Below are 60,948 nucleotides of genomic sequence, written 5' to 3' on the forward strand. Positions count from 1 at the left end.
TCCCTCTAGTGTCTCCATCAGGTCAACATTTTTATTTGTCCAATAGTTTGGTTCATGACGAACTACCCTTGGAGTGCTTTGGATGTTTTTCTTTATTGTCGACTCCAAAGACCACTTTTGTTTGTTGAGTGACTTTAAAAAAAAACCAACACTTTTATTTTTGGTATTTTTAAAGCAAATATGCACACACCTCCACATTATTTCACCTAACGTACATATGAGTTCAAATAGAAAAATGATAATACGATAAGATAAGGTAAGGTAAGATAATCCTTTATTAGTCCTGCAGCTGGGGAAATTTACAGGATTACAGCAGCAAAGAGGATAGTGCAAAACAAGAGACATAGTAAATTTAAAAAAAAAACACAAGATCAAAATAAGTATTATAAATAAGCAAATGAGCAATAAAAAACAGTAAAGAACAGTAAAGAATCCACAGTAACTGAAATATTATATATACAGACAGAAACTAGTATAAATAATAAATAGAAAATGTTATAGCCACAAAATATTACATCAAGTCAGGCATAGTATTAAATACATAACGCCCACTTTTACAAACAAATTTCCAACACATATATTTCTGCTTTTTTTGTTTTAAACAGAGTGGCCCCTGATCTCAATAGAGGATCTTTGTTACTACAACCAGGCTGCTCTTTCTTCTCTCTCTCTCTCTCTCTCTCTCTCCCCTCCCACTCTCCTGCTCCTCTCTCTCTCTCTCTCTGCCTTCACTCTTCTCGAAACCTGCGCTACTCTGCCACTGTATTTCCCCCCCTCTTCCCCTCTGCACTTCACTTCAATCAACATGGCTACAATTGTAACCTCGACCAGATTCACGGACGAATATCAGCTGTATGAGGAACTCGGAAAGTAAGCCTCCTCCTCCTCCTCCTCCTCCTCTCTTGTTGCATTCACTGTGTTTGTGTGTTTGCATGCATGCATGTTTTATTTCTGCCATTGTTTAGTTCAGTATTGACAAGGCAGGGAGAGGTGCTGTCAAAAAACATGAAAGGGTAGAAGAGGAGATCCACCTCTGCAACAATGCGCTGCAAGCACCTTCATGTTGTATGTGTGTGTAACCCCGAGTGCAGCCGCACCACCTTCTTGTAACCTTTAAAGGTGAGAAGCCTCCGCCAACTTGTTTGTCAATTTATCTGCAGGTAAGCTCGCGTCGAAAAACTCGTTTGCACACACACACACACACACACACACACACACACACACACACACACACACACACACACACACACACACACACACAGTTGACTGGTGGCATCCTCTGCGCGCTCACTCTTCAATCATTCAGCTGTGTTTGTGTGCATTTCTAAGCAGACTGCAGAGGGCTACTGTTTATGTCAAGCCACCCACCATTTTATAAAAAAAAAAAAAAAAAAGAAAGAAGGAAGGAAGACAGACAAGGCTTTGCTGCAAACATGACTGTGTCTCGTTGCACATTGTAGTTTTTGCGCACCACACACACACACACACACACACACACACACACACACACACACACACACACACACACATATATATATATATGCTGCATTCAGGGTTAACGCATAAAAAAAGGACACATATGTTGCAGTGTGTATATCCTGGCTACAAAGCCACTTTGTAAGATGTAATCTGTGTGCGTGAGGCTAATGGAGCTGCTCCGCCTCCTGCAACAGCCGACAGCATGACTTTAAAGGAGGCGTGTGTGCAAAAAAAAAAAAAAAAATATAAAATAAATAAATATGCAGCCAGGCTGTGAAGACACGGTTTAATGTTAATTCTACCTTTTTCAGGAGCTTCTCTCTCCTGTACTCTTACGTTTCTTCCTGGGAGCTAATAACTGGGTCCTTTAACAATAAAACAAACCCACATCTCATGCACAGAATACCAGACTGTATTAAATATTCATGTGACTTCCCCCCCCCTCTCTCTTTAGGTTTATGTGATTCATGGATGCCCTTTTATTCGTGTGTCAAGTTCATTCACTTTCCCCTGCCACACAGAAACAGATGGAGAGTTTAATGAGAGTTTAATTCATTTTTTTTCTGCTCCAGGGGTGCCTTCTCCATCGTCCGCCGATGCGTCAAGAAGTCCACCGGCCAGGAGTATGCTGCTAAAATCATCAACACAAAAAAGCTCTCAGCCAGAGGTGAGTACAGACGGACATCCATCCAGCAGGGCTCGGCGTTACGGTCAAGGAGCGCCATGAGTTCATGCAAACCGTAGCTGCTCAGTGATGTCAGTTCAGCTGCATGTTTTGTTAGTTTTATTTCCTGGAGAGCAGCGGTTCCGGGGCGCTCTTTTCCTATCCCTGTCAGCTGAGGATTCCTTAAGAGCTGGGATTAAGTTGTGCGGTTGAGGTTCAGTAGGGTTTGGCAGCTGTTCTGCAACCATTTTTGGTTTGTGGTGGTTACCGTTTGTCTTTCTCAACAGCTTGACCTTTGCCGAAAATAACCTCAGCTTTAACAGCAGCTTGTAGGATGCGATAGAATAAAGTTCCTGTTTTAATAGTTTTGGTCATGGTTTGGGTCGGCGGTGATAACGCTGTACAGGGGTCATTCCATACGAACTCACCAAGACCTCCCGTGTTGTTAGCTGTGTGTGTTTTTGATTTCCTTCAAACCTTTTTCATGGGACGGTGTAAATATTCTTCGCAGATATAGAAAACATTTAAAGATGTTGTATTAAATCTTCACATGTGGGATTTGGGAACATGGCAACATACCTAAAAAGAAGTCAAACAGAGCCAGAAACAGGATCAGTCAGATGATCAGACCGGTTTTAAACAAACCCCTGGTTGTGACTTCCTGGTTCAACTTTGAACTACTGTGACCTACTTGCCGTACTCGTGAGTGCACATACTTTCCCGTAGATCCGCGTTTGTGCCTCTTGTATTCCAGTCTCAGATGCTTAGATGTGTGACTCAAATGTGATGAAAAAAAACCACACATTTATTGGGATTAAAAATTAGGGATTATCACCATTAGAGCTGTCATTTAAAAAACAATAAAATAAAGTTTGATTGTTTTCAAACGAAAATCGAATTTGCTCACAATAATTCAATCACTATTCATGCAGCCTTTTTTTTAAACTACAACATTAATAGAGTGTTTGAAAACCCTCATCATGCTGGCATGCCTGCTATTTCAGCAGGCATGCCAGCTTCTTCTCAAACATGTGGTCGCATTTGAGTGACAAGTTAACATTACAAGGCAGTTTTGTTTCTTTCACAATGTCAGCCAACAGACATGCAGTGCATTGGAGTTGACTGGATTATCACAAATAAAAAATAAAAAAATTGATCCCACTTTTAAATATTAGTTGGGATTTCTGATAAAGGGGGTCAGACAAACAAACTGACTCATTAACAGTTAGAAATGAAGCAACAAAAATTAGCTGTAATAACCTGGATTTTTCAGTGTGGTCAGTTCAGAATTATGACGTTTGCAGTTTCTGCCAGACTGTGTGTGTGTGTGTGTGTGTGTGTGTGTGTGTGTGTGTGTGTGTGTGTGTGTGTGTGTGTGTGTGTGTGTGTGTGTGTGTGTGTGTGTGTGTGTGTGTGTGTGTGTGTGTGTTCCCTTGCAGCAGTTTAACACATGTTGATTTATCGCCACCTGTGCTTCAGTATTTGTGGCAGCATTGTTGTCATTGTCATTAGTCCGCCTGTTGCTCTGCCTTGTGTGTCATGCCGTTCCTCCTGCCATGTAAAATGAAATCCAAGCGTTTCTGTCTGTTCAATCTCATGGTTGCCGCATGTGTTTGTGTTTGCACATTCATTCTATCAATCCTTCACTTTGTGTCTTCTTGACTCTGTGTGTGAGCATGTTGCAGACTTGGTGTGTGTGTGTGTGTGTGCGTGTGCGTGTGCGTGCAAGCAGCAAGAGGTTGAGTGATGATATGAAGTGCAGATCGGGGGCCGGTTCTGGACTGATCGGGCTGCTTTTCTCCCAGGAGATGCAGGCTGAATTGCTCTGTCTCCCCCCCTCTGCCCTTCTGTTTCTCTTTCACACACACCCACCCATGTCATTTTTTTCTCATTTTTATGTTGTTTTATCCCTCCCCCTTCCTCCCTTCTCTGTAAACAAAAGATTGATTTGAGGAAAGATCTTAAAACCTGTGTGTGTGCGTGTGAGTGTGTGAGAAGGGCTGTGTTGTGCTGGAGCTAGTAACCCGGCAACAGCAGGGGTGAAACTCCTCATCCCATAGGCTGTCTGGCAGAGAGACCGTGTTCTCTGTGTGGGTTTGTGTGGGTGGGTTTGTGTCTGTGTGTGTGTGTGTCTCTGGGTCGTGGTCACAATTATCACACAAACACACAGACGACTGCTCTTTTCTCACTTGAAGCACAGTTGCACACATTTTTCTCGCACCTACTTAGCGGTTCTCACGCTTCACTATGCGTACAAGGCCGGTCACACACACACACACACACACGCACACGCACACACACACACACACACACACACACACACACACACACACACACACACACACACACTAGTCTCTCCTTCAGTGCTCAACGTCCTTAATCAGGGCTGAAATGTGCTGGCTATATGTTTTTATGTGTGTCACTGGGACAGGCACCCTTGTGTCGAAGAATGATTCTGGTTTGTTATAACTCAAGTCTTCTTTTCACATTTGCGGTTATTGTTTATTTAGTAGTTTAGTAGATAATATTGTGCTGACCGAGTTCATTGCTGAGATCTGGCAATAAAACCACATTAAAGAAGAAGTCATACGAGGAAAGAATGACAAGCAGTCGTACAGGTTTTAAACTAGGACTGGGCAATGGTTCAATATGAAAATCTTACAATCGAATCATATTGTGATGAAATTATACTTTCATATCCCTCATACTAACTCCAATGACTCTGAAAATTGGATTATTTTGCACTAAAGTCCTTAATTAAATGAGAAAGTCCCTTCTTTTTCATTTAAGTATTTTATTGTCACAAAAGTGTAAAAAATTAGCCGATTTTATTTATTGAATTACCAGAAAACAACGCTCTAAGGTGATAAATATATCACTATGGAGATATGAAATGATCGATATTGTGTTAGAAGCCTTATTTTAACCAAATTCCCTGTTAAACCAAAAGGATTTGTGGTGGAAAACCCAGGCAAACGGCAAAATTATTACACAAACCATCTGTTTTTGACACTTGGTTCAATTATGACCCACCAAACTTTCCGTGGTTTACATACCTCTATTACGTTTCTTCTTCCCAGTAAGACATCTTTAGCTTCCACATCTCAGCAGTTACTTTAAGGGAATTTTTATCATAACTGATTGAAATGTTGACCAAAAACACACAAAAATAATCCCAAATTTCATAGCCAAGATAACACAAACCTAATCAAAAACCTGTCGTCATCCACAGTAATGGCCTTGTAAAAGATGTTGTCTTCATATTTCAGAGCTGCAGCACACACACACACACACACACACACACACACACACACACACACACACACACACACACACACACACACACACACACACACACACACACACACACACACACACACACTCCTTCTGCTTACATTAACATACATACTGAACATACAGTATATATTGGCTTTGGTTGTTTGATAGCTGGACTACTTTAGAGTATCGCTTGTACTTATGAGGTTAGTGTTCGGTTGTGTGTGTGTGTGTGTATGTGTGCGTAGGTGGGATTAAGCCGTATTCTCTGTTGCTGGGGATGAGTTTAGTGATTACGTCTGGGTCATGTGGCGTTACTTGCGTGCTCCCAGTCGCTCCAGCGGATACTCACACATGCACACGTGGTCTGTCACTTCCACTGACGCTCACACGTTGTGCATCGACACACAGACACAAGTTGTTAAGAAAACACTACATCCAGTAACCGTCGACTATATTTTCTATGATGGAAACGTTTTCTCAAGCCTTGATAGTATTTTATCTTTAAAACCAAAAGTCAAAAAATATTCTTAAAAGAATGTGGAGATCATATTTAAGGGTTATTGACTTCAATGAAAACTTAAAGAATGGGATACAAAACTGTACCGATCATGCATAAGCAAACAGAAGAAGTCCAGAAAACTACCAAAGGTTCACCTTTAAAAAAAAAAATCATATTGCACTTTGATACACAACGCTTTAAGTAATGTACTTCAAGGTTTAGTGTTTTGGCGGTTAATTAACTGATTGTTCTTCATTTTAACAATTCAACATTTTGGGCTCATTTCCTCTGTGACAGAGAGTCAGATGAGAAGATTGACGACTCATATCTGTCTGTTAAATATAAAGATGCAGCCAGTTAGCTTAGCTTAGCATAAAGAAACCAGCACCTCGAAAGTTCACTAATTAACATCTTATATCTTGTTTGTTTAATCTGTACAAAAAACAAAGAGTCAAAATCCCAGTAACCCTTTAACTGGGGGGTTAATTCTTGACCAGTCACAGTGACTTCCTGGCGTCTCTGCTGGTTGTCTGACAAAAAAATAATCTGACGCATAACCCCCCCGCAAAACTGCGAACTGTCGTTTTTATACTTCAAACACCGTCTACTCGGATGTGTAAATGTTCCTGCAGTCCAAGGCTACTCATTCTGAAAGCTGCTGATACTGTAATACTTTATTTCACAAGTGTCTTCAGCATCAGTTTACAGAAGTAGATAATGATAATTATTTTTAGCTCGAGGCAGCAGTGATGGCCTGATAAAAGTCGTGGGAAGCAGAAGTTAAGAGGGGAAGTGTGCTCATACTTTAACTTTAGTGGTGGAGGTCTCACATGCTCCCTGCACACGCTGAAGAAAGGGGGAGATACAAGATGACTCTCCATTTTTGATGAGCCTTGACTTCTGTACATCTTATGCATGAATTGAGGCTTGAATCCAATTTGCGGAAAGATTAAGTACCAGAAGTCAGTGGTTAGATGTTAACATTAAAATAAAAGGAAGTTACGAAGTTTATTTCATATCTCTTTTAAGACAGGATGTTTGTTACAGTAGCTCATCTCACTGTGTTAAAACCAAACCTTGCATATCTTCACGTATATTAGCAAGTCAGCATTTGCTTTTGCACCGTCAGCTTCCATCTGCAGCTTTCCATTTATGAAGCTCACTGTCATCATTACCCCTTTACATCTTCTGCTTTTACTGCATCCGCTGATGATGTTGAAGTTAATCTACTAATACATGTTGTGTTTTAAAAAAAAAAAATATATATATATATAAAATTCAATAAATAAATATATTTGGATTTTAGAGCTCTTTTGCTGAAAAGAGCTGCCTGCTGTGGAGGGAAACAACTTCATGAGAGTGGAAAGAGTGAAACAAAACAGTGAAGTTATGTGTGAACAGCTAACGATGAGCTGAGACTCGCTAGCCAAACCACAATTTTCAATCCACGTGTTAAATCATGGATGTAGGGGTGGGTGGTGCATCGAATATATACTGCAGCTTGTTCTAGTTGGGACGAGTGTGTACTTGAAGTACTTACTTCAATATAAAAGCGCTGTGAAGCTTTACTGTGAATATAAATCACATTCAGTAATTTCTAATGAAATCCCTTTTACAGATGTCACTGCTTTGCATTGCTGCAATGGATCTGGTTCAACTTTTTTTGCTGGACCTTATTGATCAACTTAGTGATCTCATTGAAATGAAGATGTCTGAACACGGCGTCACTTCCTTCACATCTTTCGGACGTTATTCCTTTAAGGGTATGCTCTGCAAGTTTTCCAGGAGGAATGCTACAATTATTAAAAAATGTCTTTATTGGTTAATCTACCAATTATTTGATCAATTAAGCTTCACATTTTTGGTCTTTAAGAGATCATAAAATTTAAAAAAAATGCTGGTATTCAGTATTCTATCACAGACGACAAACCTGTAAATACACTTACTTAAACGATAATCAAGTCATTTCTTCTTAAAATTAACTTTGCCCCTACATTTGACTTTAGTGAAGTTTGCATTCTCAAGCACTGTAAAACAAAAATGCCCAAAACTCTCTGCTTCCAGCTTCTAAAAAATGTGAATATCGCTGCTTTTCTCAGCAGTTAATTGAATATCAGTTAATTGAATTCAGGCACAGAATTGAATGTAGGTCACCCGCCTTTTGGCAGCGCTCAGAGCCCAATACACACTCACTGTAGCCATGCAGTCACGTAGTAAAAGGAAGAAAATAGACTTTGAGTGTAAAAATAAGCCTCTGGTTGCGTTTACCCGTGTATGTTGCACGTGAAACGCGAGCTGTTGCGTTGCCTGTGTGGATAGCCGGATTGGTTAAAATAGGTTCGAATCCCTCAGACGCAGGATAGACGGGACGACTCGAAAACACTAAAACGTTTCCTCTGTAGAATCGCTTTAACCCCCAAGGGAAACGCTGTTGATCAGCGCGATCTATCTCGACGGTGTTTCAAGTTATTTTTAGCTACAATTATGTGTCACGCATTGTGTGGAACTGTGATGGGAGTGTATTTTTAGTTACTCTGTTATTAGGTAAGGCCTTGTGATGTCAGGGGAAGAGAGGGAGGGAGGGAGGGAGGGGGAGAGGCTGGCGGCACTCGTCCCGCTGTTGAATTATTGAGGTGCAAGGCTGCTCTGCTCTCACGGAACACGGACCAGAGCTGAGGAGTGGACACCTGAAAGTCCTTTCTCCATGCTTACTTTCTTTATCTGATGTTCTTTCATGTTTCTCCCTCCGCCACATTTTCCGATCTTACTTTTTGTCTCTTTCTCTCTTTTGCCACCTCTTTCCTCCCTCTTTCTAGTCATCTCCTCCTCTCTGCAATGCCACCACATCGCAGGCCATGCAGGCCATGTGTGTGTGTGTGTGTGTGTGTGTGTGTGTGTGTGTGTGTGTGTGTGTGTGTGTGTGTGTGTGTTCAAGCTTTTGGTTGTCTTCTAGTACACCCGCTGGAGGCTGATTGGCGGAGGGCAGATAAACGTAGCAGAGCAGCGCGGTGAATGTTTCATGGGACCAACTGTGAATATTTGATGAGAGGGAGAGAGTCGTATATGGAAAGAGAAAAGACGTAGATATGGAAAGAGAGAGTGAGACGGTCAGAGTGAGACAGTCAGGGTTATACGCTGCAGAGCGCTGTAGCACTCGAACGGTGTAAGTCTTCCCACAGCATGCAAACCTTCCTCTTTTCTTATCAAGGCTTTGAAACAACACAGTATTGTGCGTGTGTGTGTGTTTTTTTTTTTTTTTTTTTTTTTTTACAGGACTCTCGTCCTATCATATTTATCTTGCCCTCTTTTTCTGTCTTATCTGCTCATCGTTATCCCCCTTGTCCGAAGCATATGGCATCACGAGGAAGCCAACTTGAATAAAAATGTTATTTGGCATTCACTGTAGTGCTGGACAAAGACACAGGGTGCTGATTCTGACTTTATTTGTCACTAGAAAGTGAACCTTCAAGTCAGTATGACTGCAGCAAAACAATTTTAAATGCAAATAAAGATATTAATGGTAAAGGTCTTTACACATCAGATAAAGGACATGGAAATGTGAATGGATTTAGTTGTGATGTAGTTGTGATATGGGTGCAGTAATGGCTACACTTTGCACAGAGTTTTCCTTTTTTTTTTTTTTTTTTTTACAAAGGTGGCAAACTGTAGAAAGTGCGTGTCATGTGCAAACACAGTTTGTGTGTGCACCTTTTAAGGGTGGCTTTTCACACAACATCCCATCAGTTGTGTTCATGAGCCAGCTAAGACTTTTTAGGCCATGCTGGGTTACGGCTTCTTGCTCTCTGCTTCCTGTGATGACTGTTGCATATGAGAAAGAACAAAAACAGAAAGAGGGTGAGAGACAATCTAGAGTGTGAATGAAGGAGTTACCGACGTTGGTGAGAATCTGAATGAAATGTTATTTTATTGATATCACGGCGTCTAAGTTCTAAAGCAGAGATAAACGCATCCACTCCTCCTCACTAACTGAATTTTGAATGAATGCGGCCTAAGGCACGCTTCGTCCTGCTGCGACCTGCCTGCTCATGTGCTCCGGTACGCTAAACGTTGTGATAAATCAACAGTGTTTTGACCTGGGAATGAGAGCGGGCTGAACACCCTGCTTATTGGCTGGGGGCGTCACACCCCCCACGCAGGATCCAAATACTTTTAACTGACACCTAGAAGTGTCCCAAACGAAGAAAATAATAAGAAAAGAGACAATACAGGCAAAATGAAGGCAGGGTCTCTGCAGAAACAGACACAGACACCTAAACACACTTCTAGTGGGTCATAAGTGATGATTGAGAGGGATTATTTCTGTATCAGGCTATACTTAATTATTTAAGAAATTGTTATTATATTATACCTTTTTAACATGTCATTCACCTGTTGCCTCCAAACTTGAGTCCTGCATCGAAACAGTTGCTGATGAAAGGCATGATAGTTGTGGCGTGAAAAAAAAGCGGCCTGCCTTTTTGATTTGAAAACCCCTGTTTCTGTTACAAGAGTAGCAATGTTGCTGTTCTTTAAATGGAGAGGGTTTTTATTGAGATTATTTATTGCAACAGTTGGAAGCAATAAAGTTGGGCAAACACACACGGGAGAAGCTTCCAGCAATAATGTTTGTGATTGTGTGTGTGGGCGTCGTTGTCAGCAGCCTCAAAAATGTACTCTTTCTGTCTCTCGCTTTTCTTTCTACTTCATAAAATCACACTCACACTTAAACAAATGCACTCCTTACTGTGTGAGCTAAAAGATAAAGCTCATCTCTTTTTTTTTTTACTGATTTTTACCCCTAAAGTGGCAGTATTTTTCAAAGGTTACAGCCTCCAAAATATCTGTTGTGTTCTCTTTGGAGTCAACTACTGGATGGCGATAATAATTGCAGGTGTGTTTGGATCTCACTTCCCAGACACCACAGCTTGTGATTCATTTTCCCTGGAAATGTCAACATAGACACCTGGTTCGTAATATTGCAAATGCTAGGGGCTTTCATCAGGAGCCATAGTTAGTCATTTATTTACATGAAAATCTTTGGGGTTATTACTTTAAAGGTGTAGGTAGGTTAAGGATGGTTTCATGGCTGACCTGTGAGGTGCAGTTTAAACAAACTGGAGCGTTTCCACTTTTGGTTGGGTTCATTTGGTCTGGTATGAAAAGTCATATTGAACTCTGGTGTGGAGGAAACAGTCGGACAGAGATCATCTGAAAAGGAGGGTCTCATAAGGATCAGTAAAGTGTATATAGGTAAGGAAGGGAGGAAGGAAGGAAGGAAGGAAGGAAGGAAGGAAGTAGGCAGGTAAGGAGTTTAGTAAGTAAGGAGGTAAGGAAGTAAAAGGTAAAAACATACAAATGCATTTTTTAAACCTAATTTTCCGACAGACTTTTCCATCACTGATCTTTTTTTGTAATCCAGATTTTAACACAGATAAATTCCCAAAATTTTAAACCATAACTTTCTCCAGCTGTGTGTGTGTTTGTGTGTTTGTGTGTATACATGTGTGTATACATGTGTGTCTGCGGCTCTCCAGGCTCTTCAGACGTGCCAGGAGATAATACATTCCTTATCACGCACACACTTTCATGCTGTCAATCAAGCAGCCTGTCTCCATGGTAACAGCTAGCTTACGTGCATCCTATTCTTCACACCTGACAGCCAAGATTGCATAAACTTGGTCCCCACATTCACTAAGTGTCATGTACAATGAATAGCAACATAATGCAGGAGACCTTAAGCCTGATGAAACCCATCCGTAACGCCAGGCTGTCAATCTGTTTTCCAGAAAACGCCTCTCCAAAATCTTTTATTTATTTATTTTTCAGATTTTGATGGTTTTAATCTGACAGTTGCCATTGAAGTCACATCAGGGTGATTTGTGATTATGTGTGGTGTGAGTAGAGTTGGGGAGGGAGGGAGTAAAAACTATCTCTCAAGCCTCTGTCATAAGCTAATCAATACAAATCACTGTTAGCCCGCGTATCCGCATGTGTTGTGTTTTGGATGTGATATCAGTCAGTTTACAGGGGTTGGGCAGTTGCTCTGCATCATGAAAACAAAAAGTTATTTAAAGCCTTTTTATGATCCAGAAGGAGCTGTGGGAGGTCTGATTAATGCCTCAACTGATGCCACTTGAGTCCGCTCTGGTGTATGCGTTAGTTTTAAGTTGGAAAAAATCACCAGTTTTGGAGACGTATCGATCAGTCGGCTGCTAATCGAAAGTTTTCAGCTGATCGGACATGAACAGTGTCCGGCCGATCAGATTCATATTTCCACATTTTTGCCGGTAGTTGTTGAATAATGAAACGTGAGATTGAAGAAAGTGAAATAGGTGCTGTTGAATATGTTAAACCCTTTGAGTATTATGAACAACGTAAAACTAAAACAAATTGAAAATATTCATGTAAAGGGGAGATTTTGAATAATTTCAGCCAGTTATAATTGCCTTTATGTTTCTTTTATTTTGATACTGCCAACGCATACTTTATTGTTATGCGCTACATATTTCTAAAATGCAATTTATTTAATTACATTTATTTGTATAGCCCAGAATCACAAATATAAAGTTGATTAGTTTTATCCTGACAACAGACATTTCTGTCTACAACATCTCCCTTTGCATATCATATTATTTTATTGCTGTATACTATTGACTGTTGTATAATAATATAACCAGAAACACAAACACACATATGCAAGCATATATATGCACAACATGGTATTTGTTCAACGTGGCTTTACACAGGGCCACTATTTACTTAAGAGGAGAATGTTTGACCAGCCACACACACACACACACACAGAATTTTTTCTTTTATGTGTGGCGCCTTGAACATTATGTCCGTCAGTAGTTTCACCTTAACAATTGACACCTGCCTGCTGGCTCCTAGCCAAGTTAACATCGTTTGATAATCCCCGCTGAAAGCTAGCAGCAGCTTGTAGTAGCCCATATATAAATAAATAAAAAACACACACTACTCCAGAGTAAAGTGTGATAACAGCACACACACCTCATTACTTTCACAAAGCGCTGTAAGCCTGCACCGTGTCAAGTCAAGCCCACACAACCATCCTGTGTGTTAAGGCTGATCTTTGCATATCCAACAAACAGTTGTTCCTCAAGCTCCAAAATAAATATCAAACATTGTGGATGCTTGGTCGGAATAATAGAGCAGACCGGGCAATTTTAAAATACTGTAATTATTTGCTTCTGAAAAGGATTAGCTCAGACGGGCTGTTCACTGCTCAGCTGTCAGACATGATCTACGTCAGCTGTCACTCTTTACCCGGCATTACTGGTTGCATTAAATCTGCGTTGTGTACTCTGGATGTGTGTTCATGTGTCGCTTCATGTCTTACCAAAAGGACTGGCAGTCTCAACACACAATGGAGGCCGTTATCCCCTTCTCTCAGGGAAATAACCCTGAGATTAGTGTGTGTGTGTGTGTGTGTGTGTGTGTGTGTGTGTGTGTGTGTGTGTGTGTGTGTGTGTGTGTGTGTGTGTGTGTGTGTGTGTGTGTGTGTGTGTGTGTGTGTGTGTGTGTGTGTGTGTGTGTGTGTGTGTGTGTGTGTGTGTGTGTGTGTGTGTGTGTGTGTGTGTTCTCAGATCTGGTCATTGTCAGGGTTGAAGCATGACTCCCTGGAACAGCCGCTCATCAGTGATTAGTTATCACTAAGCGAGGATCAAGGCCGCTCTCTGACACCACAAGGCCGGGAACCCGCGCAGTGTTATTTATGGGCTGGAACAAAGGTGCCAGTATTCGCCTCCAGGTCTGTTCTCAGGAATCATTTTGGTGTCATCATCACACAGCGTTTGGAGCCAATAGCTTGTCTCAACTGCAAAATGAAAACACAGTAGTGAAAACATTACTGTCATACCTGGAATTCTCCAGAAAAAAAAAAAGCTGTTATTCAAATATGGCCAGCACAAACAAATATTGGTTGGTTATTAATAAAAGCCAAATAAAAAATGTAGGGATGGTGGAAATATCTCTGCTCAAATGGTTCCCATAGTAATGAATTATCATTGCACTCCCTTAAGATTGTTGGACTTAGGATCAAATCGATGCAGCAGAACCAGAGATATATTTTTCATTGCCTGCACTTTCCTCATCAAAATCTGGCATCTGCATTACCCACAATGCAACCCAATTACAGACAGTTCTGTTAAAGATTTTGTGTGTCATTCTAGTAGCAGCTAATGTTGCCTCGTGCCACTAGCCTCAAGCAGAGATAAGGAGCAGGATATAGACGATGGAATTCATTCAGCAATTTGCTTTTTTATTTTTTGTGACTTTTTTTGTACATTCTTTTTTTTCTATCGCTGGAATCAATAAAGCCTTCTGTGGATGATTCACATATAAAGCCTACGGTGATGGGAGCGACTCTACCTTTAGAGGTGCTGGAATGCTGTTAATGTTAAACTTCTGTGCAGGAGATGTTGACTTTCATTGACAGTAGCTTGAGAGTGAACAAAAATTGGAAAAAAAAAGAAACCGAAAGGGAAGAAAATTGTGAATAAATGACAACAATAGAGTTATGTCATATTCACCATTCTTTTGTTCTTGGAATAGGGCTATGGTAATGAACATTACACAGAATTTATCAAGACGAAAGGTAAGCATAGATGAGTTGTTCTGAGTTGTATGAACAACAAATGGCAAATTTAAACAGATCAGCAGGGAAGATTGTAGCTAAATGAAATGGAATAGAGTTCTTAAATAGATGCCTCTGCAAGTATTTGAGAACTTACTTTCCTGCACATTAACCCTGACACAAAAAATGAAACTCTAAAATGAGTCATCAAGCCTTTGAATCAGTTCCGACAAAAGGATGTCTGGCATAAAAATAATAACTTATTCAAAGCGTAGGGAGTTTTGACTCAATGCTTCAAAAATAGCACATATTTAGTGAATGAAATCATTTTTTTAAGAAGTATGTAAGAAACCACAGGTGGCTGCTGTTCACCGCTTGTCACCGTTTTCACTTCCACTAGTGAAAGGACTGTCAAACTCTTGCATACAGGGCGGCTTTTCTGATCCATTATTTTTTAAAAGAGCAGTAAGACTAAGTACATTAGTTTTGGGGTCACTGGACAAAAAACGATGAGATGAGGATTTTCTGAGTTTAGATTGAATGAAAAATGAAGATTACATATGAAAATATTTCTCTTCTTTGGTGGGGCAGTGTGTTTCTGTTAATCCATTTTTTTTTTTTTTTACCTCTCCAGTGAATCTCTTTTCATGTAGTGCCACCAAAAGGTCATAATCTCCACTTGTCCAACACTTTGGGTCACTTAAGGTCACTTCTTAAACAGGAGGCCGTACAATGTCCAATACAATAGGAATTTGATTTAATGAACAAAATTAGAAAAAGGGATGTTGATTAAAGTTTGAAAGAGTTATTGGAATTAACTGTGGCTGTAAAGAAATATGTTTAGGATATTTTCTGTTTTCCCTTAAACAATAAAATACCTTGAAGTTTGGGAATGTTAGTTTGGTTCATTTTGGAGAACCGGCTCCTTCCAGCTTAGTCTTGTGTACTCTAGCATCTGTCTTGATTATCCCATAACAGCTTTGATATATAACCCATGTTTGCTGTTGTGTAGTAAATACTCTGACTGCAACAGCTCCCCAGGAAACACATCATTCATTAAAACGTACAAGAGTGTACAAGAGTGGGTCACAATACTGTTGTTATTGAGAAGCAGTATCTGCTATTACATTTTTTTATTTTTGATTGGCATTTTCAAAGCAAATTTGGGTTTTTTGGGGGTTTAGAGGGTTAATCATATCAGATAAAGAAAGTTGTCAAGAGTCAAGAGGATCAGTCTCCAAATCATGACTTCATATTACAAAGAAACACAAACTGCTCCAACATAATTTTCACGCTACATATAATCTAGTTATTTAGATCAGGTAGGGCTGCATCAAATTATTTTCACAATTATGATTTTGACTGTTTATTTGATTGTAATGTCAATCAAAATGTATTAATTAACAATTGGAAAGAAATAATTGGCTAAAACCAAATTATGTTTGGTATTTTTTATTGATTATGAATTTCTAAGATTGGCAATTCATTTTTCTGTTGATTGACTCATCGATCTGCCCTTCTATTAATTTCGCAACATCGGCTATTTGTATTTCTCTTAATGTCTGTGGATGTTCTCTCTCTGGTTGTTGTGTGAACGAGTTACAGCAGCCTTTCAGGCAAATGTCAGGATCCCCAAAATAACCTCTTTCCATCGCGATACCTTCCTCCTCCTGGTGAGTGCTACTGTTACTGCTGCCTTCTTCACATGGTGTTAAACTCCCCCAGCTTTTGGGATCATAAAGAAGAGTCCATACCCCCCCCCCCCCCCCCCCCCACCCCCTCTGCTATCTCCCCCCAGGAGGAAGTTTAAATGAAGAGAAGCTGTCGTTACATTTGTTATCCTGTTGGATAACGCAGCTAATTAAACGCTTTGGGGGTTCTGGCAAGCAACCTAATGTCATTGGTCTCTCCCAGCAGGTCAGCTAAGGTCAGATTAAGCTTAATTTAATTGCTCAATTTAACACACACACACAGTAAACCACACACACCGACTGAAGACATGCAGAACAGAGAACTTTATAAGGATACACAGTCACTTTGTGATTTGGTTGACACAAACGTATACAAACACACAGACAGACTCATGCATTGTTTGTTTTTTTCATCCTAAATTTGAGAACAGAAAAGCATGAAAGAACATCGACTGAGCAAGTCCTGTTCTCATAATCACAAGTTAAACTCTTCAAAATGTAAAAACGCGCAACTTGTGTTCAGAGTGAAATGTGAAACGACTGGGAGCAGCCACGAGGTCAGAACAAATTAAACTGGGGTGACAATGTTTTGCAGACGGAGCATTGAGGGGAGATTTTGCAGTGGAAATTAAAAAGTAATTTTCCACAGCTGTGCAAAGCTGTTATAAAGCAAAGGTCAGGACAGACTCATTAAAAAAATAAAAAATAAATGAAGGCGCTTTGAATTCTGCATCACTGTAGGCTGTAAACCCAAAAATCATCAGGAAAAGCAGGTTCATCTAAACACACCGGTATGTTGCCAGGTGAGAATATGCTGCAGTTGGCTGCCTCTCATCGGTAACCCTCTGAGCACAAGGGATATTCAGGATCAGGGGAGAGAGAGAGAGAGAGAGAGAGAGAGAGAGAGAGAGAGATGGAAACTGGAAGCTTTTGAGCTTGTTAGCATGCTGATGTTAGCATTTTTCTCAAAGCAGCTCAGTGCCTAAATACAGCCTCACAGAGCTGCTAGCATGGCTGTAGACTCTTGTCTTGTTTCTTTTTTTTTCCTGACTCGGGGGTCCAGTAGAGCAGAACTGGTGTCTGTCTCTGTCTAATTAGCATACTGCAGAGCACACGGATAAAAATAAATAAAAAAAGTGTCTGGTTGGGGGTTGGAAAAGGTGAAGGGGTTCTTGAGGATTTGGGTGCATGTTCTGACTGACTATAAATAGTTGAATAATGGTAGAGCATAAAAGAAGTATCAGCTCACTACTGTGCTGTTGTTTAATGGTGTTATATTTCGGGGATTTCAGAATCGGGATATAATCAACTCCAGCTTTCTCGTTATCACCTTCTCCTCGTCGTATTTACATCATTACGCTGCTGGCTTTGAGCCTCAGCGTTGTGGCCCACTGACACCAGACTGACCTCTCACAGCGACGGGGCGTCTGACTTGTTGATGGAGAAAGCTGAGACAGGAACGGAGATGATCAGTGTCAGAAACCCAGCCTCCGCCTTTCTGGTTTCTCTGTACACCTCCACCTGTCAGTCTTTCTATGTGCCTCTGTCTCTCACTTTCTTACTCATTGTGCCTCTCTCTGCTTGGTGATGCAGGGCGGTCCAGGTCAGTGTGATTCAGGGCTGTAAGCCGGAGGAGGATTGGATCTATTTATAGGCTTGTCTGCTCTCTGGGCCACACTGACCCGAAGTCAGTCTGTTTCTGTCAGTCTGTCAGTCATTTATCTCATATCCGTTGGTTTTCCTTTCATCCTACTATACCCTCAGATAGGAAGACATAACCCTCCACTGTTTAACAAGCATACCTCCAATTCTCTTGCTAGATGCTCACACATGCGCACACACACACACACACACACACACACACACACACACACACACACACACACACACACACACAGTTTCAATTCATCATCATTATCATCAAAAATGTTAAAATGTTAAAGCTTTGTTCAGAAACACACCCAGTTTCATTAAATGAACTTGTTTCTGAGAAGTTATTTTGTGTGTGTGTGTGTGTGTGTGTGTGTGTGCGTGTGCGTGTGCGTGCACACAGGAAGGAAACAAAGCTGAGAGACATGCTTTTAGTTTTCATTGACCTGTCTGGAAAGTCACTAAAGGCTTCAAATGGAATCACTAGGTTATCTAATGGCTTTGATCGAAAGAAAAACACGTGTGCAACAACAACATCACACACACACACACACACACACACACCACAAATGGATGCATTTCAGTGGCTGTTACAGCCACTGAAAGTGTGAAAATATGGAAAAAAAACACCAGACATTTTTAAAAAGTATTAAAAAAAACACACCTTCAACTATTGGGTAGGTGGTTGTCTGGCTGATTCATTTCTGCTTCGTAAATAATTATTTTGTCAATGTCCGGTTTGTTTTCATCTGAAACCACACTAATGTTGAACCAGATATTGCCATGTAGTCTAGATGACATAATATGATATATTATAATATAACATTATATGATGTATCTCAGAACTGACTGAGAAGGGAACTCGGTAACATGGGGCAAGATATCGTGGACTGTATTGTCGAGTCAGCTGTAAGTTGTAGGCGACTACTTTGGAATGTAAGCAGCTGTTGCATGAGTGGCTTCATGGTGAGGTTCTTTCAAATGGAGAAGCTGCTCGCTCTCTCTCTCTCTCTCTCTGTGTGTGTGTGTGTGTGTGTGTGTGTGTGTGTGTGTGTGTGTGTGTCGTGTCTAGTGTCTAATCAGCGAGTCATCATGCTAATATCCTGCTATGCTTACGGTGCAGGTTGCCAGGTTGGCACCAATCAGCAGATGGAGAATGGTACATGCCAACTGAGGTCTTTTGTTGACTCTGCTCGTTCTCCAGCAATCCTTAAGGAGAGAGGACTTTGACGTGGTGCAGACTGACACCCTGACTATTTAAAAGCTGCTGGTGGCAGTTATAACCTGTGTGCAGCTACTACTTATACAACCCAGTGGTTTGTCATTGCCAAGTTATGAAATCTTTTACATTTCCTTGGAAATTCTCGGTGTATGTTCTTTGATATTTTGTGGAAAGAATATCTGATTGACAGGTAGTTTGTTGCAACTTGAAGGAGAGGCAGGACACGTGTTGATACCTGCATGAACGCCAAATTAATCTGCAGCAGAGCACAATGACACAACAGTGGCTGTGGTTAGACTTGTTTTCAATGCAACTTTTGTGATTGGATGAGCTAGATTGGAACTCGGCCGTGTCCGCATGTGTGACCATGTATTTAGGTCTAGCAGCCGTGCCCACTCTTTGTTGACACATGCAACTATGCAACCTGCATAAACTGTGAATTGAAAAGTTTAATTTCATATAAATTCCTCCCTGCAGTAAAAGTAGACTCGTTTTTTATTGAGGAATAGCCGCTCACCAAGCTCCCCTTTTTCTGTGATAAACAAATGTTATTTTAAATTCTTCACAATAAAAGTCTCCCTTATTTAAAGGCTTTTATTTTGAAACAGCAAAATTAGCAGAATTGACCGTTAATGCGTCCTTGAACGATCGGATGACAAAAGTAGCAATGAAAAAAAACAAGTGTAACCCCGGCCCATGACCACGAGATATAGAAAAATAACAATGTCAGAGATATTTTTGCCTGTTTCTGTGTTTGTTTGTTTGTTTGTTTACTATCTCTGTACTGAGTTAGTTGGTATTTAGTGTAAAGAAGTATCTTTGTCTTTCCCTGAATCAGAATCAGTTTTATTGGGCAGGTATGTGTATAAATACCACAAATTCGACTCTGGTTATTTTTGTTCTCATTGTACATACACTAAATAGAAGTATAAAGCTAAAATCAAGGGAAACTAAAAAAAATAAAGCTATTATTTGCAAATCAGTAGGTGAAATAATATAAATATATATTTATATATTAATAAACAATGCAACAAGCAACACCAGTTTCTGTAATGTGTAAACAATAATACTGTTGTACAATGTTGCAGAGTGAAAATATGCTGGAATACATTTAATATATGCAGGCAGAAGTTAATTGCTGTACGTGGGTGGAGGAGTTATGGATCATTCAAGCAGTGGATCTGGGCTGAAACACTTCATCCATCCATCCATCCATCCATCCAGTGCTCCAGTCGTTTCAGAGCTTCTAGAGATGATGGATAAATGAAAATGTTGTGCCACGCCGTCGCCCATCACTCACTCCAATTGGGCTGAGTGCTATGTGTTGTGCTTTACGGAGCAGACAATATGATGTCACCACATCTCTCTGGAAAGCTGTAAAAGGGGTGGGTGTGTGTGGGTGGGGGCGATGAATGCAGGCCATGATGTTGGCTGCTTCACTATCTACTTCAAATCCTAGAAAGATAAAAAAGTTAACAAGGAACTTGCACACCATTTTGTATTTACCAGTGTAGCCCATCACACTGATAACATCATTTAATATGAGATAAAATGAGTTTAGTATTAAAATGATTCAACTGTTTTCCCTTTGTACTGTTAACTGCTCACCTCTGTTTCAGCCAAACACAATATGTAGCCACACGACTTATAGCTTTTTGTCCAATCTACACTCAGTTGCCAGTTTGTTAGGTACACAAAACTAACGCAGCCTAACACAATTGCAACAGTGCTGCAATAAAAGCTGCCATCGTGAAGGTTATAACTTAAGTTATTGTTGAAACTGTTCTAGTGAGTTGTTGATTCAACCCTAAGATGATTTTGGACATTGTAGTTTGTGGTTTTGTTGAATTTTATGGCATCACAAGAAGAGGTGTTTTTGTTTTTTAGCCTACCTGAATTTATATAAATAGGGTGTGTGTTGTCAGATGTAAAAGATTTAAAACAAATCCAACAAGACTAGGTTGAGACCACGTTTATGGCCCCTGGACCGTGCATTGTCAATGTGTTCAGTTGTGGCATAAATGTTACAGGGATAGTCAGCAATAGTGTCTAAAATGTAAAATCCTGGATATTAAATGTTTAGCTGAATTTTCTGTAGTGGTGGCAGTATTATTTGCAATAACAACCGAGTATGTATTGAGGAAGTGAGTCAGATTATTGAGCTCAGTCTTCAAACCCGTGTTATTCACTGTAGGCCCCCGGACCAAAGGAATCCTCAGTCCACTAAAACACATATGATTTTGTTGACTAATTGACAAATCTGTTAAACTGAGTTTCTCCACAAAGAATCACACAAAAGCCTCACTTTGAATCTTGTATTAACCACAGATTTGCTATAGATTTAGCAATATCAGTTCAGGGCTGTATGTATCGGTTGTATGTGATGTGTAGGTTCGATTGTCAACTCGCCCTTTGCGCTAACTTTAAAGAATAACATATTTTTGTATAACAAAGAGTAGAATGCTATATTTAACAGAGTTACCTTCTGTATTAGACACTGATCAGCTTCTGCTAAGCTGCAGTCAAATTTATTTTATTTTCTATACAATTTGTCCCTTTTTGAAGCCTGTCCTTGTTCTCTCCTCTTTCTAGTGAAACTCCTCAGTCATTTCTAGTGTCTCTAAGCGTCCGCCTGCCAAGACTGTCTGCTATCAAAAGCATAATAAAGCCGTCATCTCAGGCCAGCACTGAAAGATAATACTATTTTTGCAGGCCGATCCAACTTCTAAGAATACATGCAGCCAAAATAGCCCATTATGGCTCTGAGAAGAAGGTTGTGGAATGTCTGCAGAATGCTTTGATTTCTCGTCCTCTGAACACACGGGTCAGAATAAAGCTTGTGTGTGTGTGTGTGTGTGTGTGTATGAGGTCTAAAAGAAGAAAGCATGGACATTTCATTGAACAGGATAGGCCTCCACATGTCTGTTTACAGAGGCATGCAGGATAAAAGCTGCAGCTGACTGGCTTAGCCCTGTGGGTCAGAGGTTTGGGGTCAAACTTGGGATAGCGTGTTGTTGCCTCCCTGTGTTCTCCTGCAGGAGCTTGTTGGTGGTGAAGGATTAAATAGGAAATCAATGCACAAACCTTTATGCCGCCATTGATTTTATGAGCTAATTGGCATCTCCTCTCATTGACGGAGTCTCTCACTGCTTCTAAAAACACCCTTGAAAATGTAACACAACAGAACAGCATAAATTACGATTTAGGATACACATAACAACAGCTATTTGCTTGTAATGCTAGCTGTCCACATCGACTATACCATGAATACATAGTAATAATTGTATATCTCTTCCTCATTATAGCCAGTAGTCATGTTAGAGACACAAGTGTAATTTAATTTTCATACATTTTGAATGCCTTGTATGCACATAAGAAACGCAGATTACATATTTATATAGTTTAACATTTTTCACTGCCTCTAAGGGCCCCTCAGTGTTTGCTGCGAAGGAAGCAATTATATCCTATGCTGGTGTTTTTGCAGCCAGTCAGGGGGGTTTGAACAAAGTGATTCCTTCTTTAACTTCTTCACCTCCACACTATTAGCTGGTTTCATTGATTAGTTATTGATTAGTTTCCTCTACAGCGGTGTCTTAGTATGCAATCTTTGGTTTTGACCACAACTACTGCTTACTGTATACCTGTGTGATTATTAAATACCATGTCTTGAATGCCATTTGCATTAAACGTTGTGTTCTACACTTTATCTTGCCAGCTCTCCTAATCCATCACCAACAACTACTCCAGTTTGCTGACTCACCAGGGTTAAAGTTGCTCAACTCACATTTTTTTCTCTTGACAAGTTTTAACAAGAAACATCTTGTTTCCGAAAAGATAAGACCGTTATTAAAATGCTTGTAACTCTTGACACATTGTGGCGTTTCATTGCTGCTTTCCAACATAGATGGCGTTTGTGTCATCTTACAATTTAGTTAGTCACTTCTGAGTCATTTGAACATGTGGTGTCTATCTTTTCGGACTATAGAAATCTAACAATTTATAAAAAAAAAGGATTGATGGAGGATAGAGGAGCAAATAATCAGCAGATTACTTTGTATTAAAAATGACCACAGAGTCGCAGTTTTAAACATGGTATTACCATTGTGAATTGAAACAAAAATACTTTGATAGGTTTAGGCAACAAAACTACTTGGTAGTTTCAGGGAAAGGTCATGGTTTGGGTTACATTTCTTACTTAATTAACATACGTAAATTAAGGAAGTCACTTAGGTTAACAAAAGTCCAATGTGTTGACTTCTGGTTTCACTACGGGACATTAACAATGGTCTCCTGGGTGAAAGTCATGTTTGTTTGATGCATCCATCCAACCCCCTGACTTTGTCGCTCTACTACATCACGGGACTTTCCTCCCGTAATAATTACTATGGCAACTACAGGTCCAAACCTAACAATGTTGAATCTCCCTGCAGTGATCCAGCTAACCAATAGATGATACTGAGCTAGGAAGTTAGGAAGTAGAGGAAATCTATGCTCCTGATGACAACCGACCATTTAATGGGCTGATAACATTTAAAGCGAGTGGAATGTCCGGTGCCTTTCCTGCTCTTTCACACACGCACACACACACACACACACACACACACACAACAAAAAATCAAACACACACAGGCGTTTGAACCCACATAGGAAGCTCCATCTGTCCCATGAGTCCAGCAGGTGGTGGATGGCAGGATTGTCCAGTATGAACTTGACCTCTGACACCCTGCAACAGGAAATGTAGTCCACTGTACCTATCTACTGTATCTTTCCTAGAACCAATCTGCCAGTTCTAAACATGCAGCTGCACACACACACAACTACACATAACCACACACACACAATCACACGCAAACATCCTCCCGTCGCCATTAGAATCATTATCTGGACGCTGATTATATTAAGGGCGGACCCACAAGACTAATTCCACTAAGTGCAAAAAGCTTGTGCTAGAGGTTTTGTGTGTGTGTATGTTTGTGTGTGTGTGTGATTGTGTGTTTGTATGTGTGTGTGTGTACAGTCTGTCCACTTGTGCAAACGAATATTAGTTGACAGCCACTGTTTTTGGCCTTTTAGCTTGTCTGTTTCGCTGTGTCTCTTACCTTGTTGACATCTTGTCTCCACTGTCCCCTCCAGCTCAAGTTGATTTGATGTTGGGTCGCAAAATGGCAGGTTAAGAGGAAAACTATTGTTCTGAGTGGAGTAGTAGGAGCAGAAGAGGTTTGAGAGAAAGGGAATTATGTGTGCGTTTATGTGCGGCACAGCTCAAAGAAAATGTTTAATCAATTCACGAAGTCGCCATGCGGGCGTTTCTGAAGTCATCCAAACAAGATCAAGTTTTAATGGTTGCAAAAACACATTATTTATTATTTATCAGCTCTGCATCTGTTAAAAGGTTATGAAGAAGAATGTTTCCAGAATGCCATGTTGCAAAAGTGCTACTAAAGAACATGAACTGCCGTCAGATTTAGTGAATGTTATGCAGCCCTTGTTGTCGTGTACATTTATGTTGGCTTTTTATTCTTCTGTGTTCACTCTCAATGGGTTTTCAAGAAGTTTTTTTTTCTCTCATATGCTTAGGTCACTTACAACAAGTGCGTGTTTTTCTTCCTGATACAGAAATTGCGTCCTCACCGGTTCCTCTCTATCTTTTCTGTCCTCAGATCACCAGAAACTGGATCGAGAGGCAAGGATCTGTCGTCTGCTAAAACATCCAAACATAGGTGAGTCATTTTCGAGCGCCAAGTGGATTAGTGGAGTGGCTTTGTTAAATCATTAAAAAAAAAAAAAAAGCCAGTGCAAAAAGTATTATTATTTTTCCTTTTTCCTCTGACCTTGATAAAACCCGATATGAAGAAAAGTATTGACCCTTAATTGTTGCCACAAACTGGGCTTGCACATTAGATGAAGTTGACATTCCCTCTCTAGAGAGGTGTAAGTCCCTGTTCCTCTTATGATCCTAATAGACTAATCTGGGATCATGGAGGTTTAGCGCTGCATAAAACGTACTGTCAACACCAACCAAAGATTTAAAGCACGGGTAAATCCATTGTATTTCTCCATGGTTTACGGTTGTGGTATTCGAGACCCCAAACAGAAGCAATTTTCTGTCACTGTCTTCTGGAACATGTCATCAGCAAAAAAACATGTTCAAACGCATTTCTCACAAAATTAGGAAAAGCCATAAAGTACCTAAAACAATGTTAAGAATGTTTTGTGAGCCTGGGGTCTCCAGTTCCAGTAGTGGCTGTGACACACAGTTCATGAAGGCTATCAAGCTACTTTGAAACCATTAACGTCTGATTACCACAATTTACGTCAAAACTCTCACTCCCTCCCCTCTGAGTCATAACTCTGTCAAATCTGGAAACACTAACATGATACACATATTTATAGATCAGTTTGACTAACACTTTCCCAGGGTATTATTATTATGTGGCCATCATGAAGAAACATGCAGAAATCTGCAAGAAATCATTGAAGAAAAGACTCTATTTATAACTCCAGAACTTTAGCCTAAGAATCATCATGTTTAAAGTTTTCTTCAGTATCAACATTATCAGATGATTGTAGGCTGTACGTCAATTGGTACATCGGAAATAGGAACTTCTAATAGCTATTTCGGCTACTTTACTTAGATTATCAAGTACACACTAGGCTGTTTATGTCTTTGTACATCCGTGTTAAGTTTAAGATTTCAAACATCATAATTGGATTTAATAAATATATCTAACACTTAAGTTTCATGACATCTTTTACTACTAAAAGTGTGTGTGTGTGTGTGTGTGTGTGTGTGTGTGTGTGTGTGTGTGTGTGTGTGTGTGTGTGTGTGTGTGTGTGTGTGTGTGTGTGTGTGTGTGTGTGTGTGTGTGTGTGTGTGTGTGTGTGTAATCTGGACAAAAGGCAGTGGCACTTGAGAAACGAGGGAAATGGCAAAGTGTCTTTGTGGCTGAACTGCCAAGTGTCTTATCTTACAGTTCACACGCACACATGTGCAGGGTATGATAACAGCATAATAGGTATTCATTCTTTCCCTCTTTCTCCTTCGTCCCACCTGACTCCTGCATCGTCATCGTCCTATTCTGCCTTTCTTTTCCTCCCTCAGCTGCTCTTTTCTTATCTTATTCTCAAGGGGAGGGCATGTCAAGTTTTCTTTTCTCTAAATGTGAGAAGCAAGAAGAGGGTAATATCCAACATTTTCAGGCCTAATTTAAAGCTCTCGAGTGCCTTCACCCAGGATTTGAATCTACCTTTGAGGTGACTCGAGAGCTGCCGGTAAAAAAAAAACCAGCTAATGGTTAAAGTCGTCTTTGTTGGCAGCAGCTCCTCCTGTGTGAAGAAAAAAAGAAGCTTTCACCCCTCCGTGTACATCGATGTTTACCGCCTGCTTCTGTGATTCTGTAACAGAGAGAAAACCTAAAATGAAATTACCAGTATCACATTAATTATAGATGATTAAAATATGGCAAACATTCTGTCAACCTCATCATCCAAAAGCTGATTCCTGGTTGCCAACAAGCCAGGTGGCACTCAGGCCTTAGAAACCTGCTGTCGAGGCCTGGAGTGGATAATTTCAGATCAGGGAAAGGACCGTGTATCACTTGACCTTCTGGGTGTTTGTTATGATTGCGAACATACCATAATAATATTGCGCTGACTTGTGAGAAGAGAGTGGTTCTTGTGCTTTGCTCCCACTGGCCAAAGATCAATGATGCATTGATCGTCTGCCACAAGTAACCATTAAGGCTTACAAAATGAAGGTTTTTCCTCGATTTAAAAAGCTGCATTTAAACAGCTGACACAGGCTTTTTGCAGCAGCATAGCCTAAGTAAAGTAAGTGAAACATTTGAATCATTAATTAAGATGCACCTGAGTCATTATTCAACAAATGGTTAAACTATAATGCTGTACAATTTACAGGCTTACATTAATTAAATTAGACCAAACATAAGACGATATGACAAAACCTCCAACCCGTCATCAAGGTAAACAGCCCTTTGCCTTTTCTGTCCTGTGAAAAAACACTCTGATCGTTATTATATGTTATTTACTTTGCAGGTCTTGGGGATTCATAAATGATATATATGCCAATTTTGCACTTTTTTTCTCTAAAATATACTTTAATGATTTAATATGATAACTGGTTGTTTAATAAGCAGTGTTGGCCAAAGTAACAAAGTGTTACTGGGATTATGTACTGTAATGTGATTACTGAATTTCAAAGTGTAATCCCAAACACCACTCATTACTGAAACAAGTAATCACATTACTGTAATGCATTACTGCCCAACACTGGATTTAAACCACACACTCACACACACACAGAGAAGATTCATCAAAGGTGATGGTCGTCTTAACCTAACAAATAGATTTCTAATTAAAGTCTCTCTGTCTTTCGCCCTCACTAGTACGACTCCATGACAGCATCTCAGAGGAAGGATTCCATTACCTTGTTTTTGACCTGTAAGTAAATCACACACACACACACACACACACACACACACACACACACACACACACACACACACACACACACACACACACACACACACACACACACACACACACACACACACACACAGGCCTCACAAGTTGAAGGTGGAATATTGCTCCAGGATGAATTGCTCCACCCAAGCAGCAAATAAGTTGACATTTTTATTTTCACTATTCACGGCAGTAAAGTATTTTAACTATTCCGCTTGGCTGCCAGGAACAGTTGAGTAAAGCTTCTATGTTTATACTCTTAAGTTGCTTCAGGAAAAATGTAAGAGAAAACCTTTTCACATCCTGTCGTGTAATAGTGCTGTATTTCTACCACTATTTCTGGAAATATTAAAACTTTCCCATGAAAACAAATAGCGATAGCAAACAGCAGTATGACCCAACTCATATGTGTATTTACAGAAAACATAGAAATGATTTAAGTAGGAAGTTTCTTATACAGCCACCTTGCTGGACATTTATATTTGTAAAGCATGTTTCATCCATTAAACATGTGATTTAACTGTATTAGATTGTGTTGGGTAGAATTCAGTATATAATTGTTCAGGTTAAAGAACATAGTGCTTTCAGGTCAAGCTCTGGTTTATTGCAATTTGGTGAAACAGTCCATCACTTTTATATCTGAGGTACAAATTAACAACCAGACTTGCAAGTCTTGTAGAGGCTGCTATTATCAGCAACCAGACGTGCAAGTCTTGTAGAGGCTGCTATTATCAGCAACCAGTCAAGTGGCCTCTTAAATCACCAGTTAGAGCACATGATACACATTAACACAGAGCATGATGGATCTATGAGGCCTTGTCACCACTAACATCAACATAAATCAATGTCCTTCCTCAAAAAGATAAGAGAAACAATCAAATCTTTGTTTTGTTTGTCTGCAGTGTCACTGGAGGAGAGCTGTTTGAGGACATCGTTGCTCGAGAGTATTACAGCGAGGCAGATGCCAGGTACACTATGTCATCATGATAACATGTCAACATGTCATGTTTTGTTTCACTGATCATCTTTCATGCTTAGTACGTTTTTGTTGGCTGCCACAGTAGAATTTCAGGCTGCAAAAGTAGTTGGGTAAAAGTACAAAATGTTTTTTTTACATTTGAATCTGTGTTGTCCTTTGTGCTTTAGTAGAAGAAGCAGTGCTTGCGGTTTATGGCACTTCTCTGAGGTTTATTTTTGACCGTGTGACTCAGGGCTTTTACATTTAATTCCATTAATAAGTAATGACAAAGCTGTCCCTTAAGTTTTGAAGCATTATTTTTGGCCTGTTATCAGAAGTTGCAGTCGTGTTTTGCACGGCAGCACATCACCTGCGTGTTTGTGCAGACTCAACTTCATCTAATGCTCCGGCAGATTTCTGTCTGACATGTGGCATTAAGTTAATAGTGTTGATCATCAAGATACAATTACTTAACATTAACTCTACATGATCAAATAAAAGCCTTATGTCCAAACATAAAACTCTGTCAACACACTGTCAATCAAATTTCCCAACATCAACGTCATGTTCGAGCATCTTCAGCCAAGAATGCAAAAGACTTTCTTGTCCGTACTTGTTAATAGCAAACTGATATCTTTGGGAAGCCAATTCCACTCAGGTCTCATGACTGACGTAATGATACATGTCTCTCAATCTGTGAGCTAGCGCCAGGTTTAAAGGTGTTGTTCAGGTGGTGTACGATCTTCCTCGTCCAAAGTGCAGCCTGTAGTGATGTCAGGCAGAAATTTGTAAATGTTATTATCAAATAATCTTCAATAAAGGGTCTACTTTTTGTATACAGGTGCATAACAGGCCAATGCTTTATCATATTGAGGGATTTGGCCTGTGTGTCTCTTTACTAAAGCCTTTACTGATTGAAGCCCACATGTCAATAACAGCTGATCAGCTGAGCAGATGCTACCTCGGTGATGGGCGATTTGACCGTGATCTTTTATCCAAATATATATATAAATATATATATTCAAATCTCCATATCGAGATATATATATATATCCATCACGATATACTGTGTTTTCTTGTAAGTCAATATGTAGTCTATGTGAAATTACCACAAGTTAAAGTCCAATGAAGAATACTGACTATTCTCTCTTTTGTGCAAAGGATTAGATTGAATTTTGAGTTAGTCTATACTTTTTTTGTTCATTTAGACGACGTAATTGTGCATCACCATATCTCGATATACTGTATATTCCATCACGATATGGTTCTATTGAAGGACGATAAATTATCATATTGTATTATCACCCAGATGTAGCTAATAGTGACAAATATTCAGTAATGTAAATACTAGTGTAGGCTATCAGGCTCTAACTCTTGGTTGTCTAGACGATTGGACACACACATTCAGGATTAGTTCCTTTCTGATATTCATCTGTACAGGTAAACCTGCACCAAGTACCAACAAAATGAAAGGAAATGTCAAGGAAAGGCGGAAGAGATATGAGGTATGAGTAATGGAGACAGGGCAAAAGATGAAATGTGAGGAAGGACAGCAGCGAGGTAGCGTGACGGACACTGCAGCTGCAGGAACAGGGAGGAGAATAAAACATGGAATCTAGATTTAGGCACAACGTCAGGAGCTTTTCTTTTAAATCTGTCCCACATGGAGACAACACCACTCTCACTAAATCCGTCTCTGTGCACTCTCCTGACCCTGACTTCACCGTAAACAATGTCAAGTTCAATTTAATATTAAATAGAAGAGTCTTTTTTTAACTGCGCTTGAGACTAGCAAAATTGCTGATATGTAAGCTTAGGACAAGCTTACATAAGAACCCCCCCCGACAAAACAGAACAAAATGCTCACACACACTGCCCGTTCCACACATCCATTCACATAAAAATGCACCAAACCTTTCTCCCACATGCACCTCTTGTCCTCTTGTGCGACAACAAGCGGTTGGCAAATGGTGTCAGTGTGACGTTGCGCAAATTGCAGGTACATTTGCGAGTCGTACAGGACTCTTGCAAGGTCATGCATGAGTCAAAAATATACCTGTTGTTTTTATTAGTGGAGCATGTCGCAATGATCGAGAGGAAATGATCTCATGTTGCAAGTCACAGCTGGCATGTTGAACATTTGGTGAAACAGGCAACTGGTTCCAGGGATTTGCTCCCATTCAGCAAAAAGAGCATTAGGGTTGTGTTTTCCGACCACGATGTATGATAAAAAGTGTAGATAGATAAAATTCAGAACGGCCATACGATAGAAAAGCAAAAAAGAGAAGGGGGAGATACGTTAACGTTTAAATTGGGGAACAACAATGTATATTTTTAGACATTTGTTGTGTTGTACTCTGTTGTTCATGTGAAATGTGACGGATGTGGTTGTGTAAAAAATTACAAACAAGAGAGCTCGAGAGAGAGAGAGAAGTTCAAAACCTGCTTACTTTCTCACCTCCACACACCGCGCCAATAGAGGCGTGAAGTGGGTGTGAGTGTCGGATTGTCTGCTTTGGAAAGTTACAGAAATGGTCAGACAGCCAACGTAGTTGTTGATTTGTCATCTGTCTTTGTCCTTTCTTATCTTCTCCTTCTTTCCTTGGCCTGTGTCAGCATGTCTCTTTCTTTCCAGTACATAACCCCTCAGTTGTTTTTGACATTGCTCGGAAAAGTTGAACTTGGATTTCAGGAAGTCTCTTTATTGCTTTTGCCTTTGATGGTGTATAACATCTACTAAAAAATAACACGTTCACTATTCAAACTGTACACAAAGGACCAATGACATTGTGTTAAGGTCAAATACTTGAATAACCTCACTCAACGTTTTTTCTTCTCCTCCCTCAGTCTCCTCTCAGTCTCTTGTCATCCAGCTGTTGTGGCTAAACAGATGTGTCTCTCCTCTGTTTTCTAATCCTTCTCTGTCTCCTACAGCCACTGCATCAATCAAATCCTGGAGAGCGTCAGTCACATCCACCAGCATGACATTGTGCACAGGGACCTCAAGGTGAGTTATCATGTACCGGCATTTTAAAACTAGTATCGAGTTATTGCGCAGTTGTAACACGTTGTGAATAAAGGCATTTGTGTGGATTCACAACTGGTCTAAACACACACACATGCACACACTCTCACAGACGTCAAAGCGTGACGTTAACAACAACTTTGCGTCATCCATCCCTCTTTTCACCTGATTTCTCTGTTCCTATCTTCCTCTACGTCTCTTACCTCTCCCCTCTATCCCCCCTCTATCCACTACTTCTACTCTCGTCCCCTCTCCCTATCCCCCCCCTCCTCCTGCGCTGCTGAGGAGTGACGAAAGCAGACCAGCTGCTATTAATAGCTGGTCGGTGAATGAGATGACGGCCAGTGACGATTTCCCCTCGCAGTGAGACTATTCACCCCAAACAGAAACCAACAGCACTGTGACCTCCTCAGCTGTGTGATTTGATTTTGATAATACGCTAAATGAGGACATTGAAGGGAGCTGAGAATGAAACACCTGGATAATTACACCACATTTCCTTTATTGCCAGTTCAGAGTCCTAAACTTTATTAGTTTACTTAACAATCTGGTCTATTACTTTTATGTGACAGTGCAAAATGAAACCATTACTCTGGGTTAAGTAGGACAAACGTAATTAGAAAAATAAACAATTTGGTTTAGTGTGTGAGTGGGGCAAATGGACTTGTATTGCTTTTCATTGATTTTTAGCTTGCATGTGGATCTCACAATCAAATGAACTTGGAGAGCGAAGGGTTTTATAATGACGATAATGATGATAGATGATGATGACAGAGGACAGAAATGAATTATCGGTGCATTCATTGTTAATGTACATCTCTCTTTGCATGTATTCGAACTGCATCAGTGATGCATCATTCTGGGCAGCCAAATATTGTTCCAACCCAACAAAATTGTAAATTTTCATCGGGATCCCAGTGTTTCCAAAAATGCTGAATATGCCAGGCTGAATTTGGGGAAAAAACTTGTCTAAAACTATGCAAAAGACATTGGGAATATTTCCATTTTATTAAATAAAGCAGCATAAGAACATAAAGTCTTGGATTACATTAATATATATTTATAGATCTAATCATATATTTTACTCAGTTTAAATATTATGATACATAACATTATATTGCATTCATTAGGCAAATAGTTTTTCCTAAATTGACTTACAGAAAGTGCATCATTTCCATGATAGCTTTAATGAAGTCTCTGATCAGGGTGTTACAAAACTTCTATCAAAACTCTGAGACAGAGTGGAATAAGTTGATTTTCCAATTGTTTAAACCTGAAATAATGAGAGAGAATTTTGACTTCAATTAATGCTAATGTTGCTCTGTATCTGCTGGATGTGTAAAAAGTCAACTATTTGCTAACATGTTAGCCAATGCAACTTTATAAATGATCTTGACAATGTTGTGAAAACAATTGTTGCTGCTTAGGGCTTTAAGTTCTCAAACAAACCCTCCAATCATCTGACATCTAAAAAGAAAGCACCGTCTGATTTTTCATGAACTTCCTCGGGCTAAAGCTGCCAAAAGTCACATCTGTATTGGAGCCATAAAATCACTAATAATACCAGCAACGTGTGCCATGGAGAGGTGTGACCTCACACACGCACGCATCATACTTTTGCCTCCCTGTCATCTTGGGAGGGCCACTCGCTCGGGGGGGGGGGGGGAACAAGAATTAGAGAGAAAGGAGTTGAGCGCTGTTGGCTGGTGGCAGGGCTGAGTTGCCATGGTAACTGTAGGGTGAGGTCACCCGGCTGCTGCAGCGCCAGCGGAGGGACTCATTATGCCACCTCCCATCTATCTGTCTCTATCTGTCTCTCTCTCTCTTTTCGTCTCTTGCTTTCTCTCCAGCTCTCTGTCCCTGTGCAGATCTCCCCTTTTTTTCCTCTCTCTTTCCTATTGTTTGAGCTCTGCCACCATTGAGGGGAGGGATGATAGAAGGGAGGGATGATATAGGGGAGGGATGATAGAGGGGAAGGATGGATACATCGATAATTAGATGGAGAGAGAGAGAGAGAGAGACTGACGGATGAGAAGAAACAGCCTATGAGCACAAAGGCAGTGTCAGACATCCGTCTCTCTGTCAGCATTTGAGGCGATGAGGACGACTAACCACTGCTCAGACTTTTGCCCGCGAGACACACAACTCAATACACACCCACGCACATCAGGCCTACCAGTTGGGACTTGTACTCTAGAAGAAAGGGTCGCCACATTGTTAAAGAAAACCATCTGTTTTCCACATACACCCCATTTACACCTGGTGTGTCCACCTGGAGACTTATGCTGTCTGGATTCTGTCTGCATTGTGATGGAAAAGTAAATATTGAAATTAGGGAGGAAGAGCTGGTGGACGAACAAGGTCCAAGGTCTAAGGAATCAATGCAGGATACTCTCAATGAGACACTCTTAGGAGGCGACAGTCAAGGCCATCCGTAAGCTACTTTGGGGTAGCCCTTCTCACTAGGCTAATATTTATACTGTAAGACGTAATAGATAACGGAGGAGAAGCTGGCAAGTCACGTGATCCTCATCTTGCACATCATCCCTCGATAGCATAGACTGTATACAAGAACTGGACCTATTTGTCACTCATTTGTTTGTGGATTTCCGATTTGAAGCCTTGAGTTTGGCATTTTGGCCGCCGCCATCTTTACTTTTTGCAACCAGTGAAAGGAAGTTACCATATTTGGACCTAAAACAGGTAAATCGGCTGTGCAGTGCAGCTAATATCGGTAACTGACCTTGTGTCAAATTAGATTTCCTCAATTACTGCTTCCTCTCACTTGGTATAGACATGATATAAAGAGAGGAAAGTGAGGAAGTAGCTAAGAAATAACAGTAAAAATGTCCTTTGCAGGATTGTGTGATCAGAAGGACGGTGTCAAAAACGCTGTGTCAAATTCAGTGACAGCTGACTGAAAAGGTCTTTCCTTTGGGCGAAGCCTTTGTGGCCTGCTTGACCAAATCATGCCTCATTACTACTGTAGATGTCATTGAGCTCCTGAAGCTCATCCAGTCATGCGGACACATGGGACATTTCCTGAAGGGGGGTACATGCTTCTTTCTTTTATCCCTTAATATAATTATTTTATTGTCCCTATTTTTGCAACAAAAAAAAAAACAATCTTATGCAAAACAGAGTTTGTCCAATAACAACTTGTTGTTATTAAATTACTTGTCATTCTGAATTTCACTGAATAATGAAGACCTTTTGGGTTTTGTTTTTTTAAGTGTTTGGCTGAAGAATTTAAATTAACTTGGGATTGATTTTGTCTGTATGTTTGACATTTTACAGACAAACTAACTGACAAAGATATATTTAAAACAATCCCCAGCTGCAGCCTAAAGAAGTGTTTATCTCTGTGTGTCGCAGCCAGAGAACCTTCTCCTGGCCAGTAAGATGAAGGGAGCCGCGGTGAAGCTCGCAGACTTCGGTCTTGCCATCGAGGTGCAGGGGGACCAACAGGCATGGTTTGGTAAGAAATAACACTCCAACAACAACTTGAATTTGTAACTTTATTATCTGTGATTATTCACATTATTCACTTTCAGCAGTAGTGTTTGCTTTACCAAGAAAATCATCATCACTGCTTGAGAAAATAAGGAAGTGTTAAATTTGTTGCAAGCTTTAGTTAGTTTCACAGTATGATAATAATTTGCTATATTTGTGTTACTGTACAAGATAAATAAATCAATAAGACAATACATTCAAGAAAAAGTAATAAATAATCAGAATTTAAAATTGGGACACATTTATTTAAGGAACTCTCAAAAACGCGTTTGTTTGTTGAGGACAGTCCTGTAAAATGTATGCTTTGTGGTGTTTGTAGTTATATTAAGGTATTATTGTTAATATTAGTTAAACATTCAAAACAGCAATAGATAGAACATGGTACTGTATTTTTTATTTAGATATAAATAATAAAAAGATGCAACAAGAGGAAGATGAGGCATGTTGACCTAATGTCATTGTTCTCATTTGTTTTTCCCAAACACACGCTTGATACAAAGATCAAAAAGGCTTATGAACCATAATCTTGCTCAAATCATGCAAGTTCCTCAGAAAGAATACTGTATGTCATTATGGCGTTGCATTTTCATAGACCGATGTCACATTAGTGTATTTGTATTTTCGCAGGTTTTGCAGGAACTCCCGGGTATCTGTCCCCAGAGGTGTTGAGAAAGGACCCGTACGGCAAGCCAGTGGATATATGGGCATGTGGTCAGTTAGTCTACTTTCTGTCTGTTTCTATTCTTCTCGATTCATATCCTCACAAATACTCATTAGTATGATTATGCATTTTACATGTTTTTAGTATAAGTATATAAACATATGGACTTTGTGTGTGTGTCAGGTGTGATCCTGTACATCCTGTTGGTGGGCTACCCTCCCTTCTGGGACGAGGACCAACACAAACTGTACCAACAAATCAAGGCCGGGGCATATGATGTGAGTACTTTTAGTGCTGTGAAAATGTACATTATACTGTTTTTCGTCATGGCAACAGGTAAATAAGGAGAAGTTTTGAGTTTGCATTAATTTGGTAACAGGGCAAAATTGTTCAAAGGCTCCAGTTCCCTCTGCCACTAAGATGAAGGCTTCTCTTTGATAAGTTACAGTAATGATTTCATCCATAAATAATTAAAAAATATTGATTAGTGCAACTTGAATGAATGCCCTTCTTTTATGAAGCCCATTTTTGCAATTTTGTAAATGGATCCTTGAAGAGGAGAGCTAAGGTTCTTTGAGTCTGTTAGAGAGCTCCATCTGCGTTCATTAAACCTGAATTCCAAAACATAATCTTAATCATAATTATTCTGAATGGGAAAACAAGTGCAAAGCCTCGAGATGAGACCTACAGGACACCTTCAGTTCAAGTCTCATCAAATATCACACTTCTGTCGTCATGTAGAAATTAAATTTTAGTTTTTTAATTGCTTGCTACTTGCGTGATTTTCATCTGGCTGCAGAAAAAAAGTGATACACTATGAGAGAGCGATAGGCTTATTTATCAGATCTTGTCGTAGTCCTCTGGGAGATAGGAATTTATTACCCGTATTCATTTCCATAATTGGAAGCAACCACATCTAATGAATGTGAATAATATGAGCAGCATTGAAGTGACTGTGACAAGCATTTGTAATAATGTGCACTTCTTCAGTGTCATGTAGATGCCTTAAATCTAATTTGTCTTTCTTTTTTGTCAGTAATTGACAACTGATACCTTAATGTTTGAAGTGAATGTCTCTTGACTATTTGCTTTGATATTTAGTAGTAATCATGTTTTGTGACACTTTATGCTACTTGAATGGAGCGATGAGAGTGACAGGTGTTAATGGTTTTGGAAATTCCACCTGTTAAGGGCTCCAATCATTGACTTCACAAAATAGAATCGATGAACGTGTTTACATTTTTGCCTCATTCCAGTGCGATTTCACATAGTATGCATGCTATAAAAGAAAACAAATGAAAACGTGTGTGCTATAAACCGACAATAAGGACATCTAGAGACCATCGTTCGATTGGATCACATTGGATTAAGTCTGAATGTTGAATCTAATTTAATGTCAAAGAAAAAAATATTGGCAAGTGACTGAAACAAGGATAAAATGTTCAATGAAAGCACAAGAACAGTGATATACCTTCTTAACACTGCTTCCTCTTTGATATCTCTCTTTCAGTTTCCCTCTCCAGAGTGGGACACAGTGACCCCCGAGGCCAAGAATCTGATCAATCAGATGTTAACGATTAACCCTGCCAAAAGGATCACTGCCGACCAGGCCATCAAGCATCCCTGGGTCTGCGTAAGTCACACCCTTCGTCTTCAGAAGAAATCTTTTCCTTTTCATATACTGGTGTAGATGTTCCTGCCTCACAGAGTTACAGTGTCAAACATGTTAAGCACTTCATTTTTGGCATTGCTTTGCAAAACGAAAGCACCATCAAATCTAATAGACTAGTGTTGATATCATGAACTGCTAAACACAGAGGCCTCCATTATGAACTCGAGCAGGATCGGTAGTTTGAGTAGAGTGAAACAAATTTAAGGCCCTCAGTTCATTTACCTCACAATTAATCAAAACTCCATTCAAGAGCTTTAGACAACTCTTGGATGAAAGTAATACATGCTACCATGACATGACCACAGAAATGTGTGGTTGTGATTGGCTGGCAGGTGTCCATTAAACTCAATAAATGCAATGTGTTTTCCTTAATATTACTCAGAAGAGAGAAGTCAGATATCTGGTGATACATTGAAGTTAATCTATAATGTTCTTGTCTCTCTTCTACCTACAGCAACGCTCCACTGTGGCCTCCATGATGCACCGTCAAGAGACTGTGGAGTGTCTGCGCAAGTTCAACGCAAGGCGGAAACTTAAAGTGAGTTTGGACACACACACACACACACACACACACACACACACACACACACACACACACACACACACACACACACACACACACACACACACACACATACGTCCATCCAACATAAATCCTTATGCCGTCAATTTTTGTGTCTTTCTAGGGAGCTATCCTCACAACAATGCTGGTGTCGAGGAACTTTTCAGGTGAGCTTTGAAAGTGATGCTACTAATCAAAATAAAGAGACAACAATCTTCACGTGCCCAAAGACTTCAAGTCACTGTAGTGATGATGATACATATTGAAATGAAGCTGTTTTGTCATTGTATTTAATAGGAATAATAATAGCGATGTATGCGCTTTATAGGAATTCACTTTTTCCCGATCTGAGATCTCATTGAGTCCAAATGTTCCGTGTCGCTGTTGTTCTTCTACTGTACCCTTAACCGTACATTTATATTCTTGTTCACTTTTGCTCGTCGGCTCTGTCTGCAGTTTTGATTTTGCACTTCAGGGGTTTGGCTTGGATTTCCTCCTTGTCAGCAGTTTGATGATCCACACACAGTTCACTTTTTGATCGACCACCCAATTTGTAGGCTAGACGATGGCCTCGCACGCTAATGCGTTAATGCTATTGGCCCTGTGTTGATATGCTTTCATGTAAGTAAAGAAGCTCCAGTGGATCACAGCCAACTACTTTCTACTGGTCGAGATTGATCTCGACTGAAGCAGGCAGGCGAGCCAGACCTCTAAAATGCTTTATACATAACTGCAGGCATGTTTACCAATGAGTGTCAAAGGAAATAAGAGAAGATTTCCCATCTGAGTTGGGTATCAGAGAAAATCAGAGAAAATCTTTTCTTCGGTATACCCGCTTGATCCAAACACTTTCTGGAAACCCATGTTTTGTGATTCTTCTCTAAAAGTTAATCTAACTTTAAAGAACCCAGTAAATAAAAACAAGGCTGTCAGGCTTTAGTGAGGCTCTCGTCCCACCTGTGCCTCCACATTGAATCCCTCTCTGTCCAATAGTGGGACGGCAGCATACCAGCCCTGCCGCTACCACCAGCACGGCCGCAATGGCACAGGAAGGTACGTCTGCTTGAGTGGGGGTGTTGGAGTCAGGCACTGCCAACTTTGTACTCGGGCTATTGGCATGTGGCCTGGGATGCTTGAACCCCTCCACCTGCTGCCTGCTGCCTGCACACTGATGAACCACCACTGAATGGTCATCATTGTACCGGGGCATCATAACACACAAACACACACACAAACAAACATGTAAATGGGAACAACAAGCCAAGCTGAGCTCTTGACCTTCCAGCACTGCTGCGTGTCTTGATGCTTTAATGACACATGGACTGGCTATTTAATTTCCTGTGTGGAACTCAACAGCCACTTAACTGACACCCAGCATGACCTCTGACATCCCTCCAACTACCGCAGCTGCCACCCAGCAAAAGCTCGGTTTACACATCTCTGCATTAGCACAACTTGTGGATGCAGCATAAACAATTTAACCTTTTTACATTACAAATAAAAACAGACCCCCCCCCCAGCCTAAAACCTTCATAACACTTTGGGTTTGACCTCCTTTGAATTGGTTTGTATCCACAGTACTCGGCTGATGCCCAGTCGATGCCTGCCTGTGCTCGTTGCAACCTTCCCCTCCGCATGGCTCAGGCACTAACGGCCAGCCAAGCATGTTTATGAGCGTATAGTACAGCACAGAATGCCAACCTGCATGGGAAGCTGCATAAACAGAATGCACAGTGTCCTTTGTTATCTATTCTTCTTTGTCTCCTCTCTCCTGCCTGCTCTGTTATATTTGTGTGAGGAGAGCCTAAAGGCGTCAGTATGCTTCAAACTTTGTAGGATCGTCAAACAGCGTCTGAAACGCCCTCCTATCAGACCTTTACGACGTTTAACTTACGAGGGCTGCGTCCAATATTTTTTGTTACGTTCCGAATACGACTCTGAAGAGGTCGAGAAAAAAAAGAATTCTTTCCCCTTGGGGGTTCACATCTTTGTTAACTTTTTTGCTTTACCCAAAGCGTAGTGCGGGATCCTTCAAAAAAATGTTACAGTGTTATATACGATAAATTGATTGTTGTCTTAAAAGCGTCAAAGCTAAGGTGAAAAAAATTTGAGCTATGAGATGCATTTATAAAATACACAAAAAGAGGACTGGGAAAAATGTAAGCGCTTATAAAAAAAAAAACATAAAGCAATTGAGATGTCCTCTTTTATTGAAATACACTTTCAAAAAGCTTCTTTTTTTTCTGCGAAAATTGACATTATTACCTCTTTGGCTGGGATTTACGACTTTTATGTCTATAAAAAAAAAAGCAGGCTCTTAGCCGTCGTTCAGGCCAGTTTGAATGAAGCATACTGAACCCTTTATAGGTGAATGTTGGTCACGTGACAGAGCGAGCTGCTTGCCTAAAATATGTTTATTCAGGAATTAGGGTTTGATCGACACGTGGATGCTACTCCGATAAATTCTGTAATGGATTTATCTTGATACTTGATTTCAATTATTAAACAAGTGAAGAACTTGGTTTTGAATTTGCAGACATGATGTCCTGAACTTAAAGGTTTCTGCTCAGTTTGACAACTGTCGGCAAATGCATTCCTCGGCTCCTTTTAAGAAAAAGACTTTGAAGTGGATGCTGCATGTTTCTAAGCCACTGTCATCGCATGAACCCACCAGCTCTGTGAAAACGATTTAAAGAATGCCGTTTAACACACAGTGAAAGCCTGACAGGTGTTTGTGCCTGCTGTTGTCATCTTCAGTTTTCAGTTTGGTTTTCCATTCAGATGTTAAGATGCAGATATTAAATACATTACTGTTTTCTTGCCTTCTTTTTTGCCCTCCTTCCTCCTTTATAAACGGAAGGTAAGGGAGGATCGTTGGAACATGACTAACACAAATTTGTGTGTGTTTAGTACTTGTTGACAATTTTATTCAGTTGTGTGTTGGTGTCATTAATATTATATGTATAACACTGTGTGGTCAGACGTTCAGTTACTTTATGGAAATGTGCTGAAATTAAGTTAGTGTTTTGGGGGGAAAATATGTTTTTTATGTTTATTGTTTTAACTGCTCCCAAAATTGTTGATATTATGGAGGATGATTTTACCCAAAAAGAACGTTTAAATACAAAGATTTTACTTTTTTTATTTCTCTACAACCAGGAACTGAAAATAGAATTAGAGCAATAGTGCTTCTAAATCCCCCCAAAAATTTCTCTCCAGAATTTTTTTATGTACTATCTTACAATTTTGACCTTTTTTAACAGAAACAAAAAATTTAAAGTATTTAGAATTTTTCATTCTTTTTTAGTTTCTTATTTCATTTTTGGCCTGAATTCTGCTTCCATACAAAATATCAACAATGTCCTGGAAGAACATTGTGGGAGTTTGGGGTGTTATTGGGCTCTATAACTAAGTCAGCAAGCGTACATTTAAAACCAAATGATATAAGGAAAAAGGGTTGCAGTTACTTTAATTGTAATAATAGAAAATGTTTCAGAATTTGTAATCAGTTTTTGTTCCACTTCCCAAGTTAATTTTTCATTTTCAGTTTGCTATTTCTATATACAGTAATAAATGTAAAATTCCCATTATTGTCCTGAATTTGCCCAGTGGTGGAGAAACAATATGTGAAATCAGGACACCTCATGAGCCTGATAAACGTTCATTGGCCCATAACTTTGCCTTAGTTTGTCCAGCTGACTGAATGATCTCAACCACTGTTCTGTTTGTTGAACTATTACGTCTCAGACGGTGTCCTTACTGTCTTGTTTCTTTTTCTTTCAGCATGCAAAACCTTACTAAACAAAAAGTCGGACGGCGTGAAGGTAAGTTTTCTGACCCATGATGGTTTAATTGCCTTTACTTCTTCTGTCTTTCTTCTGTTATATCCCTTTTGGTCTGTCACCCTAACAACTCTCTAATAACATGTATTTTTGATAATATGAGCATGTGGAAAAAACATTATGTTCTTTTAGTTGGATTACCTTTTAGCTCTGGTGCTCCATTGTTTAAAGATGTTTGTGGTTTAGGGAAAAGGATCAATAAGAGTAAAGGTGGGGCACAGGTAATACAGATGTGATATTAAAGTCAAAGTAAGGGACATAAAAAGACCAATAGGCTTTTTGAAATGCTGTTTGTTTTCTACCGCCAGGTTTTTTCTTTGATTCACAGCGATTTTTTTTAATCGACATTCAGCATCAATGCATGCAGTGAAGCGCCATGATCAACAAGGGCCAAAATAAAATTTCAATTACATACATTAATTAAATGTATACAACAATATACTAAATCCCAAAAACATTCTACAAATAAACTGCACGATCAATGATTTAAATCCTTTAGATCTCCTTTAAATATTAACTTCCTCTATTGATTCTTTTTATTTTGTTTCTGCTGAAGTCCTCTTAGTATCCCTTTGTCTCATCTTTGTTCCTGTGTAAGCTTGTGCAGCTGTTTTGTTTTTTTCTCTCTTTCTGGGATCAATCTGGCAGCTTCACTTTTTCACTATTTTAACAAGTTCCTTGTTTCCCGATGACCCCTTATTCTTTTCCTCCTCCTTTCCATTGCTGTCTGTCAGAAAAGGAAGTCCAGCTCGAGTGTTTGTTTGATGGTGAGATCGGCTCTGTCGTTTTCGTTCATTTTTCATTCTTTGTCTCTCTCCGTCTTTTAGAGGATTTTTCCCTCCCTTTGGTCCTCCCCCTCTCCTCTCTGTTTCATCTCCTTCTCTTTTTTTTTTTTTTTTTTTACCCCTTTGGGAAGAGATGCTTGAGGCGTTGTCTACAACAGTTTTCGTCTTGTTCGAATTCTGTTGGATTTCCTAACTCCATCGAACATCCCTGCATCCCCTTCAACCATAAGCGCCACCAAAACCATTGCAACTCCTGATAAATAACACACACACGCACACACACACACACACACACACACACACACACACACACACACGCACCCTTCCAGTTTTCCTCTTCTGATGCCTAAGATCAGGCTATTTGTCTTACTTACCGACATACTGGACCATCACAGGAGTAAGGGACATTTTAATCACTGTAAACATCGATATACAATCATTTTCCCTTTTTTAAATTATTGTATATTCATTATACCCTCATTATTTTTCATTGAGTGAACTTTTTTTTCTCCCGCTATCTCTAAAAACAGCTGTCTTGGTCACCTGCAGATAATCAACAACTTAAGGTAGTGACAGATTAGGACTGATATACCTCGTTAGTTGTGTAGACAAAATAATAAAGTAAAATGCATTGAAATTTTCAGATAATGTCAGTATTTCCTCAGTAATTTGGTCTATTGATCTTTTTGATTAGTTACACTTTTAGTTTAATGTATTTTCAAAACTAAAATTAATACTTCTACTGCTAGAAATACAAGCCTATAAACAGTACGGTTTGGTATCTGATACAATACAAAAGTTTCAGCAATGTCTCATTTGGATAACTTGCTTTATTCTGCAAAACCCTTTTTCATTTAACAAAAAAAGCCAAACCTCTTAAATGTTTGAACACAAGCAGCCATACAGGAACTACCAAAGCAAAATGCAGTTTAAAATTGATAGAATTTTGATAGGCGATTTGCTATGGTGACATTATTATTTAGCTGGTACTAAAAAGCATATTAAGGTTTGATACTTGATAAACTGTTGTTGTTTAAACACCATTTTTGGTGCTGTAGGGGAAAGGAGTATAACTTTCACACGAAAGCAGTTTTGATGAACACTTTGCTTTGTTTCAACAGCACTGAAATCATACTGAATAGTTACCAAGTATAAATTTGTGTCACTGGATAAGAAAAAGTCATTGAATTTTTGAGTCAATAAATACCATAAAAAGCAGAACAAGATTGCATGTCATATCAATAATAGTTGAAGCCTTGAAACGGTTTTCTCTGACCCTGTAACATCATTTCAAGGCCATAGAAAATAAACCAGCAAATTCTTAGCAGTAGCTTCATATTGCTGATGTTCACTGCATATTTGTACTTCTTGAAGGTTGCATGGTCGGTCTCAATATTGCACATTAGACTTTCTGTTAGAAGATGTTCCTAGTTGGCCAAGGAGTCTGCCAAGATACTTTTTAAAGCCACACTGGGGTGTTCACTCATCTCAGAGTGTTTAAAAAACAGCTGAATAAATAAATAAATAAATGTAGAGCTTGCTCTTAACCTTTCATTTACCATTTGTCCACCTCTTAACTTTCTTGTCGCAATACCGATTTTTTCATTTAAGAAGCTTTTCTTTCTCATTGTCCTGCAGTTAGTCTGAGACCAACAGGAGAGGTCAACTCAAACTGTGTTTTCTTGTTCGCCTCACACATCCCATTTTTAATTCTTAGCTACAATCTACACCTCTGTTGTGCAGCTGAACAACTATTCTGGTTTATAGGTTCCAACAAAACCAGACCAAAAAAATGGTTTGGAGTGAGCAAGAAATAGAAAACTACAGTTGTACTCCCGGATTTAGTATTATACTCTAAAAACAATATATCAGTATAAAAAATAACCAACAACAACCACTTTCACAGCTGTTCAGTATATTACAAACCATGACCAGTAAACTGACCTTTGTGTAAAATCATTGAGTTCCCCTTTAATACATAAAGCATTTTCTTTGCAATGATTGTAGGTATAAGGTACATTTTCTTTTTTTTATAATAAAGTGTTGCATTATTAACAAAAATCACCACAATACTCTACTTAAACACATTGTAAATACATCCCTTCAAAATGTACTTACAAATCATGTCTTTTATTAAATCCATTTATTTCCCAGGAGTGCAACCAATGAACTAATTTTTTAATTTAATTAAAACATATGTTGCATATACTCTGGCAGAGAGAAATGTTAATTCAAAACAAAGGCAGACTGTGCAGGGGACTGTGTGAGGGTTGAGGTGAACTTAATAGTTGTAGTCATGCTAAAGTAGTTTTGTATGCTTTAATATTGTCCTCAAGATAAATTTAGCATGAACCAAGAGTGGGAAATAACATATCAGAGAAAAACCTGTCATCAAGGCCTTTCACTGCATGCACAGACCTGAACTGGTAACCATTATTATAAACTTAAAGTTGGCTGTGCTTCCGGCAGAAATGGTTCACTGATTTCTGGTGCGTGTTTTTTTTATTCAAACTTTCAGATTTTTCTTTTATTCCCAGCGGATGTTGATTCAACTATTTGTAAAAGTGCTGGGAAAATACTTAAACCCCAATCCAAAGATTTGTTCATTGTTTTAAAAAAATGCATGTGCTGACTAACTGTTCTGTATTTTTTACTTTGTTTTAATGTTGGGAAATGTCTGCAAAAGTTGTAGACAGTCAATGCAGGAACACCAATCACTCAATACACAGCTTTATAATAGAAATAAAAAAGGGTCAGTTAAAGAAGTCGGTACACGCACATAGTGGTTTTAGCAGGACAGTGATCTGTTTCTACTAGTTTCTTCTAGTTCCTGATGGTCAAAAGAAGATATTATTTTGAAGCTACATGCACAAAGGAGAATACAACAAGTGCCCTTTTTAAAGTGCACAAGGCAGCGAGGTGCAGATGATTTATACAGACATCCAAATAAATTTGTTTATCATTGAACCCACACTCCCAGATTGTGCAGTTCTAAATTCTACACGCTTAATATGTGAGATATTTATATTGGCCGTGAAATGGCTCTATTCCTTGTCTACCTGAGATTCCCAGAGGCTGGTTTATGGCCCAGTGGGAGCAGTGGGAGCCGTGGGAGTCATTCTGTGTTGTGTTTCTTTGCCCCAGTCGCAGGGAAACAACAGTAAAAACAGTGTAGTAAGCAGCAGCAGCACCAAAGACAGCAGCATGTCATCTTCAGCACCAATGGTACCTCATCTCTATTTGGTTTTATCTCACATTGCTTTTTACGGCATCATTTCATTGTTTACATCTTTTCAATGTTTAGTTCTGTCTCCTCCTCATCTTTTTTTTTGTGTCACACCCCATGTTAAGGGAAATCTTTTTTTCTACTTTGTACCTCTCTCTCGTGCCTCATCCTCTGCCTCTTTGCTTCTGTTTTGAACACAAACTGTGATGTTGGACGTGGATTTGATGACTTTAAAATTGAACGACTGGCTTGTGCCTTCGAGTGTCTCTCCTGGCTTGTGTTTTACCCAGACCTTCTGTGGACACACTTGTGTGTGTATATGTGTGTATATATATATATATATATATATCACAGCGCACTGCACTGACAGGTAGACAAATGACTTTCATTTTGCAGTACAACAGCAGGCACTTCAATCACTTTCTGCTCAGCCACTTCCTGGTAACCCCTTGTTGATGGTTTGCCTGTTAAGAAGAACAGGTTTATGGCAATTTCTCGGAAAGCAGAGCTCAAAAGAGATTGAACCTCTACTACATCAAAATACCTTTTTTTTTTAAATTTAATTTTAACAAATGCTTTTTGATATGTCAATTGTAAATGACAAGGACTTCTGGGTAAAACAGGAGCTGGAGTGGATGGGTAACAGAGAGACATCATAATTGTGTGAAGATGCAGCCCCTGTTTTCATATATGTAATGGGATTAAGCCATATATAGTGTACAATATTTAATAAATGCTTCCCCATATGGCTTTGAATATGGCAGTCTCAACTTAATCAAAGCCAAACCTCTGATCTCATTAAGATAAGGGTTGGTTAAAAATTGCCAGTCTAGATTCCCCCATAATCCCATATGTCATCAAAGGGGCTGGATGTTCTGAGGTTGTGGTTCCTAGATGTTTGGTCCAGTGTTGATTGTATATCAGGAGAGAGACAAACTGACTGACTATACCTGTACACTGTGGGTTTGTATTCCAACAATGAATGCGGAACTTGGGTACTCTTGAATTTGCTTTGAGCTAAATGTTTCTGTGGCAGCGTCGAGGTTGAGGATGAGGAGTGGAAACACAAACACACAGTTGCCAGGATTAATGCAGCGTTCATGCCACGTACAATGGAAGGTGTTCGGGAAAGAGTCATATTGTCATAACTCGGAAGTGTTGGTGGCATCAGAGTACTCAGGATGGTAATTGCTAGTGTTGACAATAACAAGTTAAAATGCACTGAATAAAGTAACCTAGCGTTGAGCTGTTAGCTAGTATGATATTGCATGTAGCTAAAAGCTAGTGTGCATTTACTAATTTGGGATTAAAGCCTCTATGTGTAGATTTTTAACGTGGTTATAGAATTTTCAAAACATACATGGGATAGTGAGACTCGATAAACACAACTGGAGATACATGGTTGTCACTGGGCGGGAAGAACACAAATATTTACCTCTGAGATGAAAAGTAAAGTGATAGAAAATGGAAATACTATAGTACAAGTACCTTCATCCTTAAGTACAGTACTTCAGTAAATATACTTGGTTACATTCCACCACTGAATATATAATTATTGTGGTGCTCTTACAGTATAAAGGTTATTTTATCAAAGCACAGAAAAACCTATTTTGTGTGTTTGGAGCGTGTACACTCGTTCATTAATGCATCAGTTTCTGTTTGCTTTTCAAATACCTCTGTAATTATTTAGTGCCACATTGTATACATCAGAGTTTCCCAGTTGTAACTTCCATTTAGAGATTAGATATTGAAGCAAACATTTAAAACACTTGAACTATGAGGTGACATGAACATCTGCACTCACACTTGCATGCATGCATACAGTCACTCACAGAAACCCTCCTCCTCCTCAGTCGAGGCCCTAGCTGGTGAAGGTTCTAAGTCTTCATGTTTTCATGCATTTTGGAGATTCTTCAATGATCCTGCGGGTCGCATTTCTACAGACAGACTTACACTGAGCACCTTGTCATCTACAGCCATATAATCACCATAAATGTTCCTCAGCCTCTGTATTGTAGCTCCTGTGCTTTGGTGTCGTTTTGGTGTGCGCACATGCATCTGTTTTGTATGTTTGTTGCCGTTCCCTGGCATCTCTCCCCCTGTGTCTCCCTGCATGGTAAAGTGTCTCCTACCTCCCCCCAGGAAGCCCAGACAACTGTTGTACACAACCCAGCTGACGGCACCAAGGTAAGCCCTCCTCCTCCCACCACTAGCCACTAACACTCGCAAGTAACTTGTGGAGGATTTTTCTCTAAATAAACTCCAGACATCGCTGTCGACTATAACAAAAATTACTCTGGTTTCATTGTGCACCTAATGTGAACTGGCTTCTGTCAGTGTGTTTCATTACGTCTCTTCCTGTTTACCAGGAGGGATTTCACAGGAGGGTCAAGCCCTGTGAACTCCCCAAATCTGTAAGCAGATCAGTTGAGCTTCACAGTGTGAAGGTGCACTATTTTAGAGCCTCTGGAATAAATGTAGAGTTTCAGTGTTTTATTAAAATCAGCTAATAAATATATAAATAAATACTCTTCTGCTTAAACAAGATTATAACAAAAGGTAAAATGAATAATGAATAATAAAATTGCAAATCCATTAAATAAAAATACAAATATAAAATTCCAACAAGTCAATATGAACAAGCTCTGTTCGTTAATTGTTGTTCTTAAACATCAGCACCTTATTTCTACTGATTGCCTCAACAGTCCAAAGTGTGCAGAAGATCATGGAGTTTTTATATTTGAAAAGGTTATATCAACTGATTGCAATAACATGAACACACAAAAGCAAAATGTAACATTAATTTGATTCAATTTTATTTATAAAGCCCTATATCACAAATTACAAATTTGCCTGAAAGGCTTTGTAATCTGTCCAACCCTCCTCGGACCCTCGCATCAGATAAGGATTAACACCCCTGCAGAAAAAAATCCTATAACTGGGAGTTGCCAACCAATTAGTTGGTTCCATTTGACTTGACCAATAGATATAATTGGATATCATCTGCATAACGATGAAAGTTTATGGAGCGTTTTCTAATAATATATCTTCTAAAACTCATGTCAGGCCTCTTACTTAAATGGGAACCCTCCACCATGCTGCTTGTGCTGTGATGTTGGTTTACAAGCTTGAAAGATAATAGTATCAATACAGATTCAAATGCTGCTGCTGTTACACAATTAACTTTACATTGACACTATTTTAAACACACTCCTTCCTGTTACAATTAGCCACACAATTTCAAATTGCACACACACTTTGCTGCTCATATATGTGTGGCTCTCTGCGCTTCCCCTCGCTGCTGTCCTGGCTGGTTTGTGCTCCTGGGAGGGAGTTGTCCATCTGTCCGTCAGGTTGTCTTTGTGTCCGTATGGGCAAGTTGTCCAAAGCTTCCCCGACCCTGTCTCACCTTCTCATTAAAAAATGATTTGTCCTGCTATTTATCTTTCCCCACCCATCATCCATTTCTCTCTCTTTCCATCTCTTTTCTCTCTTTGCCTAACCTCTCTGTCTGACAGGGCTCCACGGAGAGCTGTAATAACACAGAAGAGGAGGAGATGAAAGGTAGGAAAGGTACTTGTCCAACTTTCACCTACTCTGCATGTCTCTTTTTGTTCACTGTTTATTTTGTCAAGGTTTTGTCACTTGGCTGAACTCCAGATCAGATAGAGAAAGATTACAACATATTTCTTCACTATATATTTGAGGTAATGCATGGCTACTGAGTAGAGGTTAAGGGCAACTGTCAACTCCGCTTCAGTCAAGGTAGTGGAGGCTTGTAGATCCAGTAAGATTAGTGGTTGAAATATGACCGTAAAGACAAATTTGATGTGAAGAGTTGGATGTAAATACTCTCCATGTATGTGGACGGATACAGTTGTTGTATGTACTTTTGCTGTTGTCTCCATTTACATCATGTTCTATCGCTCCAGAGCAAAACACCAAACCTCTTTGCTTCGTTTTTTATTGATGGTGTGCACGAGTGCTTGCATGCTAGCATCACACGCCACTTAAGCCTTCAATGAGTCGTCTCAGCTCGGGGAATGACCCTTTTAATGTTTGCAGGTGATTTAAGTAGGACAGAGCTACCTCCAGGAAAAAGTTAATCCAATTACTTAAGGCAGCTTTCTGTGGGTTTACCGGTACTTCATCTTATGGTGGATAATCACTGACATGCAATCAGGAGGCTGTTCTCTGTGTCTCCCTGAAGTTGATTGAACTTATCTATACAACTCCCAGTAGATACATGGATTGCATGCTAAGGGTATGTAAAATAATTTTTCTTGTGTGCTCTGAAATATCAAGCAAGCAGTGCAAGGATGCTTCAGCTCCTCTATGTAGAAAATCACAGTGAAGGAAAGTTCTTTAAGATGAAGCATTTTTTGACTGCATTCAAACAATTCTGCAACTCACAAGTTTTCTGCAGCCTGTTGCATCAGCGGATCATACGTTTGAGTGTAAATCAAAACGTATGATCTAATTTCTGCACATGTATGTTCCAAATAATGGGCAATACTTTACTTTTGACATCCTGTTTTCTTTGACTAATCACAACAAAATTGAAGTTGAAATGTATGTGTCGTGCAGTGGAGCAATAGTAAGATCAAGTGGTGATAAACTAACATCAGAAATATTTCTCATTTCACTCTTCAGTAACCATTTTATTGTTTCAATAAGTTGAATGTTTCTTATACGGTTATATTGTGCATCTCTGCTTCCTGTAAGTTAAACCAAGCATGCATGTCAGTGTCCTAAACAATCATAAGTATAAAGTGTGCAGATGCAACAGGCTGCTGATCTCCATGTGGCCTTCATGCTTTAGAATAAAGCTTCTAAAAGGTTATTCAGTATGGATCACACTTGACCTGAGACGGTTGGCTACATACGGTTTGGGTTTCCAGTTAATTTGTTTCTTGCTTTCTGGTGTCTGAATCAGCTGGTTTTGATAGTTTCTGTCTGTGTGTGCAGTGGGTTTCTGCCTCACTACTCCGTGTTGGTGTGGCTTCCTATGCTTGTTGTGATGAGTGATTTACAGTGCTGGCCTGTATTGCTGAAACATTTAATCAATAAACTGAGAAGTTAGTGGATGGAAATTAATCAACAACCATTTTGATAATTTGAACCAAAAATCCATCCCCCTATATACACGTCGAGCTGTGGGAACTTCTGTTTAGGGCTGCTGCAACTAACAATTATTTTTATTATTCATTAATCTGCTGATAATTTGTGTATAAAATGAAATAATAAAATGCCTTTTATAATTATCCACTGTTATAAATATCTTGTTGTATTTGGTCAACTAAACCCAAAGTCAAAATCTTCATTTATTTTGAAAAGCTGGTAGTATTAAATGTATGACATTTTTGATTAATCCCTTATTAAACTAGTTTCAGCGCTAGAATTTTTTACTACTTTTTGGCATTTTACAGATTAAACAATTGATTAACTTGCAAATAGATTGACTTATTAAGATTGAAAACTCTTAGATAGTAAGCTCACTGCCAGTGTGCATCTGCTTGTATTTGTGTGTTTGTCTTTGGATGGAGGCAGTGGCTTCCTGTGAGTCCACTGGTACAGACAGTACAGTGGTAAGCCAGTGCAGCACCATTGAGGAACAGACCCAGACCCTGTCTCCTCGCTGCACACCACCTACCTGTAAGTCGGCAGCAGTCTACCCGACTCAACTCTCAGCTCTTATCTTTGTTACCTCACCTTAACCGACAACAAATCTACCCTTCAAGTAAAACATACTCCTTCTCCTCCACTCTTTCCACCAACTTACTGCACTAGTTCCCCTCTGTCCTCCTGTGCTGCCATCTACTGGCACATAGGCCTGACTACAAACTGTTCCCTCTCTCTGAGTGTCTGGAGGCCGTTTTTTCTTACAATAAATGCTTCGTATACTTTGTGCAGAATAAACCATTTTAAATGCCATGCATATAGTTATATACATGGCATCTCAGCTTTGTTAAATATAACTTTATTTTACTGGGATAACTGTGCCTGCCTGCAGCTGGTCCCCTGCAGGAGGCTGCTAGCAGCCCCAGTGTCCCTCAGACCAGTCCAGCTCAGAGCGCCTGTCTTGGTCCCGAACCAGAGTCCGCTCTGGCGTCCCCCGCGGGCATCAGCCGCAACCTGCAGCAGAGTAAGTGCCAGGCAGGTTGTGCTCCTGAAGTAGTGTTCATACAGACTGTTTTTAACTTTCTGATGGCAGAAAGTTTAAGGGATTTATGAACACAGAGTTACATGCAGGTGTGGAGGATTTGCTAGCTGTCTTTATCTGACTCCGCCTCTGCATGTTCAGTGTGTATGCATGCAGTTTGTGCTTTTCTGGTGTGATGTTTTGCTAATGCATTTGTGCCACATTCTCTGAATATTTGCTGTATTTGAGTAATTTTTGGCCCGCTCCCAAAGAATAAGGCTTTTTTAAATTATTAAACTGCAGTGGATTTCATTGGTGTGTGTGTGTGTGTGTGTGTGGGCACAGTGAAAGATATTTAGAGTTGCAAAGAGTTGTGACCTGTCATCTTAGTTTATTATTTTTTTATTTGAATGGTCTTCTAAAACATTTGTTTGTCCACATTTTAGCTGAGATATCTTGAAAATTATAATGAAAAATATAATTGAGTAACCAGGTAAACACGGTAATAATGATTCAAGTCAGCCAAATATATCCATGATAACTATTGATGGACACTGACAAACCTCACTCTCATCATGGGGGGAATTGCAACTCCTGCACAAAGGTTGTGTCCAGATGTCAGCGATGGTTTGCAGAACACATCGTGTTTGTTTGTGGCCAAAGGAACGAAGAAATGTGGGTGTTTCGGGGTTTTAGCGGCACATGTACTCTTGAGTGTAACAACTTCTCTTGATGTTGTGTTTGAAATGGATAGTGGACATAGTGTTGTGTGTGTACAGGGTGACCTGAAATGTCACTGTTATTATTACCAGAGGCTGTGGCCATGTGATGAACTCATTTCAAATGTCAGAGGTTTCAAGTAAGTTCAGCTAAAGCACTAGGAGCGGTATTTCTATGTTCAACGTCCAAATGATTTCTGACGCTCTCAAACCTCTTCTGGTTGTCTTCCCCCTCCTCCTCTCTGTCTCTCTGTTTTCAGCTCGTAAACAGGAGATAATAAAGATGACAGAGCAGTTGATTGAAGCCATCAACAATGGGGATTTCGAGGCGTACACGTAAGTTTGCATATGTGATTTAAACAATACAAGTCATAAAAGGCATTTTGTCACTTCTGACAGAAAAAAACTATTTATTGATTCCCTGTGAAATACATACATTACTGTACAAAGCCTGTTTTGTGATGAACAAACCTTGAAAGCTATAACTCATGTATCTTGTTCTGCAGCATTTAGTTCCCCACATTCTTCACTGCAGCATCAGTTCTAAATCTTAAATGCATTTATGGTTATTTGTTTCCTCTGACAGGAGAATCTGTGACCCTGGACTGACTTCTTTTGAGCCAGAGGCCCTTGGAAACCTGGTGGAGGGCATGGACTTTCACAAGTTCTACTTTGACAACTGTAAATTGCTCGGTGTTGTTTTTTTTAAATTATTATTATTGTAAAATCCAAATTAAGACATATTATTTTGGGAAAAAACAGATTAATTAGAGTGTTGCTTTGGAAAGAAACAGCCAATGTCATTGGAGTAATAGACTACAGCTTTGCCCAAATTAGCTTTTTTTTTTTTTTAAATCTAAATTGTGACTTAACATCTAATCCAAATAAAGACAGAAACCATAGAAATTTTAAGCTTTTAGGGCAACTTGCAACTATTTCATATTTATTATTCATCAATCTGCCAAGGGGTATTGAGTTTTTCTAATATGGAATACTAAGACAAAAAAAAGGCAAACGTTCACATTTGAGAAGCTGGAATGACACTTCATCGACTATGTTGCAAGTAAATTGACTAATTGTTGCATCAGTCCTGTCACCTCTTAAAATCTGCAGTGTGTTCACCTTCACAAACGTGTTTCCAAACACACTTCCTGTCATAATGAATCTTTGGGGAAATGTGTGTAAAACGATAAGCGAGGCACGATGAAACATGAAAATGTCTATTTATTCAATTACATTTATGAATTCACTTACCCATTAGTTATCTAATAGATGCTTCCTCTTGTCATTTGAAGCAGCCGACATGTTTTGTGCATTGACATGTAATATACTAAATGCTCTCAAATTTGGTTACTTAGATACCCATTGACACCCGATAATCATCAGAAGTCCATTTATATCAGCTGAACTGTATATTTCCATCCCCACAGTGCTGAGTAAAAACAGCAAGCCGGTGCACACCACCATCCTCAACCCCCACGTCCACCTGATCGGCGAGGATGCCGCCTGCATCGCTTACATCCGCCTGACGCAGTATATGGACACCCAAGGCCGGCCGCGCTCCTGCCAGTCAGAGGAGACGCGTGTGTGGCATCGCCGGGATGCCAAATGGCTCAACGTGCACTTCCATTGCTCAGGAGCACCAGCTGCACCGCTGCAGTGAACTGAGAAGCCAGGCCCAGGTAAGGTGATAACGCGTCACTATTATGACACTCAATAACAGTCTCATTCTGCATGAAAGGATTGTGGTCGACCAGGGGCTTTAAAAGTTTTGACGACTCAGTGCCAATTTAGGGAGCCGCCATATGATTTAGGGGCACAACAAAAAGTGCACCCATAAAACAAAATGTCTTGTCCATCCGAGATATTCATATGACTTTTCAACATACTATACTATGACATTTTTCAACATACTATACTGTGACATTTTTCTGACTTTCTTTGACATACTAAACTATGACTTGTTTTTACTTTTATCGACATTCTATACTATGACTTTTTTCATACAATACCATATTTTTTTTTCAACATACTATACTATGACTTTTTTTGACATGCTACATTGTGAAACTTTTTTTCGGCATACTATACTATGACAATTTTTCAACATACTATACTATGATTTTTTTTTTTGTCATTCAATAATGTGACATTTTTCGACATGCTATACTATTACTTTTTTATTTTTTTCAACATACTATGACTTTTTTATAATAAAAAAAAAAATCAACATGCTATAATAAGACTTTTTTCGACACACTATACTGGGACTTTTATTTTTTTACTTTTTTCGGCATACTATAATATGACTTTTTTCGGCATACTATACTATTACTTTTTTATGATTTTTTTTTCACATACTATATGTTGAGATTTTTATGACTTTTATTGAAACACTATACTATGACTTTTTTCGACACACGATACTGTGACATTTTTTATTACTTCCTGGGACAAATTGTACCAGGACATTTTTTAATGACTGTTTAATGACTGTTAAAACCCAGCTCTCTAGGGAAAGGTGAGACAAAATAAAACCAGTTGTAATTGGTAAAATAAAGTTATTTATTGACAAGGAACTTAAAAGTGTACAGACACAAACAAAGAAGCAAACTACAAATGGGACAGATGGCCTATGGCTGCTGTTCAAAACAAATTTAACAAAATGACCGAAAGATTGCTCTTAAAATAAGAGTTATTGACTTTACGTAAAATACAAATACAAATTCTTATTGGCTGATCCAGACATTTTTTTCTATCATACTATTTTATTACTTTTTTTTTTACTGTGGGTGTTTTAGTACATTTTTATCACATACTATACTTATATTAGATTTTTTGTAAAGCATACTATACTTTGACATTTTTTATGACATCTCTGGCATTTTAATTGCATACTTTGCTTTCTATACTATGGATTTTAAATGTTATTTTCAAAGCATACAATCCTATGGCATTTTATGACAATTCTACTTCAATAAAAAAAAAATTTACTTTTTTACAAAAAAGATTGGACAAACTTTATTGTACATTTTTTATTGCATTTTTAAGGCAGACTATACATGATTGTTGTGTATGAGATTTAAATAGCGTACAAAATAGTTTGGCTTCTTTAACGACATTTTTTGTGACATTACATTTTTATGGCAAACTGGCAAACTTTTAATGTCATTCTCATCACATACTATAGTTTGACTATTCAAGCATATTTCTTATGACATACTTTAGTGGGTTTGGCGTATGACTTGTTTAATGCCATTTTTTGTGACCTTCTTATGGCATACGATACTGTGACATTATTTAGCATATTATGTCACTTTACAATTACCTTTTTATAACTTTTGTCACAAACTATTAATGACATTTTTATGGCACTCTATACTTGAACTTTTTTAATGCAATTCTTATAAGTTATAACATTTCCATGACATACTATACTATGGCTATTAAATTACTAATATGGCTTTTTATGATATTTTTATTTCATATTACACTTTGACTTTTTAATAACGTACATTTTTTATGTTCCTGTTTATTCTTTTATTTCATTTCTTAAACTTTGAACAGAACAGAATAGATTCCAGTGAGTGATTTCTCAAAACCTCGACATATAAACCCTAAACCATCTGCATTGATAGATATAACTAGGTCAACAGTTTTCCCACTAACCTTTGCCTTCTTCCTCCTCCAGCTTTGCCTGAACTCTAAAGCAGTTTGGAGCATTTATCTCCGTGGTCGGATTGGTGCCTGGATCCTGACCAGGAAGAGGCTGCTTGGAAAGTTGTAAAAACACAAAAGTGGGGAAAATACATTATAAATTAAACAAAAAATAAGAAGCATATTTCAAAAAGCTTGACTGAATGACCGATCACACAGACCAACACCAATCCAGTCCAAACCTAGCTATGTGATGTGGGTCCCGGCTGACGTCAGCCCCTTCTTGGAGATGGTGCATGCTTCTGGTGGCGACACAGGGGTGATGCTGTCCTGGTCTTTGGGGCCTCGTCTCCCATGGCCTTTATTTCCCCGTCTGTTTTGTCTGTTATCAGGAAAAGTATTAACTGTTAAATATATATTTGAACAGATAAACGAGTACATTGACACACATAGTGGATGGAACGGGGGGAGCAAGTATAATATTTGAAAAGTGTGATTTCTTTTTTGTTTTGCAGAACTTGTACTGCTAGAATAACTGTTTGTTTTCCAGTTCACAGGTATATTTGTTTTGGGTTTATGGGAACTGTATCGACTAATATCAATTTAATATCAGAATTTAACATCCATTTTGGAGCATCTGTGCACAAAGTTTTCAAGGGGTTGTTGAAAAAGGATGAATCTTAATCAAAAAGGGGAATTTAGTTTGATAGAATTGTGTATGAATAGATATTTATATAGAGGAAAAGGGGGAAAATATTTACTTTCAGGGTGAAGGAAGGGGAGTTAAGCATGTTTTTTCTGTTAGTTTTTTTGCCTTGTGGCCCCGACGTGTAAATACCAACACAAATATTCACACACCATGCATGCAAGCATACACACACGCACACACATACAAGGTCCCTGTGCTCCAGCCTTTAGGGTCGAGCCTCTCTTGAGCTTAAGACATTAACACGCATCCAGGCCAGCTCATCCTGAAGTTGCAGAAGGCCTCCACCCGTCTGCCCTGCAGTGATGGAGACGAAACACTGAGCGGTGCCATCGCTCCTCACATCTCTATAAACTACCTAATCAAAACGCATGGACGCACTCTCATGGCAACTTTTTTTGCTTTTCTATCATCCGTCTTTGTGTAGTTTTGACGTGAAGCTTGAACTATTTTAAACTATCTAATGGCCTGTACTGTTTTTGCACAGACACTTAACGACTCGATGCTGTTGTGTTCTCTCTCCTGAGGGAGCGAACCGTTCTGCAACTTCAGGTTACGCTCGCCACAATCCTTCCTGTCCACCATACCTCTCCCCCTCTACTTCAATCATTCCTGCCTCTCACACACATCGTCCACCTTATTACTGTCCAAGTAGCAACTCGCTGTGTAATGATGATGATGTCACCCTTATGCCTGTCTCTTGTTCTGATTGTGTTCTTAAAATCTGTGTGTTGTCAGTCTTGGCTTGCTGTACTTCTGTGTGAATTATATATATATATATATATATATATATATATATATATATATATACATATATATATAAAAAATCAAAAAAAAAAGCATGTTAGAAAGGGAATGCAGCTGAAGAATTGGACAAAAAAAAACACGGCATGATGGGAAGAGGGCTATGCCGACTGGAGGGCTGAGGGCCCTTCGCTGATGTCAATCAATGGTTTTGGTCCTTTTTTGGTCACTGTTTCTGTTGTAAATGTAGTAGCTGTTAGTGTTTTGCTGTTGATATTTTTAAAGTCGTTTTAGCCAGAACTGTAAAAAAAGAAAAAAAAAAGAGGGTTTGAAATGAATGGAGGGGGAGACTGCCACAACCCTTTTTTTTACTTCCCCTAATTCCCCCTCACACACGCTGATCAACACACACACTGAATGCTGAAATCTTGAGACAAAAAAAACCTTCTTCCACTCCTGTGGCTGATTATATTGGAACTCACAGCATCATATAAGCACATGAGATTCTCCCTTTTAAAGAGGACAAATCATATCTCTGTGTCGATGGTTAAACTTCACAGCACTGTTTTTTCACTGTGTCGTAGAAACTTTGTTAGTGTGTGAGTTTGTGCTACGCTGCTCTAAAGTAACTTGTGCTCTACGTAGTCTGTTACCGGTTATCACGATGATGCATCAAAGCATCACACACACCTCGGCTTTGTACGTGCACTGAGACAGTCGAGCAGATTTAAAAAAAATATTGAATAAAACATTGTGAATCATATGTGAGATCCGTCCTACTGTATCAGCCAGCTGTGCTTTCTGTGACATATCCGACATGCCATGAACACTGTGTCGCCGCCCACACACTTCTTGCACCATGATGACCATTACTGAAACTATGTGATGTTTTTTATGGCTCTAAGTAGATCTGTGTGTGTGTGTGTGTTTTGTTGCCGCCAATCTGACAAGATGCTTTTCTTTGTGTATTTCCATGAAGATGTTTTAAATGGAAAAGTAAAATGCAGTTAAACTTTACATGTTATCTTAACAAAGGGAAACTGATCTAAGGGAACAAACAGCATTATTCAGTTTGCCGAAGTATTTGGACCAAGTTGGATCAAGTTGAAAATTGCATTTTTGATCGATGAATATGAAGCCAGAATAAACCTTCACAGCAGAAAATTTAACAAAAGAAAATACAACATGGTAAACAATGACATTAAAAAAGGCTGCTTCCCCTTCAGTTCTTCCAGTTGGACTATATTGTGTGACTTAATGGAACAGAACCGCCATTATTTATGTTATTAGTTACACATGTGCTTTCCTTGCAATGACAATAGATTAAAAAATTGACAGATTTTGACAGAAGAACAGGCAGTTGATGCAGTGAGCCCACTCACACGTTTGACCTTTTTCTTTATTGTTATAGAACACTGATTCCAAACCTTTTTGGCTTTTGACCCCTTAAAATCAGGCAGCATCTACTCACAGCTGATCACATATCAGTGAAAACCTCACAGGGCACCTTTAATCACCTCAGATTTATCCCAGGGTGAGAACCACTGTTGTATTGTGGTGTAATCTCCTAATTGTTAAATTGATTTACTGCAGAATTCTTAATTTTCAGATTTTCTTTCCAGGCTATTAATATCGGAAAGTATGCAGAGTTTCATCTAAACTTGACTTTCTTGGCTCATGTGACTAACAAATTGTAACTTGATAGGATTAAAGACACTAAAAGTAACCTTAATTTCACCAATTCAATCTCAGTAACTTGATATTGAATTAAATTTTTTTTTTTAATGTGACAATGACACTTAAATGATTAATCTAAATATGTGAACCTGAAACAAATCCTTTAAATCAAGTTTTACATTTTTTTTATATATGAAATGACCCTCTGAAAATTTCAAAGAGGTAAATTCAAACCACAAATTCAGAAATATGAGCTCAATATTTCAGTGCTATAAATAAATATTCTGCAGTAAGTTTAATGTCACAATTATGCTCTTGAAATGTAAATGATATGGCCCGTCTTTGCTTACATAGAGTCCTACAGAGTGACCTCCCTGCTTCAGTGTCAATGAGCTCCATGGTGATGTAATAGATTGCTATTTAATGCGACAGGGTAACGACTTTAGAGTCTCACTGATGTAAATAGGATACGTGACCAAAAATAAGCTTACCTTCACACAGAGTAACTTTGGGCTGATCGCTGCTACGACCTACAACAGAACGATAACTCACAGTAGGTCAAGTGACATCTGTTGTTTTGCTTCATATACATTTTTGTAAACTCAATATTTAAAATACTTTGGCAAATGTCTCATATATATGTTGGATAAAAACAGAACCTGACTGACCTGAGGGGGAAAATAAGATCATTGGAATGTTGAAAAAGGATATTTAAAAAAACCACAATGTTTAACATCAACACTATATATGCAGTTCTACAAAATGGAGGAAATATGCATGTCTACTTTCTGGTAATTTTTCACTGTTTTCTTGATAAAGAAATGGAAATCTATGTTACTTGCATCCTCAAGGTTATGAAATGGCTCCGTCTGAGATATCGGAAACAATTGATGTTATCTCACAGTGAAATGCATAAACGGTTAGCAAAAGCCTTAGCTTGTATGTAAGTACGTTTATTGCAGAGTAGCCTTATACTAAAGGGGCTACATGTGTCTATACTCTGAGTTTCATTTGGATGCTGGATTTTTTTGCATGATCATACAGTTAATAAACATACATTAAAAACGATCAGGTGTTTGTTTGGATGGTTGTTCTTCATAGCCTTGTGATTAGAAAATGAAAGAGTATTTAATAAATATAAAATTTCAAAATTGGTGTCTGTTTCTCTCGTGTTGCAGCTTAAACATGTCATTGTGTTGTGGATGCAGTTATGAAAGTATAGTTTTGTTATTTACAGCTGTTTTTTAAGGAGCATAAGGACAATATACTTATACTACAATATTATTCATCGTATTATAATTTATAGCATTTAAATATGTATCCGTTTAAATAATTAAGAGCAAACTTAGTTTTTTCTTTAAATGTAAAAGTGAGAATGTATAAGAATGGATTATTGTTAAATGCACTCAACAGCGTTCTGATGATGTGATTTTGCATTGACTAGTTATAACTGATATTTAAAATAGTTCTTATTAATATCATTGATTGCAACCATTTG

General features: G+C 39.1%; 1 protein-coding gene across 6 annotated transcripts; it reads left to right on the forward strand.

Annotated features, from left to right (window-relative positions):
• Positions 1-734: 734 nt before the first annotated feature.
• Positions 735-60,516, forward strand: camk2g2 (calcium/calmodulin-dependent protein kinase (CaM kinase) II gamma 2). 6 transcript variants are annotated; one of them, XM_054600307.1, is made up of 22 exons: positions 735-870; positions 2,052-2,146; positions 24,741-24,800; positions 27,486-27,540; positions 28,464-28,529; positions 31,454-31,526; positions 34,920-35,022; positions 35,685-35,768; positions 35,902-35,996; positions 37,229-37,351; positions 37,845-37,928; positions 38,077-38,119; positions 41,736-41,776; positions 45,724-45,804; positions 47,948-47,992; positions 49,324-49,378; positions 51,356-51,460; positions 51,819-51,950; positions 52,927-53,002; positions 53,253-53,347; positions 54,097-54,348; positions 56,358-60,516. In XM_054600307.1, the coding sequence occupies exons 1-21, from the start codon at positions 806-808 to the stop codon at positions 54,327-54,329; spliced, it is 1,809 nt and encodes a 602-aa protein (XP_054456282.1). In that variant the 5' UTR covers positions 735-805; the 3' UTR covers positions 54,330-54,348; positions 56,358-60,516. The 6 variants fall into 6 exon arrangements, with proteins under 6 accessions (XP_054456282.1, XP_054456277.1, XP_054456276.1 ...); XM_054600302.1 differs by lacking the exons at positions 51,356-51,460; positions 51,819-51,950 and having other exon boundaries at positions 54,097-54,353; XM_054600301.1 differs by lacking the exons at positions 51,356-51,460; positions 51,819-51,950.
• Positions 60,517-60,948: the final 432 nt, after the last annotated feature.

The sequence above is a fragment of the Anoplopoma fimbria genome, chromosome 6, assembly GCF_027596085.1.
Source record: "Anoplopoma fimbria isolate UVic2021 breed Golden Eagle Sablefish chromosome 6, Afim_UVic_2022, whole genome shotgun sequence".
Taxonomy (NCBI): Eukaryota; Metazoa; Chordata; class Actinopteri; order Perciformes; family Anoplopomatidae; genus Anoplopoma; species Anoplopoma fimbria.

Coding starts and splice junctions, on each gene's coding strand:
- camk2g2 (XM_054600307.1), top strand. CDS start 806: ATGGCTACAATTGTAACCTCGACCAGATTCACGGACGAATATCAGCTG. Junction 41,777..45,723: donor AAAAGTCGGACGGCGTGAAG/GTAAGTTTTCTG, acceptor TCTTTGCCCCAG/TCGCAGGGAAACAACAGTAA. Junction 51,461..51,818: donor TCGCTGCACACCACCTACCT/GTAAGTCGGCAG, acceptor GCCTGCCTGCAG/CTGGTCCCCTGCAGGAGGCT.